The following is a 72,089-nucleotide window of genomic DNA, read 5'->3' on the forward strand; positions in this document are numbered from 1 at the left end:
AAGACGCTTACTCCTTGGAAGGAAAGTTGTGACCAACCTACTTTGTCACAACAAAGTAAGTTGTGACATTACTTTGTCAACAAAGGCCCGTCTAGTCAAGGCTATGGTTTTTTTAATGGTCATGTATGTATGTGAGAGTTGGACTATAAAGAAGGCTGAGTGCCGAAGAATTGATGCTTTTGAACTGTGGTGTTGGAGAAGACTCTTGAGAGTCCCTTGGACTGCAAGGAGATCCAACCAGTCCATCCTAGGAGAGATCAGTCCTTGGTGTTCATTGGAAGGACTGATATTGAAACTGAAACTCCAATACTTTGGTCACCTGATCTGAAGAGCTGACTCTTTGGAAAAGACCCTGCTGCTGGGAAAGATTGGGGGCGGGAGGAGAAGAGGACAACGGAGGATGAGATGGCTGGATGGCATTGCCGACTTGGTGGACATGATTTTGGGTGGACTCCAGGAGTTGGTGATGGACAGAAAAGCTTGGTGTGTGGTGGTTCATGGGGTCACAAAGAGTTGGACATGACTGAGTGACTGAACTGAACTGAACTGAACTGAAAAAAACAAAAGTCCTATATATAGAAAACTATAAAACACTGGTGAAAATCAAAGAGGACACAAATAGATGGAGAAATGTACCATGTTCATGGATTGGAAGAATCAGTATAGTGAAAATGAGTATACTACCCAAAGCAATCTATAGATTCAATGCAATCCCTATCAAGCTACCAACCAGGCTCTACTACAAAGCCACAGTCATCAAGACAGTATGGTACTGGCACAAAGACAGAAATATAGATTAATTGAACAAAATAGAAACCCCAGAGATAAATCCAAGCACCTATGGACACTTTATCTACGACAAAGGAGGCAAGAATATACAATGGAGAAGAGACAATCTCTTTAACAAGTGGTGCTGGGAAAACTGGTCAACCACTTGTAAAAGAATGAAACTAGAAGACTTTCTAACACCATACACAAAAATAAACTCAAAATGGATTAATGATCTGAACATAAGACCAGAAACTATAAAACTCCTAGAGAAAAACATAGGCAAAACACTCTCTGACATAAATCACAGCAGGATCCTCTATGACCCACCTCCCAGAATATTGGAAATAAAAGCAAAAATAAACAAATGGGACCTAATTAAACTTAAAAGCTTTTGCACAACAAAAAAGCTATAAGCAAGGTGAAAAGACAGCCTTCAGAATGGGAAAAAATAATAGCAAATGAAGCAGCTGACAAAGAATTAGTCTCAAAAATATACAAGCAACTCCTGCAGCTCAATTCCAGAAAAATAAACGACCCAATCAAAAACTGGGCCAAAGAACTAAACAAACATTTCTCCAAGGAAGACATACAGCTGGCTAACAAACATATGAAAAGATGCTCAACATCACTCATTATCAGAGAAATGCAAATCAAAACCACAATGAGGTACCATTTCAAGCCAGTCAGAATGGCTGCTATCCAAAAGTCTACAAGCAATAAATCCTGGAGAGGGTGTGGAGAAACGGGAACCCTCTTACACTGTTGGTGGGAATGCCAACTAGTACAGCCACTATGGAGAAGAGTGTGGAGACTCCTTAAAAAACTGGAAATAGAACTGCCATATGATCTAGCAATCCCACTACTGGGCATACACACTGAGGAAACCAGAATTGAAAGAGACACACGTACCCTCAATGTTCATTGCAGCACTGTTTATAATAGCCAGGACATGGAAGCAACCTAGAGGTCCATCAGCAGACGAATGGATAAGAAAGCCATGATATATATACACAATGTAATATTACTCAGCCATTAAAAAGAATACATTTGAATCAGTTCTAATGAAGTGGATGAAACTGGAGTGAAATAAGCCAGAGAGAAAAACACCAATACAGTATACTAATGCATATATATGGAATTTAGAAAGATGGTAATGATAACCCTGTATGCGAGACAGCAAAAGAGACACAGATGTATAGAACAGTCTTTTGGACTCTGTGGGAGAGGGCGAGTGTGGGATGATTTTGGAGAATGGCATTGAAACATGTATATTATCATATGTGAAACCAATTGCCAGTCCAGGTTCGATGCATGAGACAGGGTGCTCGGGGCTGGTGCACTGGGATGACCCAAAGGGATGGGATGGGGTGGGAGGTGGGAGGGGATTCAGGATGGGGAACACATGTACACCCATGGCAGATTCATGTCAATGTATGGCAAAACCACTACAATATTGTAAAGTAATTACCCTTCAATTAAAATAAATAAATTTATATTTTAAAAAAGTAAAGCAAAAAATAACACAACATTTCAAAGCAATTATATTCCAATTTAAAAAATGAAAAAAAGATATAAGGGAAAAGACTTCTTAGTTGGTTACTTTGAAAGTAAACACCTGAGATTCACATACACAGTAAAAGTAGACTTTTTCATGATTTTACCCTATTTTCTCTAATCTTATATCTCTTTCACAAGCTTCATGCTATCTGTTTGCTGACAAGTTTCACAGTTCAAGGTAAATTTATTTTAACCTGCTTTTATTTGCACTGATAGTTGCAATTTAACCTGGGATTCATACCTTCTATTTTACAACATGGAGAATTGGACCTAAAATATTGAGTTCACTGCATATACGACCCAGTATAAACACCCCAAATTGTGACTGCCAGCCACTTAGGCATTTAGTTTATGCTAGAATTTCTCAATAGCAGAAAAAGTGGACATTTTGGACCACATTGTTCTTTCGTGTGTGGAGGGAGCACTTTCTTGTGCACAATAGGATGTTGGCAACATCTCTGGCCTCTACTCATGAGACAGTAGCAATTCCCCCTGCCCCACTCCACTTGAGGCAACCAAAAATGTCTTCAGATATTTCCAAGTGTCCCTTGCAAGGTCTGGTGGAAGGCAAACTCACCCCAGGGTTAAGAACCATTGGTTTCTACAATTTGATGACTCTACCAATAACATGTAACTTAGTTTAACAAATACAGAGTCTTGGAAGGGAGACAAAGTTGGTCCAATTTGATACAGACATCTTAACCTTAGCAAGAAAGGACTGTGTAGCAGCATACGTTGTCAGAGTTCTAGACAGATAATTCATTCAGAAAACTAAGACCATGGCATTCGGTCCCATCACTTCATGGCAAATAGATGGGGAAACAGTGGAAACAGTGGCTAAGTTTATTTTTATGGGCTCCAAAATCACTGCAGATGGTGATTGCAGCCATGAAATTAAAAGACGCTTACTCCTTGGAAGGAAGGTTATGACCAACCTAGACAGCATATTCAAAAGCAGAGACATTACTTTGTCAACAAAGGTCCATCTAGTCAAGGCTATGGTTTTTCCAGTGGTCATGTATGGATGTGAGAGTTGGACTGTAAAGAAGGCTGAGCGCCTAAGGATTGACGCTTTTGTACTGTGGTGTTGGAGAAGACTCTTGAGAGTCCCTTGGACTGCAAGGAGATCCACCCAGTCCATCCTAAAGGAGATCAGTCCTTGGTGTTCATTGGAAGGACTGATATTGAAACTGGAACTCCCGTACTTTGGCCACCTGATGCAAAGAGCTGACTCATTGGAAAAGACCCTGATTCTCGGAAAGATTGAGGGCAGGAGGAGACGGGGACGATAGAGGATGAGATGGCTGTATAGCATCACCGACTCGATGGACATGGGCTTGGGTGGACTCCAGGAGTTGGTGATGGACAGGGAGGCCTGGTGTGCTGTGGTTCATGGGGTCACAAAGAGTCAGACATCACTGTGAGACTGAACTGAACTGAACTGAAACAGATAATGTTTTTTTTTAAAGGTGTCATTGACCAAGAGAGAAGTCACAGGACTCCCTAATGCACAGTGTTTCATTCCTTTATTGTAGGATTAATATGACAGTGAATGAAATATGTTTTTACCTTAGTGAAGATGGTGTTGCAACAACTAGATGCTACACAGAGAAAAAATGGATTTGCAGGAAAAAAAAGTGCACTAAATCAGTTTCCGACAGTGGACTTAATATCAAGGAGTAAAATGGTTTTAATATTTATCAACTTTTCCCCTTTCCTTTTGTTGAAATTTCAGCATTTCACTGCTTTAATATTACAGCCTGATGACACAGCTGGAATGATTTTGAAAGCAATTTTCTTATTAGTTTTATACTTTTTAAATTGTCTGGATCTTGGCTCATCTATATCAATTTGAGAAGAATCATGAAATTTAACAGAATCTCTCGGTTAATTTTTGGAGTGTTGTATTTATATATTATTTTCTTACTCATTTACAATGTATCTCTTGTATTGATTTTTGTCTTGTATAACTTACAATTTTTCTTAACAGTTACTGCATAGTATTTATTATATGTGTCTCTATTGTATGTATCTATTGCTTTTGCAATTATATACTTTTATTATCTTATAAAATAGTTGTTTTTATTATCAAGATAATTCTTTTAGGTATTCTTGTTCTGTTCAACATGCTTTCTGACAATTCATAATTTTCTACTAATTTGTGGATTCATTTAAATACTGGAAAACATAGCATCTAGTAGTAACAGTTTTATTTTTCCTATATTGTAAAAATTAGTTATTTCTTGTATAATTAAAATGGGTGGAATTTCCAGGACAATATTGATGGTAAAAATTGTTCCACACTTTAAAGGAAATGCTTCTGATATGTTAACATTAGTCGTGTTGTACCTAGTTTTTTATATCCTTCTCTTAAAAGTTAGGTTGATTCTTTTCTATTTTTGTTAAGAGATTTTTTTTTCTGTAGGAAGAGACTTCATTTTCTTGTATGCTTTTGTTTGCTGTATCTGTTTCGATGTTGTCATGGTTTCTATTTCTTAATCTTTTAATGTAATGAATGACATTTTAAATTTTCTAATGTTAAAAGACTTCTTTGTGTTCCTAGATAAAATTCAGTTTGGTCATGACATGATATCCTATTTATTTTAGATATATTCATTTTTATATTTATTTTTTAACATTCTTGAGTGTGATTACCCTAAAATTTTCCTTAGGAAGGCAGGGATTATAGTTTGAATAATTCAGTGATGACATGGTTGAAAAATGTGCTGCTTTACAATTATGCTATAAAAATGTGAATGATAAATTTCATATGTCTTGAAAATTCATTCCTGCTCACATTTTCTGCATATTTTTTTTAAAGATAGCTACCAGAAGCCAGCACAGGATTTCCCACCCATGACAAGGTCATGCGGGAGAACCCTGATGGGCAAGGCCAGTCAGGGCTAGAGGAACCCACCCCCCACCCAAACCCCACTGGATCTGCCTGAGCCTCTACCCCAAAACCAGAATCTGTCTGTTTTACTGTTTTATGACTTTCACCAACTCCTCTGACATTAACGAGGGGATATCCCCGACCACCTTTCTCTGAAGGAAATCAACTTAAAGTTCTAGTTAATAAGCCTCCTGGGCATAATAGGAGTATTTAAATCCAAACCCCTCAGAGGGCTCTCTTACTCGCTTGACAGGTTTACCCGGACTCCTACAGCTACGCATAGGATTGTTTACAGTCTCCCAACCACGAGAGGCACGGGAAGCTTAAGATATTCAAATAGTATAGAGCCTCTCTCAGAGTTAAAAATTGTTAGAATAGAACTAGTAGAAGATTTCATTGTTGAGCCAATGCTTGCTGCCAAGTTTCCACATCCCTTGTATTGTATCCTTGGAAGTGTATTAATTAATACAGTTGGTATATAGAAAAAATAAGCAGTGGCCTTGGTGTTAACAACTTTAGACACTTAAGGTAATAAATTCTTTCCTTTGTTGTAAGCCCACTGCATCTTTGCCCTATAGGAATGCAACTTTATCTAACACCTTTGCAGGATGGCACCAAACTTTAAAATAATTACTCTTAGAGAAAATAAGTCTTATGGTTGACAAACCTTTATCAGAGTCATAAAATGTTAACAGACCTTCTGGCCAGAAGATGATGTAAATCACCTAAACCATTTGTATATGAAAAGTTTGCAGAAAAGAAAACCTGGTCTTGATAAAGATCAAAGACTGCTGACTTTGCATGATTTCACACCCCCTATTATCCTCTATGCACAACTTAAGGTATATAAGCTCCCTTTGAAAATAAAGCTACGGGCCTTGCTCAAAGCTTGGTCTCCCGTGTCGTTCTTTCTTGCTTCCTTTTCTCTCCTTTTCTTCTCTGTTCTTCCTTCGGGGTGACTGACTTGGAGCGTGGGGGCTCTCTGAGACCACTTACTTGCCTGGGCATCTAAGACCCACTCGAGAAGGTGCCTAAGGTGGGGCACCTTCCGCTATTCGAGAGGGCACCTGTGGCCTCCGTGGTCAGAGCAAACTTGATGTCACAGGTTTTATTGGCTTTCCGCGTAAACCAGATAGTTCACCTCTGTCTTTTCCCTTTTATTTATCTTTTAATTGCCAACGCCGTCCTCCTGAGGGAATCCCTGGATCCAACGGGGGCTGGACCCCGGTAGATATGCACTTGTGATCTTCAATGAAGAGCAGTAGCAGCCTTTGAGGGAGCTGCTAGAAAACAGTATTCATGGACATCATGACATAATGATGTCACCAAAGTTGAATGCTGGTACTAGAGAGCTGCAGCCTCTAGAAGATTTATATTGTTTCAATGAAAAAAAAAAAAAACTCATTTTCTCCTGATAGAGAAATAAAATTAGAAAAGACAGTTTTGACAATAACAAATCTGATATTATCCCTGGCTCTCAACAGGAAAGGGGCTTCCCAGGTGGCTCAGTGGAAAAAGAATCCACCTGCCAATCCAAGAGTTGCAAGAGACATGGGTTTGGGCTGGGAAGATCCTCTGGAGAAGTAAATGGCAACCCACTCCCATATTCATGACTGGAGAATTCCATGGACAGAGGAACTTGGTGTGCTCCAGTCCACAGGGTTGCAAAGAGTTGGACACAACTGAGCCACTGAGCACACATGCCCTGAACAAGAAGAAATAACATCTGAACACCATAAACAATCTGAATGCACCCTCACTGGATAAGCCAATGTATAACAAATTCCCTTTTGCCACTATTCAGAAGATTTTTTGCTAAATAATAATGCTCTTCATGAGCTTATGAGTTCTGTGATGCACTTTAAGCAAAGTGTTGTTTGAAGAAAGACCCTATCATATATGTTTGCCCTAGATCTCAGACCCAGGTGGAAGCCTTTATAAGATGAAATATCCAGTAATCAATGATTACACAGGGTCTTTGCAGTTGGGGGTAACTTAATTTATGTAATATCTATGAATTTTAATATGAAAAACTACACAATCTATCCCATGGGATAGAATTATTTTTGTAAACTACCAAAAAGTGAAAGCGAGTCCTTTAGTTGTGTCTGACTCTTTGTGACCCCATGGACTATAGCCTACCAGGCTCCTCGGTCCATGGGATTTTCAAGGCAAGAATACTGGAGTGGGTTGCCATTTCCTTCTCCAGGGGATCTTTCCGACCCAGGGATCGAACCCAGGTATCCCACATTGTAGGCAGACGCTTTACCGTCTGAGTTATGTATATTGTGTGTAGACTCAAGAAATTTCCTCTTCCTGTATCTTATGAGTACCCTCGCCTAGAAAATCCCATGGGCGGAGGAGCCTGGTAGGCGGCAGTCAATGGGTTCGCTAAGAGTCGGGCACGACTGAGCGACTTCACTTTCACTTTTCACTTTCATGCATTGGAGAAGGAAATGGCAAACCAATCCAGTGTTCTTGCCTGGAGAATCCCAGGGATGGGAGAGCCTGGTGGGCTGCCATCTATGGGGCTGCAGAGTCGGACACGACTGAAGCAACTTAACAGCAGCAGCAGCATATCTTATGAGGTTCAACTATCAGCCTAAAATGTTGTGTTGACATTCTAATGCTCAGGACCTCAGACTGTGACCTTATTTGGAAATTAGGGCTGGGCTGAATGTAATAGTGAAGACATCATTACTTTAGGCCTCAAGCTCTTTAGCACCAGTGGTGTCATAAGAAGAGGAAATTTGGAGTCAGACAAAACTCTTAACAAAGTGAAGACAACATGAAGACAAAGGGAAAAGACAGCTCTGGGACTGAAGTGATATACCTATAAGTCAAAGAGCGCTAGGCATGGCCAGCCATTTCCAGAAACAGGAAGAGGCAAGAAAGGACTGTCTCCTAGAGCAGTCTGAGAAAGCATGACCCAGAGGACATATTGATGTTGGGCCTTCCAGGCTCTAGTACTGAGACAATCAGTTCCTGGTGTTTTAAATCATGCAGTGCATGGCACTTTGTTATGGCAGCAGTAGCATTAACACATTGTATTTCTGAAGTGTAAAAACCCCTGCATCCTTGTTTTTAAAATAAAAGACTGCCTCAAGAATCCATGATTAATTCATTTTTTGTCAGTTGTTTCATGAGGGCTGTCTTTCCACCTTGCTTATATTTTTCTTTGTTGTGCCAAAGCTTTTAAGTTTAATTAGGTCCCATTTGTTTATTTTTTGTTTTTATTTCCATTACTCTGGGAGGTGGGTCATAGAGGATCTTGCTGTGATTTATGTTGAAGAATGTTCTATCCATGTTTTCCTCTAAGAGTTTTATAGTTTTTTGTCTTACATTTAGGTCTTTCATCCATTTTGGTTTTATTTCTGTGTGTGGTGTTAGGAAGTGTTCTAGTTTCACTCTTTTACATGGAGTTGACCAGTTTTCCCAGCACCCCTTGTTGAAGAGAGAAATGTGAAGATGTAGAAACAAAGACTAGCTATTGGGCTGGGGAACTGGTAACAATTTAGATTATAATTCAACCACAGAGCAGAATCACTGAACTCCTATTTCTCTGAAATACATGAAGGCATGACACACGCTGCCAAGTTATTTTCACAAGGCAGACCAGCTCCAAATGAAAACTGCTGATCATGAGAACATAGACTCTAGACTGGTTGAACCCGGAAAATTAATGATGCTTGAAACATCACCTTGATGCCAACCAATCCAAAAATGTCCATGAGTTGGTGACACATTGCTCCTTGAACACTATAAAACTCCTCACTATCCCACTCCCAGGTGGGTCACACAGTCTTGAGTGCATTAGCCCTCTGTGGTCCCCTTTGCCTGGCAGCACAATAAAAGTTACTATTTTCTACTTCAGGCAAAACCTGTCTCTATGTTTCTATTCGGCAACAGAGAACACAGGCAGGGGTTTGGCAGCATTATCAATATCAGCTTCTTTTCATTTCTATGTTTCATCTTTTTCAGATACAAGCATAACCTAGAATGTCCACTGCTTCTTTCAGGAAATGTATTTTAAGGAAAATACATTCTCTCAGCATTTAAATGCAGTCAAATCTAATTTTGTCTATCACTCGACAAAAGTGAATAAAAGCAGCCCTCACCACGTCACTCCTATCTTTATTGCTGTATCCAGTGACCTTGCTTCAGTAAATAACTCCCATGTCCTCTTGAGCACCATTTCCTTTTCTTCCTTACTAAAGAATAGTAGATTTACAAAATTAACTTCGAATGTACAATATAGCAGTTCAAAATTTTTATACTGTATATATATAATTATAGATGGGAAGATCAAATATGTGTTTGCCAGGAAGGAGTAGGGGGAGCAGAGGGAAAGAAATAGGCGAGGAAGAGTGAGAACCAAAACCTCCAGTTACAAGATAAATGAGTTATAAGTATCAAACGTGCAGTGCAGGGAATATAGTCAATAACTGGGTAATATATTTGCAAGCTGACGTGTCGTAACTGGACTTATCATGGTGATTAGTTTGAAATCCATTGTCTTGCAATTAAAGTACTATTCATGAAATAGCTCATTGTCTTTTTAAACATTCATACAAAGCCCAATCTTCTGTGTGTGTTTGTGGCAAGTGGCCTTCTGACTAAAAATGTGTGGTTCACTGTGTGAATCTTTCACTATCCAAATTAGTTTAGCTTGACATTTTCAGTTACTCAGGAAGTTCCGGCCACAAACGGTTGACTGTAGTCTTAGTTCTCTAATAAACGCTGGAGGTAAAATGCCTGATATAAATATGGTAGAGAAAGATGTTTTCCAACTGTGCGGATTGCAAACGAGGTAAGAATTTGGGCTGTAAGGAATGAGGGTGAGGATTGAGGTGATAAAATAATGCTACTGATAAGACTCTAGTGTCTACACAGGGAAAGTGGTTCACAGTTACAGAGTTTTCAAGGATGAGAGACCTTGAAAGAGTGCTATAATTTATAAATTGTAAATGTGTTTATAATTTGTTTAAGAATAAGCAGATATGGAAATTCTTGTTCTCACAGGTAATGAAAGGAAACTATTAAGAGAAAGAGGTAAGAGAATGGAAACAGGTAAAATTTATGACTGACAATGGAATGATTAATTTCACTGGGAAAAATACATACTGTAAAGTGTTAGATGCAGCATATTATTATTGTGAAATAAAGTATAAAACTTATCATGGAAGCTCACAGGAGAGAAAACATTAAAAGGCAAGTAAAAGATATTTACTAATTTAAAAAAGTGAACAATTCCAGATAAAAATTTAGGAGAACATTCAAATAAAATATCTTACATTAGATGCCATATAGAAAGAAAAATGTGTGTGTGTGTGTGTATATATATATATATATATATATATATATATATATGTATATACATATACACACATATGTATGAGATTGAAATTAATAATCATGTATTAAGATTTTGTTTGATGACTTACTAAGTGAAAAAAGTGACCTTTACCTGTTGGAAAAAATTGGGGTGTCATAACTTAGGATGGAAAATTTTCCTTATCCTTGATAAAAGTAGCAATCAATTTAGATAGAAGGCAATTCAGAAGAGTAAAAAGATGATTTCTAATTCTTGTTAAATGACTTCATTTATTTCTTCATTCCTTTGGTATTTTGAGTATCTTTATAATAGCTGCTTAAAATATTTGCTAGATAATTCCAACATCTGTGTCACATCAGCACAGCTTCTGTTGATTGTCTTTCCCCATGCAAGTCCAAATTCTCATGGCTATTCGTATGCTGAATAGTTTTGGATGTCTTCTGGACATTTTTAATAAATATTTTGTTAGGAGATTCTTGTTTAAATATCTGGCGCAAATCGAAATTTTTGGTTTGAGCAGACAATCACTTTGGCTAGGTTCAGGCCTTCTGTGGACTCTGGTTCCAGTTCAGTTTTCAGAGCCCTTGTAGTGTTATTTGGATATTTGTTGCAAGTGAATCAACCAACGGCCAATCTGGAATGTGGGCAATGTTCTGCTATGAAGAGTTTAGGTCTCAGTGTCTTTGGTACGTTAGAGCCACGTGTAGGCATGCACAGCTCATGTGTCTGAGGACAGGGGAAATACAGGAATTTGCTACCCTCTAATCACATGGTGGTGGTTTTTTCTGGTGACCAGACACTCCCTTGAAACTATACAGAACCTTCACAATGAGTGATCACTAGCATAACAAAGTTACTTCTATGACTCAAGAAATGGACAAAATTATAATGATTTTTGAAGCTCCTTGCCAGGAATCAGAGGTAAAGATCAAATATATCTATTACAACACAGTTTTCAGTCACCAGGTGGTGCTAGTGGTAAAGAATCCCCCTGCCAATGCAGGAGATGCAAGAGATGCAGGTTCGATCCCTGGGTGGGGAAGATCCCCTGAGGTAGGCAATGGCACCCTGCCCCAGTATTCTTGCCTGAAAAATTCCATGGGTAGAGGAGCCTGGTAGGCTATAGCCCACGGCACTGCAGAGGGTCACATATGGTTAAGCACAGAAAACAAAAGCAAAAAGTTAAGCACAGTTTGAAAAGTATCAGAACTTAGATATGGCAGAAGTATTAGAATTATCACACTGGAAACTTTTTAAAAACTCTGACTGACATGCTAATGACTCCAATGCAAAATATAGACACCATGAAGAATAAATAGGTAGTGTAAGGAGAACATAGAAATTATAAGAAAGGAAAAAAAGAAATGTCAGAGAATCAAAACACTTACCAAAATAGAGTGTCTGATGATCTCATTAATACATGGCTGAGGAGAGAATCTCTGAGTTTAGGACATAGCAACAGAAACATCCAAAACTGAAAAGTTAAAACAAAACAACTGAAAAAAAAAAGAAAAGAAAACCCAAAACAATATCCAAGAACTGTGGGATAACTACTAAAAGTGTAACATGTAATGGGCACACCAAAAGGAGAAGAAAGAAGTAGAAGCAATATTTTAAGGAACGGTGACTGAGAATTTACCCCAAATTAATATCAGACACTAAAGCACAGATCTAGGAAGCTTGGAGAAAACCAAGCAGCATAAAACTGCGCGCACACACAACATCAAATACATCTGGGTATATCATAGTCAAATTGCAGAAAGCCAAACAAAAATTGAGAAAAAATTTGGAAAGAAGCAAGAAGAAAAAAAATTACCTTGCCACCTTTTGTTTCCAAAGAAGCCAGGTAAACAAGCAGAGTGGAGTGAAATGTTCAAATTGTTGAGACAAAAAGAAATTATCAACGTAGAATTATATATTCTCTGAAATCCCATTCACAGTGAAGGGGAAATAAAGATTTTTTCCTGGAAAAAAACCTTCAGGGAATTTGTAGCCAGGAGACCTTCCTTGTAAGAATGTTAAAATAAGGAAAGAATAGAAAGAGGGAAGGAAAGTAATATAGGTCAAAAACTAGGACCTACTTTGAGGAATAAATGAGAAAATTTTAAATGTATCTTTCCTATTCTTAGTTGATCACACTGGTAACAGCTTGTTCAAAATAATGACTGTATTAATTTCTTGTAGTTTATGCATAAGTGGAATGAATGACAGTAACAATGTAAGGGACAAGAGTATAATTAGGATTATTTTGTTGTTATAAGATATTGCACTATTCTTTTGAGGTTTACAGTATTAATTGAAAGCATATTTGAGCTAGTTGTAATTTTGTATTACAAGCTTCAGGGCAATCACTAAAAATATTTTTTTAAAAAGAAAGAAGTGCAATGGATACAAGATAGGAGAGAAAATGCAATAATCTAAGCTACCCAACTAAAACTACATAAGGCTGAAAAAATAGAAGACAAAATGGAAACAAAGAACAATAGCAACAAATAGAAAACATTAACATACATGGCAGATATTAATTCATCTGTTTAAATAATCATCTTCATGTCAATGGTTTAAATATACCAGCTAAAAGAAATTGACAGAGTGAAACAAAAACAAGATCCAATTTTGTATTTTCTATAAAAAATCCACTTTAAAGATGAAGATACATGTAGTCAAAAAAAGAAAAAGGAAACGAATGGAGAAAGATATTCCTTGTGAACACTAATCAAAAGAAAGCTGGAGTAGCTACACTATATTAATTTCATGCAGAGCAACTTCTAAACAAGCAAACTTACCGGGGAAAAAGAAGAACATTACATAGTCATAAAACAATTACTTCTCCAAGAAGACATACCAATTCTTTTGTATGTGAACCTAACAACAGTGTCAAGATGTAAGGTAGAACCTGATAGAACTGCTAGGAGGGACAGGTGAATTCACTATTATGGCTGAAGACTTCTGTAACCCTCTGTCAGAAATGGGCAGAGCCATCTGGCAGAAAATCACAACACAGTTGTACTAACAGCACCGTCAATCAACTGTACACAAAATAATTGACATTTATAAGCTACTTTATTTAATGACAGCAGAATATACATTTGTCTCGAGGTTATGTTAAATATTTGCCATGTTAGACCACATTCTGAAAAATTATAGCTTAAAAAATTAAAAGAATAGAAATCATATAATGTATGCACTCAGGCCATAGTGGAATTAAACTAGAATCAGATGGCTACATAGAAATATAACTAGAAAATTCTAAATACAGGAGATTTAACAACACATTTCTAAACAATACATGAGTCAAAGAGGACATTTCAAGAAAAATTTAAAAATATTTTAACTAAATGAAAATATAACTTCAGAATTTGTGACATAGAGTAAAATAAGTGTTTAGTGGAAAGTTTACTACATTGAATGCACATATTCAAAAAGAATAAATACCTAAAAACAAATATCTAAGCTTTAACCATAGTAAACTAGAAAAAGAAAGGAAAATGCAAAGTGAAAAGAAATGAAATTAAACAGCAGAAATCAATAGAGATGATCAATGGAATCGAAAGCTGGCTCTTTGAAAAAGATCAATAAAATCGATAAGCCTTTACAAAACAGAGCTGGTTCTTCAGAAGATATAAATAAATTTGATAAACCTCAAGTGAACTGAGGAAAACAGAGAGAAGATACAAATCAATAATATTAGAAATTTTAAAAGGGAAAATACTACAGAATCCTTGGATATCAAAAAGATAGTGAAAGAAAATTCTGAAAATTCTTAATTCTACAAAGTCATTGTACAGTCTTGTTTCACTTGGATCTTAACAGTCTGTGGGATTGCAGAATTGTCAGGACTGAGCGACTAACACACACAATACTACAGAGTCTTTGGACGTCAAAAAGATGGTGAAAGAAAACTATGAAAAATATTAATCCAACAGACTCATTGTACAGTCTTTCTTCACTTCGATATTAACGTCTATACATTTTACAAGCACACATACTGAAGAAGGCTAATGTTTCTAATTACTATAAAATGTATTGAGCTACATATGGTTCATTATTTTAAAGCAAGTTAGCTGGAGTTCCTTTTGTTCAACATCTGGAAGAAAACTATTGTTTTTATTCTAGATCAGCACTTTTGAATCAACTTTCTACAGTGGTGGAAATATTCCACATCAGTGCAACCACAATTGTAGCCACTAGCCACATGGAGCTGTGAGCACTTGAAATGTGGCTAGATTTAAAATTTTTATTTAATTATGATTGATTTAAATTTTAATACTCAAATGTGATTAATGACCATCCTATTGCACAGCAGTTCTAAAGGCTTCCCTTGTGGCTCAGCTGGTAAAGAATCCGCCTGCAATGCAGGAGACCTGGATTCAATCCCTGGGTTGGGAAGAGCCCTGGAGAAGGGAAAGCCAGCCCACTACAGTATTCTGGCCTAGAGAACTGCAGGGACTATATAGTCCAGGGGGACACGAAGAGTCAAACACGATAGAGTGACTTTCACATCACTTCATTTCTAAAGGTGTGGTTTGGATTTAGACCTTAAAGCACTTAGAGAAGAATTTTTTCACCACTGTTTTTTACCACCAATGTCAGGAGTGGAGTAGCAAAAATCAACGCATATTTGAACACAAATTCTTGTTTATGTTTTGTGAAAAAGTGTACAGTTATAGATGGTAGACAATGAACAGATATTTATTTGTTGTGTTTACACAAATGAGTCGGAGAAGGCAATGGCACCCCACTCCATACTCTTGCCTGGAAAATCCCATGGATGCAGGAGCCTGGTAGGCTGCAGTCCATGGGGTCGCTAAGAGTCGGACACGACTGAGCGACTTCACTTTCACTTTTCACTTTCATGCATTGGAAAAGGAAATGGCAACCCACCCCAGTGTTCTTGCCTGGAGAATCCCAGGGACGGGGGAGCCTGGTGGGCTGCCGTCTATGGGGTCGCATGGAGTCGGACACGACTGAAGCGACTTAGCAGCAGCAGCAGCAGTAGCAGTAGAAGTACACAAATGAGTACCTGAACAAGGTATTACTCAAGGATTGATTTCACAAGATCTGATGCTTGTGGTCATGCAGAAGATATTATGTTGGAAAAGCCGTAAACATGCAGTGCAAGATCAAAGCCTCGACAACAATTCTAATTGCGGAAGAACTACGGTAGAAGCGTAATTCATGGTTACAAAGATGGGCTTTGAGAATGAACAAGACAGTGTGAGTATCGGTTGGCCACTGGTAGCTGTGTGATACTGCCAAGTTACATAGACTCTGTGAGATTCATTCATTTTACTACTAAAGTAAAATGAATAATAATAATAGTTTAATAACTTTTAGGATACAATGACTTGGACAATATATATGCTATATATGTTAAATTTCATATAATTAACTGCTTGTTGTGTGTCTTAAGCATAGAATATACAGATTCAAGAGATGTAAATATTTAAAAAAGAGCATCTTTGGTATGCAGGAAAAATTACTTTGCTAGTAAACAAGTAAATAGATCTCCACTATCTCCCAAGGCATAAGAATGGAAATATGTTAACTACTGATTTACAAGTGCCTATGAATATAAGTTTATACCACTGGGAGGCAGTATAACATTAGATTAAACAGGACTTTAGCACAGAAACAGTTTTCTTGCCTGGAGAATCCCATGGTGGGCTACAGTCCACGGGGTGGCAAAGAGTTGGACGTGACTGAGCGACTTTACTTTCACTTTCTTTCACTTTTTAGGACAGAAACAAATTTGTGTACCAATCTCAGCTATTTTACTCAGTGATTCTGTGAATTCAACCAGATAGGTAATTTGTTTGTTTTTTTTTTTCTTTCCAGATATGGTAACCTTGTTAAAGCTCAACACTCAGAAAACTAAGATCATGGCATGCGGTCCCATCACTTCATGCCAAATAGACAGGGAAACAGTGGCTGACTTCATTTTGGAGGGCTCCAAAATCACTGCAGATGGTGATTGCAGCCATGAAATTAAAAGACACTTACTCCTTGGAAGGAAAGTTATGACCAACCTAGACAGCATATTCAAAAGCAGAGACATTACTTTGTCAACAAAGGCCCGTCTAGTCAAGGCTATGATTTTTCCAGTAGTCAGGTATGGATGTGAGAGTTGGACTATAAAGAAAGCTGAGTGCAGAAGAATTGATGCTTTTGAACTGTGGTGTTGGAGAAGACTCTTGATAATCCCTTGGACTGCAAGGAGATCCACCCAGTCCATCCTAAAGGAGATCAGTTCTGGGTGTTCATTGGAAGGACTGATGCTGAAGCTGAAACTCCAATATTTTGGCCACCTGATGCAAAGAGCTGACTCATTTGAAAAGACTGTGATGCTGGGAAAGATTGAAGGCAGGAGGAGAAGGGGATGACAGAGGATGAGATGGTTGGATGGCATCACCGACTCAATGGATATGGGTTTGGGTGGACTCCAGGAGTTGGTGATGGACAGGGAGGCCTGGCATGCTGCAATTCATGGGGTCTCAAAGAGTTGGACACGACTGAGCACCTGAACTGAACTGAACCTTTTTAAGTCAAATATAAAGTGGAAATAATGATGTCTGTCTTGACTGCATCACAGTAGAGCTTGTGGTAAGGCATCTTCAATTTTATTAATAACATATTATACATACATATTCATCCTGCCCATCGTTTTGTATGATGTACTCTGCATGTAAGTTAAATAAGCTGGTGTCAACATACAGCCTTGACATATTCCTTTTCCAGTTTTGAACCAGTCCATTATTCCATGTCCAGTTCTAACTGTTGCTTTTTGACCAGTTTCTCAGGAGGCAGGTAAGGTGGTCTGGTACTTCCATCTCTTTAAGAATTTTCCACAGTTTGTTGTGATTCACACAGTCAAAGGCTTTAGCATAGTCAATGAAGCAGAAGTAGACGTTTTCCTGGAACTCCCTTGCTTTCTCCACGATGTAACAGATACTGGAAATTTGATGTCTTCCTCTGCCTCTTCAAAACCTAGTTTGAACATCTGGCAGTTTTCCGTTCATGTTCTGCTGAAGCTTAGCTTGAAAAATTTTGAGCATTACCTGGCTAGCATGTGAAATGAGCTCTATTGTACAGTAGTTTGAACATTCTAAAAGAAGGGCACTGCCCTTCTTTGGGAGTGGAATGAAAACTGACCTTTTCCAGTCCTGTCTGTGGCCACTGCTGAGTTTTCTGCTGACATAGTGAGTGAAGCAGTTTAAGAGCATCATCTTTTAGGATTTGAAAGAACTCAACTGGACTTCCGTCACCTTCACTACCTTTGTTTCGGGCTTCCTAAGGCCCACTTCACTTCACACTCAAGAATGCCTGGCTTTAGGTGACTGACCACATCGTTGTGGTTATCCAGGTCATTAAGACTTTTTTGTACAGTTCTTCTGTGTATTCTTGCCACCTCTTCTTAATCTCTTCTGTTTCTGTTAGGTCCTTGCTATTTCTGTCCTTTACCATGCCCATTCTTGCATACAATGTTCCCTTGATAGCTCCAATCTTCTTGAAGAGATCTTTAGTCTTTCCCATTCTACTGCTTTCCTCTATTTCAGTATAAGTATGCATTTTATTAATATAGAAACCTTTTTAATAATATTTCAAAATATTTTATATATCAAGAAATTTTGGACCAAGCAAATCTCCTTCAAAGAATTTATCATAAGGAAATAAATGGATTCCTATATGATACTTATTTCAAAAATATTTAAAAGAGTAAAATAATTATAAACAACTTTAATGTCTATATATAAGAGCTAGGTTAAATTATGGTACATTTATACTATACACTTAGCAAAGGAAACAGCAACCCAGTCCAGTATTCTTACCTGAAAAATCCCATGGACAGAGGAGCCTGGGGGGTTATTAAACAATACTACAGAAAACAATACAGACATTAAAAACAATAATGTAGTGCTACAAATATTGCTATAAAGATCTACAATGTTATTTTTTTTTAATTTTATATTGCAGTATAGCCAACTGACCATGTTTTGATAGTTTCAGATGCACAGCAAAGGGACTCAGCCATACACATACATGTATCCATTTCCTTCCAAACTCCCCTCCCTTCCAGGCTACCATATAACATTGAGCAACGTTTACTGTAGTATACAGCAGGTCCTTGTCAGTTATCCATTTTAAAAATAGCAGTGTGTACATATCTATCCCAAACTCCCTAACTATCCTTCCCCACATCCTTCCCCATGGCAACCATATATTTATTCTCTAGGTCTGTGGGTCTGTTTTGTAAATAAGTACATTCATATCATTTCTATTTAGATTCTGTATATAAGGGATGCCAAACAGTATTTCTCCTTCTCTGTCTGACTTACTTCACTCAGTATCACAATCTCTAGGTCCATCCATTTTGCTGCAAATGGTGTCTTGTTCTTCTTAACAGTAAGTAATATCCCACTGTGTATATGTACTGCATCCTCCTTATCCATTCCTCTGTCAATGTACACTTATGTTGCTTCCTTATCTTGGCTATTGTTAACAGTGCTGCAGTGAACATTGGGATGCATGCATCTTTTAAGACCATGTGTTTCTCAGGATACATGCCCAGGACTGGAATTGCAGAATCATATGGTAGTTCTGTTTTTTGTTTTTTAAGGCCTCTCCATACTGTTCTCCATAGTGGCTATACCAATTTACATTTTCACCGACAGTGTAGGTGGATTCCCTTCTCTCCAAACACTCTCTAGCATTTATTGTTTGGAGTTTTTGATGATAGCTATTTTCACTGGTATGAGGTGATATCTCATTGTAGTTTGTTTTACATTTCTCTAGTAATTAGAGATGTTGAACATCTTTTCATGTGTCTCTTGGCTATCTGTGTGTCTTCTTTGGAGAAATATCTATTTAGGCCTTCTGCTGATTTTTCTATTAGGTTATTTTGATGATATTAAGCTGTTTGCAATTTTTGGAGACTTAATTCCTTGTCATTCATATCACTGGGAATATTTTCTCCCAATCTGTGAGTTCTCCTAGTCTTTCTAAATTTTGTCTATGGTTTTCTTTGCTGTCCAAAAGCTTTGGAGTTTAATGAGGTATTATTTGTTTATTTTGGTTTTAGCTTCCATTAATCTGCAAGATGGTTTGAAAGAGATATTGCTGCAATTTATGTCAGAGAATGCTCAGCCTATGTTTTCCTGTAGGAGTTTTATTGCTTCCCATTTCACAATTAGGTCTTTAACCCATTTTGAGGTTATTTTTGTGTATGGTGTTAGAGCATAATCTACTTTTTATGTAGATTTTTAAAAAAAAACATGTTTTTTTAACATGTTGCTGCCCAATGTTTTCAACAATTGAAGATACTGTCTTTCCACCACTGTGTAGGCTTGCCTCTTTTGTCATAGATTAACTGACCATAGGTGAGTGGGTTTATTTATGGGCTTTCTATCCTCTTCCATTAATTTGTAGGTCTATTTTCGTGCCAGTATCACACTGTTTTGAAGACTATAGCTTTGCCCTATTGTCTGTAGTTAAGGAGACTGATTCTTCCAGCTCTGTTTTTCTTTCTCAAGATTGGCTATTCAGGGTCTTTTGTGTTTCCAAGCAAATTGTAAAACCTTTTGTTCTAATTCTGTGAAGAATGCCCTTGGCAATTTCATAATAATTACATGAAATCTGTCGTTTGTTTAGGGTAGTATTGTCATTTTCACAATATTGATTCTTCCAATTTAAGGACATGTTATATCTCTTCATCTCTTTGTGTCATCTTTGATTACTTTCATTAGTATCTATTAGTTTTCTGAGGACAGGCCTTTTGCCTCTTAGGTAGATTTATTCCTAGGTATTTTATTCTTTTTGCTGCAATGGTAAATGGAATTATTTCTTGGATTTTTCTTTCATAATCTTATGTTGTTAGTGTAAATGAATGCAAGAGATGTCTGTGTATTAATTATATATCCTGAAACATTACTAAATTCATTGATTACCACTAGTGGTTTTCTGGTGGCATCTTTAGGATTTTCTATGTATACAATCATGTCATCTGCAAACACTGACTGCTGTCTTTCTCGTCCAGTTTGGATACCTTGTCTTGTTCCTGATCTTACAGGAAAGGCTTTCAGTTTTTCACTATTGAGAATGACGTTTGCTGTGGGTTTGTTGTATATGACCTTTATTATATTGAGGTAGGTTTCCTCTGCCCATCTTCTGGAGCGTTTCTTTAATCATAAATGGGTATAAAATTTTGTCAAAAGCTTTCCTGCATCTTTGGAGATGATCATAAGGTTTTTATCCTTCAATTTGTTAATATGATGTATCACATTAATTGATTTGCATATATTGAAGAATCCTTGCCTCCCTGAGCTAAATCCTACTTGATCATGGTGTATGACCCTTTTAGTGCATTGCTGGATTCAGTTTGCTAGTATTTCATGGAGGATTTTAGCATCTATGTTCATCAGTGTTATTGGCCTATAATTTTCTTTTTTGAAATACCTTTGTCTGGTTTTGGCATCACGATGATGGTGGTTTCTTACAATGAGCTTGATGGTGTTCCTCCCTCTGCAATTTTCTGGAAGAGTTTGAGAAGGATGGATGTTAGCTCTTTGCTACATTACTATTATCTGAAGTCTATAGTCTAGGGTTCACTCTTTGTGTTGTGTATGCTACAGATCTTGAAAAATGCATAATGACTTGAATCCATCATTGCAATACCATATAGCATAGTTTCAGTGCCTTAATAGTCCCCTGGGCTCCACCTTTTCATTCCTTTCAACCTCTCCACCTTGGCCCTTCAGACAGATCTCTTCACTGTCTCCATAGTTTTGCCTTTTCCTGAATTTGGAAAGATTACTTGTTGAAATTTACAGTATGTAGCCTTTTCAGATTGACTTCTATCACCTAGTAGCCTGCATTAAAGGTTCTTTCATGTTTTTCCTGAATTAAGTGCTTCTTTGTTAAGTCCCAGGATATTATGCCATTGTTTGGAGAGTCTAAAGTGTGTTTAGTCATTTATATATCGACAGGCATCTTGGCTGTTTCCAAGTTTTGGCGATCATGAATACAACTGCTAGAAACATACCTGTGCATATTTTGCAAAAACATTCGTTTTCAAATTATTTGTGTAATTTTTGGATCATATGATGAGCATATGATCAAAAAGTGAGATTTTTGGATATGATGAGTATAACAATGTCTTAAGAAACTGCCAAACTGTCTTCTAAAGAGTCATCTGCTTTTTATTATCAACACTTGGTGAAACTTCTAAATCATTTCAAGGACTAAAGTAATTCACTAGAAAAAAAAATTGTTCAAAGGCCACTTTCTGCAGTTACTGTCTTGTTTTAAGAATATGTTTGTAAAGTCTAATCCAACTGAACCAACCTCACTGTGGACAGATTCTTAGCTTTGATATCTGATCACCCCAAAAAAGGGTGATGAAAACAGGTGATGACATATTGAAGATCATTTAAAAATTAAAAAGAAATATCCATGGTTCACACATTCAAAATGGAGCCAGGTAGCCATCCATGGATGTGGTGTCAGACATATTCTTAAATCTCTGAGAACTTGAACTTTAGGGACTATATCAAACTCAAGAATACCACCAGCATTTTTTTTTTTTTTTTTTTTTGGACATGCCCTGTAGCATGCAGATGGAATGTGTGCCCCATGAAGTAGAAGCTTGGAATCTTAACCACTGGACCACCAGGAAGATCCCAACGGTTCTCAGAACAATGTCTGCAGCTGCAAGCCAGCTGCAAACATAATTTCAAAGTACCCTCTTCCCCTACATGCAACTATGTAACCATTTTGACCTCCAATCAATTCTTACTTAAAGAAGCACCTTTATTTCTTGCCAACTCCAATCCTAATTCTTGACAATTTATGTAGCATTGTAGTTTGGGTTTTTATACATTTCCCCTATTTTGTAATCCAGGGGTAGTTTCAATGATTTTGATCTGTGGCTCCTGAGAGATAACACTCCTAACAAACCACAAATCAAGGCCTTCTGAATATGGATGTGTGTCCTCAACCAGAGTTTTTGTCCTGGTCACCTCAGGACAGAAAAACCAAGAAGTCTTGGTTACCTCAGATTGAACCTCAAAGAGACAAAGCCTGTCTGCATCTCTGCTAGGCCAAGGTGATTTCCAGGCTGTGACACCTTCTGCAGACTTTTTTTTGCTCTGCCAGGAAGGCACCCAGAGTGGCAGACAGCCTGAGCAGAGGTTCATTCTCTTAGATCCACCAGTAGTCCACCAGCCCCCATCAGACATTTGGCAGTTTGAAGAGGAGCCCAAGACCAGCAACCTTCAGGCATCCTGTTTCCTCCTGTTCTGACTTCCTCTTCTGGCTTGAAGCCCTGAGAAACAAATCACAGGAAGCAGAGCTGGATTGAAACAAAGCCAGTAAAAAAAAAAAAAAAAAAAATCAATAAATAAAACAAAGCCAGTATGTGACATCCAGACTGAGGGATACCTAGTGTAATCTGGTCTACCGTCAGACTTATTTTCTGGTCCCTGTATCTGGTGCCTCCCCCATGTCTGGGCAGAAGACTGAGGCCTGGAAGTGAGAGACTACCCAGGAGAGGCCGTGGATGGTGAGGGGTGTGTGTGAGGATCCAGGAAACCGGAGGGCGTGGCAGTAGCAGCAGTGTTTGCAGTCCTGAGACCAGCCAACCCCTTTGGCAAGCGGCAGCCCACAGTGAAGAGGATCTGCCACCAGGAGCGCCAAGGAGAGGATGAAGAAACTGCCTTCCCTGCTTTCACTCGGCCATGACTGAACCCATGTACAACTCCCTGTGTTCTTGTCTTTTGAAGTAGAATGCCAGCTCAAGAGTCAGTCATCAGGAAATATGAAGATGCAGAAACAAATACTAGGTGTTGGGCTGGGGAATCGGTAGCAGTTTAGATTATAATTCTGCCATATGGCTGAATCACTGAACTCCAAGTTCCCTGAAAGATATAGACAAAGGCATGACACACATTCCTAAGGTGTTTTTACAGAAGTGGATCCTCTCCAGATGAAAACTGCTGACCATCACAACATTGATCCTAGACTGGTTGAGACCAGAAGACTGAAGATGCTTGAAACTTCATCTGGATGCCAACCAATCTGAGAATTGTCCTTGCTCTGCTCCTTGAACATTATAAAACTCCTCATGACCACATAGTCTTGAGGGCATTAGCCTGCTCTGGTCCCCTTTGCCTGGAAAAGAAATTAACGGCTATTCTTTTGTACTTCACCCAAAACGGTCTCCATGTTTCTCCTTGGCATCCGTGAACAGAGGCCAAGTTTTGGCAACATGACCTCTCCAGGGCTTTGTTTTCAATGTGAGTATCTGATCTAGTAACTAGTATCTGAACTAGTTACCTAGTAACTAACTAGGTATGTAACATAGTTGCTGCAATAAATAACCTCCTAAATTTCATTGATAGCACAGTATATATTTACTTATCTCTTATGCAGGAATGAGTACCTGGCCTGGACAGGTAATTTGGGAAAATATAACCTGATTTCTCCCCAGATAGCTGTGCCCCTAAGCTGCCCTCTGCATGGGAGTTTGCAGAATGTTAGCAGATGACTGGGAGATTCCTTGGGACAGGTCCTGTGGTCTGGGGATTAAGGGCTTTGAAAAGCTGGGAGAGGGTGGCCAGTGTTCCTAGTGAGCTGGTTAAGGATATTGCCCCCCTTTTTTTCTCAATATAGCCTGCCCCCCAGGAATGGCATCTTAATTGGAAACTAGAGATCCCTCTGGAACTGGCCTGAATCCCCCTCTTTTCCAGGAACACAAATGTCCAATGTTTTTGGGGAGATTTCTCTTTAAGCTTGGTTTGAATGTCCTCAAGGTCTCTCTGGCAAAATAAATGTGTTTTAAAAGAAGTTCCCCTCTTGGTGTCATACAGGTTAAGTGAGCGTGGTTAAGTGTTATGTGTTGTGAGTGTGGTTAAGTGTTATGTGTTGTGAGAGTGGTTCTGTTAAACTGGCCTGAGGTGATCTTCTAGAGGAGCTTCTCTGGTCCCTTTAATTTGGAATGAAGAATCTTCATTCTGTTGGGGATCTTCCATCTGTTGGGGATTTAGTTCTATAAAGGGCTTAAAGATATTGTTATACATATATATGCCTCGAGGTAGAACCAGAATCCTTCCCCAAGCCTGCTCTTTTGTTTCTTGGCTGTTCCTCCTCCCTTGTCTTGTGTCCCTTTCCTTCCCTGATTAGCACCTGTTCTAATCTGCTGTTTAGAACTCAAGGGAAAATTTGAGAAAGTAACACTGATATATATAAACTACCACGTGTAAAACAGATAGCTAGTGGGAATCTGCTATATAAAACAGGGAGACTAGCCTCTTGCTCTGTAATGACCTAGAGGGGTGTAATGTGGGGAGGAGAGGTGGGAAGCTCAAGAGGGAGTGGATATGTATATATATATATATATATATATATAGTTATGTCTGATTCCCATTCTTGTATGGCAGTAACAAACACAACATGGTAAAACAAGTATCCTCCAATTAAAAATAAATAATAAAAAGAAATACCATAGGAAAATGTAAAAAACTATTAAAAAAAAAAAAGAACACAAGGAAGATCTTAGGGCTGGAGTCTCTAACCTACAAACAAGAAATGGGGGGCAGAAAGACTTCCCTACCCAGGAGCCCCACAGGGTCCTGCTCGGTTTCATTCCTGGGTTGTTTTTTTTTTTTTTTTTTTGGGGGGGGGGGGTCACTTTCTCCACATCAGGGGTCATACTTCTCTGCTTCTGTGCAATCTTTGCACTCCAGAGATTGTGAGTTTTTACCTTTGGATGTTGGGTATTTTTGCCTTTCTCTAAATATTCTTGAATTTGTTCCAAGTGAAGTTAAATTATTTGAAAGCAGTTCTATCCTTTTGGGTCTTCCTTTTAAGATTTGGGTAAAGGAAAAATCCACAGTTCTTCCTCATTGGCTTTTCTTTCCTGTGAATCTCCATTATTATGCACACAGACCTCTTCACTTCTGACACTTCTGGACACCAAGTGCACAAGACTTTCCTACTAAACAAACGACTGTCTGTGACACTAGCCTGGCGTTCCACAATTTAGCTCACTTCTAACACTATCAACCTGGAGATAGCATCAGATCCCACAGGTTAAGAGCTCAGCCCCACAAGATTGCCCCCCCACCCCTACCTCAAGATGCCAATGCAGGGAGGAGCCAAGATGGCGGAGGAGTAGGACGGGGAGAACACTTTCTCCCCCACAAATTCATCAAAAGAGCATTTAAACGTCGAGTAAATTCCACAAAACAACTTCTGAATGCCGGCAGAGGACATCAGGCACCCAGAAAAGCAACCCAACTCTTCGAAAGGAGGTAGGAAAAAATATTAAAAACAAAAAAAAAGAGACAAAAGAGGGAGGGACGGAGTTCCGTCCCGGGAAGGGAATCTTAAAAAGAGAAACGTTTCCAAACATCAGGAAACCTTCTCACTGCCGAATCTGTGCCGAGATTTGGAAGCACAGAGGGCAACATAACAGGGAGAAAAAATAAATAAACAATTTAAAACTCGCAGATTGCGAGCCCTACGGTAACTCCCCCAGCAGAGAAGCAGCGCAGACGCCTGCATCCGCCATTAGCAAACCGGGGCTGGGCAGGGAGGCGCGGCGTGGGCTGCATCGCTGAGAGTAAGAATCTGGCCTGAATACCCTGAGCGCTATCTGAGCGAAATAATTTGGGCTAGCAAACCAGACTGTGGGATACCTACCACGCGAAAAGCCAGCCCTAACCTAAGACCGCCAGGCCCGCGCACGGAACAAAGGACTGAACAGAGATAGCCAGCTGCAGACCTTCCCCCTCCGGTGACAGGCAGCCAGAGCCGGAAGGGGGCAATCGCAGCCCCAGAGAGACATTATCTATAAAACTGTAAGCAGGCTTCTTTGCTAACTAAAACTTCTTGGGGGTCTGGACGGTCAACATCTGCCTGAGAAGGTGCGCCGGTTTTACATCCCGATAACCGAGTGGCGGGGAGGCGATAAGTCGCAGCATTGGCGCTCGTCTGGGAAGAGCAAATTGGCGCTCGGACCTGGGAAGAGCACAAAACGCAGGCCCAACTGAGTCTGCGCCTCTGAGGACTACCCGAGTGCCTGAACCTGAGCGGCTTGGACCTGGGAGGTGCATGCAGCCCAGGGCCAGCCTCGGATTGTTCCCGGCGGAACAACCTAGAGTCTGAGCAGTGTGGACAGGGAGGCTACACGCGCCGTGAGCGGGGGCAGACCCAGGGTGGCTGAGGCACTGCGAGCCCACGCCAGTGTTATTTGTTTGCAGCATCCCTCCCTCCCTCCCCACAGCGCGACTGAACAAGTAAGCCTAAAAAAAAAAAAAAAAAGTGTCCTCCACCGTGCCCTTTGAGTCAGGGCGGAAACCAGATACTGAAGAGACTAGCAAACAGAAGAAGATATAACAGAGGGAAACGCCTTGGAAGCTACAGGCAATAGATCAAAACCCTGTGATTACTACGGACTACATAGGAAGGGGCCTATAGATCTTGAGAAATATAAATCTGACCAAGGAACTAGCCAAAAATGAACTGAACCCACAACACCCACAAAAAAAAAAAAAAAAAGTCCTAGATATATTTTTATTATTTTTACGATCATTCTTTCTTTTTTTTTTAATTAAAAAAAAAAAAAAATTTTAAGTCCTCTATTGTTCCTTTAATTTTCACCTTTATATCCTATTACTTTGCAAAAAAAAAAAAAAAAGACCCTATTTTTTTCTTCTTCAGCAAACTTCATATATATGTATTTTATAATTTTTTGACCTTGTTTTTTTTTTGTTTGTTTTTGTTTTTTTCTTCTTTTCTTTAACATTATATTTTTGAAATTCTAAACTCTACTCTAGATTTTTAATTTTCGCTTTTTGGTATATGTTATCAATTTTGTACCTATAGTTTTTTTTTTTTATATAATTTCTGTGACTTTTTTTTTTTTTTTTTCTTCTTCTCTGTTTCTTTCTCTTCTTCTTTTATATAACATTGTATATCTGAAATTCCAAACTTTACTCTAGATTTTTAATTTATGCTTTTTGGTATTTGATATCGATTTTGTACCTGTATTTTCTTTATAATTTTTGTGACATTGTTCGTATTTGTTTGTTTTCTCTCTTTATTTTTCTTCTTCTTTTTTTTTTTTTTTTTTTTTTTTAACATTGTATTTTTGAAATTCCAAACTCTACTCTAGATTTTTAATTTTTGCTTTCTGGTATTAGTTATCAATTTTGTACTTGTACTTTCTTTATAATTTTCACGACCTTGTTGGTTTTTGTTTGTTCGTTTTTTCTCTCTTTCTTTTCCTTCTTCTTTTCTTTAACATCGTATTTTTGAAATTCCAAACTCTACTCTAGATTTTTAATTTTCGCTTTCTGGTATTAGTTATCAATTTTGTACCTGTACTTTCTCTATAATTTTCGCGACCTTGTTTGTTTTTGTTTGTTCGTTCTTTCTCTCTTTCTTTTCCTTCTTCTTTTCTTTAACATCGTATTTTTGAAATTCCAAACTCTACTCTAGATTTTTAATTTTTGCTTTTATGTATTTGTTACCAATTTTGTACCTATAAGGACCCAATCTTCAGGACCCATTTTTCACTAGGGAGTGAGATTACTGGCTTGACTGCTCTCTCTCCCTTTGGACCCTCCTTTTTCTCCACCAGGTCGCCTGTGTCTCCTCCCTAACCCCTCTCTACTCTACCCAACTCTGTGAATTTCTGTGTGTTCCAGACGGTGGAGAACACTTAGGGAACTGATTACTGGCTGGATCTGTCTCCCTCCTTTTCATTCCCCCCCTTTTATCCTTCTGGCCACCTCTGTTACCTTCCTCCTTCTTCTCTTCTCTGTATAACCCCGTGAACATCTCTGAGTGGTCGAGTTGTGGAGTGCACATAAGGAAGTGACTACTGGCTAGCCCACTCTCTCCACTACTGATTCACCTCATCTCATTTGGGTCACCTCTAACTCCCTCCTCCCTCTTCTCTTCTCCATGTAACCCTGTGAACCTCTCTGAGTGACCCGCACTGTAGAGAAACTTATCATCTTTAATGTAGATGTTTTATCAATGGTGCTGTATAGAAGGAGAAGTTTTGAAACTACTGTAAAAATAAGACCGATAATCAGAAGCAGGAGACTTAAGTCTAAACCCTGACTCCAGGGAACTCCTGACTCCAAGGCACATTCATTGACAGGAGCTCATCAAATGCCCCCATACAGACACTGAAACCAAGCACCACACAAGGGCCAATAAGTTCCAGGGCAAGACATACCAAGCAATTTCTCCAGCAACAAAGGAACACAGCCCCGAGCTTCAATACAGGCTGCCCAAAGTCACCCCAAAACTATAGACATCTCATAACTCATTACTGGACATTTCATTGCACTCCAGAGAGAAGAAATACAGCTCCACCCACCAGAACACCGACACAAGCTTCCCTAAGCAGGAAACCTTGACAAGCCACCTGTACAAACCCACACACAGTGAGGAAACGCCACAATAAAGAGAACTCCACAAACTGCCAGAATACAGAAAGGACACCCCAAACTCAGCAATTTAAACAAGATGAAGAGACAGAGGAATACTCAGCAGATAAAGGAACAGGATAAATGCCCACCAAACCAAACAAAAGAGGAAGAGATAGGGAATCTACCTGATAAAGAATTCCGAATAATGATAGTGAAATTGATCCAAAATCTTGAAACTAAAATGGAATCACAGATAAATAGCCTGGAGACAAGGATTGAGAAGATGCAAGAAAGGTTTAACAAGGACCTAGAAGAAATAAAAAAGAGTCAATATATAATGAATAATGCAATAAGTGAAATTAAAAACACTCTGGAGGCAACAAATAGTAGAATAACAGAGGCAGAAGACAGGATTAGTGAATTAGAAGATAGAATGGTAGAAATAAATGAATCAGAGAGGATAAAAGAAAAACGAATTAAAAGAAATGAGGACAATCTCAGAGACCTCCAGGACAATATTAAACGCTACAACATTCGAATCATAGGGGTTCCAGAAGAAGAAGACAAAAAGAAAGACCATGAGAAAATACTTGAGGAGATAATAGTGGAAAACTTCCCTAAAATGGGGAAGGAAATAATCACCCAAGTCCAAGAAACCCAGAGAGTCCCAAACAGGATAAACCCAAGGAGAAACACCCCAAGACACATATTAATCAAATTAACAAAGATCAAACACAAAGAACAAATATTAAAAGCAGCAAGGGAAAAACAACAAATAACACACAAGGGAATTCCCATAAGGATAACAGCTGATCTTTCAATAGAAACTCTTCAAGCCAGGAGGGAATGGCAAGACATACTTAAAATGATGAAAGAAAATAACCTACAGCCCAGATTATTGTACCCAGCAAGGATCTCATTCAAGTATGAAGGAGAAATCAAAAGCTTTTCAGACAAGCAAAAGCTGAGAGAATTCTGCACCACCAAACCAGCTCTCCAACAAATACTAAAGGATATTCTCTAGACAAGAAACACAAAAACGGTGTATAAACTCGAACCCAAAACAATAAAGTAAATGGCAACGGGAACATACTTATCAGTAATTACCTTAAATGTAAATGGGTTGAATGCCCCAACCAAAAGACAAAGACTGGCTGAATGGATACAAAAACAAGACCCCTACATATGTTGTCTACAAGAGACCCACCTCAAAACAGGGGACACATACAGACTGAAAGTGAAGGGCTGGAAAAAGATTTTCCATGCAAATAGGGACCAAAAGAAAGCAGGAGTAGCAATACTCATATCAGATAAAATAGACTTTAAAACAAAGGCTGTGAAAAGAGACAAAGAAGGTCACTACATAATGATCAAAGGATCAATCCAAGAAGAAGATATAACAATTATAAATATATATGCACCCAACACGGGAGCACCACAGTACGTAAGACAAATGCTAACAAGTATGAAAGGAGAAATTAACAATAACACAATAATAGTGGGAGACTTTAATACCCCACTTACACCTATGGATAGATCAACTAAACAGAAAATTAACAAGGAAACACAAACTTTAAACGATACAATAGACCAGATAGACCTAATTGATATCTATAGGTCATTTCACCCCAAAACAATGAATTTCACCTTTTTCTCAAGCGCACATGGAACCTTCTCCAGGATAGATCACATCCTGGGCCATAAAGCTAGCCTTGGTAAATTCAAAAAAATAGAAATCATTCCAAGCATTTTTTCTGACCACAATGCAGTAAGATTAGATCTCAATTACAGGAGAAAAACTATTAAAAATTCCAACATATGGAGGCTGAACAACACGCTGCTGAATAACCAACAAATCACAGAAGAAATCAAAAAAGAAATCAAAATTTGCATAGAAACGAATGAAAATGAAAACACAACAACCCAAAACCTGTGGGACACGGTAAAAGCAGTCTTAAGGGGAAAGTTCATAGCAATACAGGCACACCTCAAGAAACAAGAAAAAAGTCAAATAAATAACCTAACTCTACACCTAAAGCAACTAGAAAAGGAAGAAATGAAGAACCCCAGGGTTAGTAGAAGGAAAGAAATCTTAAAAATTAGAGCAGAAATAAATGCAAAAGAAACAAAAGAGACCATAGCAAAAATCAACAAAACCAAAAGCTGGTTCTTTGAAAGGATAAATAAAATTGACAAACCATTAGCCAGACTCATCAAGAAACAAAGGGAGAAAAATCAAATCAATAAAATTAGAAACGAAAATGGAGAGATCACAACAGACAACACAGAAATACAAAGGATCATAAGAGACTACTATCAACAATTATATGCCAATAAAATGGACAACATGGAAGAAATGGACAAATTCTTAGAAAAGTACAACTTTCCAAAACTGGACCAGGAAGAAATAGAAAATCTTAACAGACCCATCACAAGCATGGAAATTGAAACTGTAATCAAAAATCTTCCAGCAAACAAAAGCCCCGGTCCAGACGGCTTCACAGCTGAATTCTACCAAAAATTTAGAGAAGAGCTAACACCTATCCTGCTCAAACTCTTCCAGAAAATTGCAGAGGAAGGTAAACTTCCAAACTCATTCTATGAGGCCACCATCACCCTAATACCAAAACCTGACAAAGATCCCACAAAAAAAGAAAACTACAGGCCAATATCACTGATGAACATAGATGCAAAAATCCTTAACAAAATTCTAGCAATCAGAATCCAACAACACATTAAAAAGATCATACACCATGATCAAGTGGGCTTTATCCCAGGGATGCAAGGATTCTTCAATATCCGCAAATCAATCAATGTAATACACCACATTAACAAATTGAAAAATAAAAACCATATGATTATCTCAATAGATGCAGAGAAAGCCTTTGACAAAATTCAACATCCATTTATGATAACAACTCTCCAGAAAGCAGGAATAGAAGGAACATACCTCAACATAATAAAAGCTATATATGACAAACCCACAGCAAACATGATCCTCAATGGTGAAAAAATTGAAAGCATTTCCTCTAAAGTCAGGAACAAGACAAGGGTGCCCACTTTCACCATTACTATTCAATATAGTTTTGGAAGTTTTGGCCACAGCAATCAGAGCAGAAAAAGAAATAAAAGGAATCCAAATTGGAAAAGAAGAAGTAAAACTCTCACTATTTGCAGATGACATGATCCTCTACATAGAAAACCCTAAAGAGTCCACCAGAAAATTACTAGAAATAATCAATGACTACAGTAAAGTTGCAGGATATAAAATCAACACACAGAAATCCCTTGCATTCCTATACACTAATAATGAGAAAACAGAAAGAGAAATTAAGGAAACAATTCCATTCACCATTGCAACGGAAAGAATAAAATACTTAGGAATATATCTACCTAAAGAAACTAAAGACCTATATATAGAAAACTATAAAACTCTGGTGAAAGAAATCAAAGAGGACACTAATAGATGGAGAAATATACCATGTTCATGGATTGGAAGAATCAATATAGTGAAAATGAGTATACTACCCAAAGCAATTTATAGATTCAACGCAATCCCTATCAAGCTACCAACGGTATTCTTCACAGAGCTAGAACAAATAATTTCACAATTTGTATGGAAATACAAAAAACCTCGAATAGCCAAAGCGATCTTGAGAAAGAAGAATGGAACTGGAGGAATCAACCTACCTGACTTCAGGCTCTACTACAAAGCCACAGTTATCAAGACAGTATGGTACTGGCACAAAGACAGAAATATTGATCAATGGAATAAAATAGAAAGCCCAGAGATAAATCCACGCACATATGGACACCTTATCTTCGACAAAGGAGGCAAGAATATACAATGGATTAAAGACAATCTCTTTAACAAGTGGTGCTGGGAAATCTGGTCAACCACTTGTAAAAGAATGAAATTGGACCACTTTCTAACACCATACACAAAAATAAACTCAAAATGGATTAAAGATCTAAACGTAAGACCAGAAACTATAAAACTCCTAGAGGAGAACATAGGCAAAACACTCTCCGACATACATCACAGCAGGATCCTCTATGACCCACCTCCCAGAATATTGGAAATAAAAGCAAAAATAAACAAATGGGACCTAATTAACCTTAAAAGCTTCTGCACATCAAAGGAAACTATTAGCAAGGTGAAAAGACAGCCTTCAGAATGGGAGAAAATAATAGCAAATGAAGCAACCGACAAACAACTAATCTCAAAAATATACAAGCAACTCCTACAGCTCAACTCCAGAAAAATAAACGACCCAATCAAAAAATGGGCCAAAGAACTAAATAGACATTTCTCCAAAAAAGACATACAGATGGCTAACAAACACATGAAAAGATGCTCAACATCACTCATTATCAGAGAAATGCAAATCAAAACCACTATGAGGTACCATTTCACACCAGTCAGAATGGCTGCGATCCAAAAGTCTACAAATAATAAATGCTGGAGAGGATGTGGAGAAAAGGGAACCCTCTTACACTGTTGGTGGGAATGCAAACTAGTACAGCCACTATGGAGAACAGTGTGGAGATTCCTTAAAAAACTGGAAATAGAACTGCCTTATGATCCAGCAACCCCACTGCTGGGCATACACACTGAGAAAACCAGAAGGGAAAGAGACACGTGTACCCCAATGTTCATCGCAGCACTGTTTATAATAGCCAAGACATGGAAGCAACCTAGATGTCCATCAGCAGATGAATGGATAAGAAAGCTGTGGTACATATACACAATGGAGTATTACTCAGCCATTAAAAAGAATACATTTGAATCAGTTCTAATGAGGTGGATGAAACTGGAGCCTATTATACAGAGTGAAGTAAGCCAGAAGGAAAAACATAAATACAGTATACTAATGCATATATATGGAATTTAGAAAGATGGTAACAATAACCCGGTGTACGAGACAGCAAAAGAGACACTGATGTATAGAACGGTCTTATGGATTCTGTGGGAGAGGGAGAGGGTGGGAAGATTTGGGAGAATGGCAATGAAACATGTAAAGTATCATGTGGGAAACGAGTTGCCAGTCCAGGTTCGATGCATGATGCTGGATGCTTGGGGCTGGAGCACTGGGACGGCCCAGAGGGATGGTATGGGGAGGGAGGAGGGAGGAGGGTTCGGGATGGGGAACACATGTATACCTGTGGTGGATTCATTTTGATATTTGGCAAAACTAATACAATTATGTAAAGTTTAAAAATAAAATAAAATTGGAGAAAAAAAAAAAAATAAAAAAAAAGATGCCAATGCAAGTGGCAGGACCCAGGTTACAACTCCTGTTCAATTTGCCTACAAATCAAAGAGATTATGAACCCTTCTCGATTTCGATTAATTTGCCAGAGTGGCTCATAGAGCCCAGGGGAACACTTGTGCTTACCAGTTTATAAATGGGTGTGATAAAGGACACAGACAAACCACTAGATGTAGAGATTATACAGGGTGAGATCTAGGAGGGTCTTGAAGGTAGGAGCCCACACAGTGCCAGTCCCTGCACACAAGAAAGACTTTTCTTTGCCAACACATTCATGGATATCTCTGCTGTGTATACTTCACATTCTTTCTTTCTGCTGTGTGCTGTGCTTAGTTGCTCAGTGTTGTCTGACTCTTTGAGACCCCATGGACTGTAGCCTGCCAGGCTTCTTTGTCCATGGGGATTCTCCAGGCAAGAATACTGGGGTCAGTTTCCATGCCCTCCTCCAGAGAATCTTCCCTATCCAGGGATTGAACCCAGGTCTCCTGCATTGCAGATGGATTCTTTACCAGCTGAGTTACCAGGAAAGCCCAAGAATACTGGAGTGGGTAGACTCTCCCTTCTCCAGGGATCTTCCCAACCTAGGAATCAAACTGGGGTCTCTTGCATTGCAGGCAGATTCTTTACCAGCTGAGCTACCAGGAAAGCCCCCATGTATACCTATCAGAGCTCAAAAATGTAGATTACCTTAATAGAGAAAAATTGTTTCTCATGGGGATAAAAAGAGGTAAAGGGTGGGAGGCTAGAACTTTCTTTCCCTTCCATCCAATTTGTTCTTCCTAAATAAATTCTAATATTACATCTTTTTTTGCCCCTCTGTCTCTCGGAAAACTGACTTTCCACCTTTGTTATGGTTGTGAATAAAACGCTTTTGATCCAGAGATGTGCATTAAAATACATTTGTACAGAGAGATGTGCTGGGAAATGAAGCTTTCTTTGAGAGGCCATCATTTGCCAATCTTCATCTGGCTGCTGTGAGACCACTGGAAAGCACAGCATTATCTGCACAAGGCTGGGACCGCTTCTTCACCACGGGGCCTCTTTGTCAGTCAGTCTCTGTTGTTTGTCATATCGCAGAAGTTTGTCCAGAAGATCTAGGGCCTCAGGGCTGATAAGGCTTCTGTTTTCACTATGGATAAAATGTTTCCAGCGTTTCCATGAATGTTGTCCAAAATATCGTTGAAGTGTAGATCTAGGTCTATGTGATACTTATTCCGATTCCCACGTAGCTCCTCTGTACCCAGAACTTTGGCGATGTGAACAAGCTGGTCATAGTCCTCCTGTCCATGAAAGAAGTGCATGCGTGCTAAGTCACTTCAGTCATGTCCGACTCTTTGCAGCCCCATGGACGGTAGTCCACCAGGCTCCTCTGTCCATGGGATTCTCCCAGGCAAAAATACTGGTGCGGGTTGCCATGCGCCCCTCCAGGGGACTTTCCTGACCCAGAGATCAAACCTGAGTCTCTTACATCTCTTACATTGGCAGGCAGGTTCTTTACCACTAGCGCCACCTGAAAGCAGGGTTCCTTTCGAAAGATCATGCTTGCTAACATACAGCCCAAACTCCACATATCCAAGCTGTACTCATACATCTGCTAGTCCACAAAGTGCTCTGGTCCCATGAAGTACCTGGAGGTCACTTGGACATTGTAGTCCTGGGCAGGATGATAAAGTTCCCCTCCAGACCCCAGTATATCAGTCACAGTTTTTCTTGTGGTGCTCTTTCATGACATCGTGAGGTTTCATATTCCTGTGCATATTCCCTTGATGTGGCAAGTAATTCAGAGCTTTAAGTAGTTATAAAATAAGGGTATTTTTTTATTAAGGACATGTAAAACCAGATATCAAAATCTGTCAGGATATGGGACAGATCTTAAAATCTGTATTATTGATATATTCAAATACCAGAGCTGGTCTTTCCAACACAGAATCCTTCATGGTGTTAACCAGCTAAATGATAGTTGTTCCACCAGGAGAGTCCTCCAGAATGGTCAACTTCTCGTTTTTTCATTTTTTTCTTCCCTGGCTTAAGGATTTTTAAAATCACTCTGTCACTGTCGGTGATGTTAACGGCCTCAAATACTTCACTATAATTTCCCCGACCCAAGTTTTCCAACCAGCTGGTTTTTGTTGATCAGCTGCTTGGTCGTGTCCGACTCTGTGACCCCCATGAACTGCAGCATGCCAGGTTTCCCTGCCCTTCACCATCTGCCAGAGTTTGCTAACACTCCTGTCCATCCAGTCAATGATGCCATCCAACCATCTCATCCTCTGCCACTCCCTTCTCCTCCTGCCTTCAGTCTTATCAGGGAGTGAGTCAGTTCTTTCCATCAGGTGGCCAAATTATTGGAGTTTCACCTTCAGCATCAGTCCTTCCTATAAACATTCAGGGTTGATTTCCTAAGTTTAGGATTGACTGGTTAGGTGTCCTTGCTGTCCAAGGGACCCAGCTGGTAATCATCTTGATTACCTCAGCGCAGTAAGTGCTCCTAAACTTCCTAGCCCCTGTAGGAAGGCTCTGTACGTCATAGCCCCTGTAGTCCCTGTTGCTCAAGGGAGGCTGGCCAGGCAGGCGGAGGCGGGGCCGGCGGGCGGAAGCCCAGGCAGCATCCTGCGGGCGGAAGCCAGGCCAAGGCGGCAGCGGGTTGGCAGAGGCCGAGGGGGTGGCCAAGCGGAAGAGGAGGTTGACGTCACTGCCGGAGAAGGAGGAGCGCAGCTGGCCCAGGGGCAGGCAGCCACACCAGGGTAGGTTTGCGAGGGGCAGGCGGGCGGCGGGCCTCCAGGGTCGCTGGCCTAGCTGCCCAGGCTTTGGAGCAGCCGGAAGCCAGGCGTGGCAGGCGGCCCTAGGGCTTCAGGCAGCCTCCCTGGCTTGGCTCTCAGCTGCGAGTCTACCCTGGGGTCATGGGCACCAGCAGAGGCAGCTGCCCCTGAAAGTCACGGGACACGATTTAATCCTTGTAGAAATGAAGTTGCTCAGTCCTGTCTGACTCTTTGCGACCCCAGAGACTGTAGCCTACGAGGCTCCTCCGTCCATGGGATTTTCCAGGCAAGAATACTGGAGTGGGTTGCCATTGGCAAATGCCTATGGCAAGTGCCAGTTTGTAGTTGACAGGGTTTTGTTTGTTTTTTTTTTTCCCCCCTCCATCCTCATATACACGTGATCGGTAAGCTGCTGGATATACAAAGGGAACACTGTACCTCCCTCGAGTTCTCTCCCTTTTGTCTCTCTCTCTTCTGATACTCTGTAGTCTTACCCCTGTGCTTCTCCTGTTCACCTCAGGGAATCTCTTGGCATTTTGTTGGTTTCCCTCTGCTTTGGAAAAGATCCTGATACTGGGAAGGATTGAGGGCAACAGGAGATGGGAAGGACACAGGGTGAAATGGTTGGATGGCATCACCAATTCAATGGACTTGAGTTTGAGCAAATTCCAGGAGATAGTGAAGGATAGGGAAGTCTGGTGCGCTGCTGTTATGGGGTTGCAAAAAGTCTGACGACTTAGCATCTGAACAACAAAAACCCACCCCTACAAAGTTGTCTATGGGCTATAAGCTGGGGCAAGTGTAAGGCTCACTGTCCTTCATTGAAAGGTGCGCAGTGATTGAAAAGGATTTTTTCTAACAGTTTTTTTTATTTTTAGTTTTTTCTTTTTAGTTGATTCAGACAGGAAAGTAAATCTGGTCCCTGTTACTCCATTGTGATAGGGAACAAAAGTCTGTGGGGTAGATCTTTCTAAGTTAAAAGCACTTTGCATTTTAAATTTAAGATCTTGTCAACATTAAATTTAAAGGTCTTGTCAATTTCACTTATCTTGTTGCTGCTTACTCATTGAATGAGAGTTTCCTGCTTTACTTCTCAGTTCCTGTTTTGGCAACCACGTGAAAAGCAGTGCCGAATACTCTTGCTTACTAGAAACATTACTCTGACAGAGACTTTGAAAATGTTCCTGAGTGACCCTACCTCCAGAGGAAGTATGGAAGAGGGGAGATCTGGTGAGTGAAAATTGATAAACTTGGACAAAACAAAATGAGAGTTGAGGGAGGAGGAACTCTTATACCACCAGCCACTGACAGGATAGAAATTGCACTTTAGGAATATCAGTACTTCACAGTTAACCTCCACAGAAGGAGATACGTTTTGAGAGTCTAGAGGTGGGTGAGACGACAGGTGTGTAATTGTCACATCAGGTGTTTTGTTACTGGCATGTTACTTAAATATTTCTGCACAGATTAGGTTACAGAATTTTAAGAGAAAAATGTTCTCTGGATTTATTTTATTAGTCCTCATATTTTTCCCATGTTGCAGGCAATTTTCACTCTGGCAAGTTACATTATGATATTAAATAACAGATGTTTATATTCCAGAGGTGATGGCAAACAGATACCAACAATTTTGTAATACATATACTAATAAAAGTTGCCCGTATCTACTGTGTAGCACAGGGTACTCTGCTCAATATTATGTAACGAACTAAATAGGAAAAGAATTTGAATAAAAATAGATTCATTTATATGTTAAAAAAATTAACCATGACACCTATTCTGTAGTCTGATTAAATGTAGTAGTGAGGTATTTAGAACCTGTTATTTGCTATTTGCTACAAAGACAGATTGTATTTAGACCCTGCTTTCAGGACTTCATCGTCTCAGGGACAGACAAATGAATTTACTATCATTTGATGTGATCTGTGCTACAATGCATTTAATGAAACCTAGGGAGTTGGTGATGGCTGCTGCTTCTGAAGTTTTTTTTGACTTGGGCCTTGAATGATGGTATCACATTTTCTGGAGGAATAGGAGTAAAAGTCACAATTTCTTTTTCTTTTTTTAACTTTAAGTAAATACAAAACTGTGTTTTCTTTCCATTGGGCACAAAAGTGCCCTGCAAAGTTTCCTTTTGGAATTAAGGGTAAATGTGATTCAGTAATATCATTAAGTGTTTCAGCTGAAATCTACTAAGGCTCCTATTTGTGTCCAAATAATTTTCTTTGTCTTTCCCTCTGTCTCTTTCCCTCTTTATGTCTCTTTCTCTCTCTCACGAGGTCTGGTATACTTCTGTATTTATATATAGTGTTATTTATATATATATATCAGTTCAGTTCAGTTGCTCAGTTGTGTCTGACTATTTGGGACCCCATGAACTGCAACTCGCCAGGCCTCCCTGTCCGTCACCAACTCCCAGACTTTACCCAAACTCATGTCCATTGAGTTGGTGATGCCACCCAGCCATCTCATCCTCTGTCATCCCCTTCTCCTCCTGCCCTCAATCTTTTCCACCATAGGGTCTTTTCAAATAAGTCATGTCAGCTCTTCTCATCAGGTGCCCAAAGTATTGGAGTTTCAGCTTCAGCATTAGTCCTTCCAATGAACACCCAGGACTGATCCCCTTTAGGACGGACTGGTTGGATCTCCTTGAAGTCCAAGGGATTCTCAAGAGTCTTCTCCAGCACCACAGTTCAAAAGCATCAATTCTTCTGTGCTTAGCATTCCTTATAGTCCAGCTCTTACATGGCTACTGGAAAAAGCATTAGCCATTTAAGATCCACTATGATCAAAGGACCAGAGTATGAAAATAGAGAGAGAGATAATAACAGAAGTATACTATATATATACACACACATATATATAGTATATATACTCATGTATATACTGTAATAGTTTATATACTGTAATATATACTATATTCTATAATGTATATAATAGTTTATGTATATTATACTTCTCTGTATATACCATATGCTATATATGGTATATATAGTATATAGATAGTATATATGTGTATGTATAAAACACATGTATGTATATATGCATACATATATGTACATACATACATCTAAGTATACTACGTATACTATATATACATGCTATATGTATATATACTATGTATACTATAACATACTATATAGTATACTATATATAGTATACATAGCATACTATGTGTATATACACACACATGTACATGTATGTATACATATATGTACATGCATATATGTACATGCATATATGTACAGGTATATATGTATAGTATATACATATATGTGTGTGCACACATGAATACGTATACATGTACATGTATACATGTGCATATACACGAACATGTGCATACATGTACACATATACATGCACATGTACACATATGCATACATACACACACGTACACCGATATACATATACATACACGTACATAATGTATACATATACATTCACATATATGCATATGTATATATGTATGCATATATGTACACACATACATATATGGTATATATACTATATACTCTGCTCATGTTGTTGCTGCTAAGACGCTTCAGTCATGTCCGACTCTGTGTGACCCCATAGATGGCAGCCCACCAGGCTCCTACGTCCCTGGGATTCTATAGATTATATATACTATGATTGTTTACATACTATAATATACTACAATTTTCGTTATCTGGTCCTTTGATCATAGAGGATCTTAAATGGCTAAGCTTTATATCATCCTTTTTAGAGTACATTACAAAGTAGTTTATATACTACCAGACATTGTCAGTAGTGGTATAAAAATATGAGTATCTTTTAAATATAACCATTTTAGTTCAACAGTTTTGATTTAATGAGAACATCAGAGTATTAATGTAACATAGTGATTGATTATTAAAAGTATTTGTTGAAATACAGTACCTCTCTGGTTAATGTTATTATCGATATCACCGCATTAAAAAAAATTGTAACCTCCTGTCACTTTCCCCTGATGTCAGCTGAGAATTAATTTCTTACTGTTCTCTAAAGAGACTTTTGTTTAATAAAGCCATGACTAATAATTCACAAAAAAAGGTAAACTGCAAAAACTAGGACTATTGGTGAAACTGTTTGGTGTCATTACAGGAGCTCCAAAGAGCTCCGGTATCACAGTTTTTTATCTTTGAGCCTAGAAAGAATTCACTGAGAGGCAAAGTGATGAATAAGTGAAAGTCGCTCAGTCGTGTCCGACTCTTTGCGACCCCGTGGACAGTAGCCTGCCAGGCTCCTCTGTCCATGGAATTCTCCAGATCAGAACACTGGAGTAGGTAGCCCATCTCGTCTCCAGAAGATCTTCCCAACCCAGGGACTGAACCCAGATCTTCCATATTGCAGGCAGATTCTTTACCATCTTAGTCACTAGGGAAGCCCTGGTGATAGATAAGAAGTGATTTATTAGAATGGAACAATTGTGAGGCTTTCGAGTGGGTGGGCAGTGTCCTCCTGCACTGCAGAACTTACTGGGCTACGGTCAAAGGAAAAGTAGGTGGTGGAGAAGACCTTCTTTCTCTTTCCTGAGTACATGTCATGCTTCCATCATCAGCTCCTCTCTGTTCTTCTGTGAGATAATTTCTAATACCATTTTTCAAACTAGAAATTTGAAGATTATTGTGTTCAGAGTGTAATATAAAAGCCATATGAATTTAAAGGGAGACAGTAAGAGGACACACCACAGGAGAGTGTAAGGGAAGAAGATATTTTCCTCCGCTCTTCTGGTTAAAGAATTAAATTGACATGAGACAGATATCAAATATCAAACAAAAGTTTGCAGACTAATGAAATATATGCACCTTAATGTTGAGAGTTACCTTTTATTCGATGAGAATTTTTAGGTCTTCAAGCCTGGAAGACAATGTCTCATGTAACCCCATAAAAATTGCTCTGAGGAGAGCGGGGAGGAGTCAGGTTATGTAGAAGTTTGGAACAAGGGGCAGGTAATCTGAACATCCAGATTATTGTGATTTAAAGAAAACCAGATATCCCAAGTTAAGGAATGTAGTGATTTCTTTGTACTAGAAGATGCAAGAGTCTGGGCTCACTGAAATCATTCCCTTGATATGCACCTCAGCTGTCTGGGGCTGGTCTCCTGCACTTGTCCTTAGTGCTTACGGCAGGGAGTGACTGCACTTAATGACTGCCAGGTAGGAACCATCATTCTCCTTCCTAAGCACACTCCAGGCTCAGAATTTCACATTTGGAGGGTCAAAACTGCTGATGGCTGTGACATCCTTGTTTATTGATATGGCAAGAAATTCCACATCTCAAGTTGAATCATATGTATACATGAGACAGACCCAGGAAAACTGAGTAACTCACCAAAATGGCCAATAGCTTCACCTTAAATAGCATCTTCAGCTAAAGACAAAAGATGTTGGGGGTAGTGATTTGGGACTTCAGAGAGAAGGAAATGGAAATGGAAAAGCAAAAATTTGGTGAATAAATGTTTGCAGGGCTGTGCAAGGACAAAGATCTTTAGGGCCACGATGGATTCTGATCTCTAGGCCCTGTCCAGTCTCCCCCACCCCACTCAGGCCCATATTCTTTGCAGATATTTCTGGTGATAGCTCTCTTCTAAACAGCCCCTCTATCTAAATTTATTAAGACAGATAGGGCGAAGATCAAACATTTTTTCTGGATTTTGGGGGCCTTACTGATTTCCAGGTTGAAATAATCTACATACTGAAGAGACATTTTTGGGGTGGCGAATTTTATTTCCATACAAAAAAACAGAACAGAAGTAAGTAAGCAAGAAAGAGAAATGAAACATGAAACAAGGGAGAGTGTTAGGAGAAAGATATAGAGAAATAAGAAGAAAAAAGGAGGACTTTTAGAATACTGTACTTAGTCACTCAAGTCATGTCTGCCTCTTTTCAACCCCATGGACTGTAGCCTCCCAGGCTCCTTTGTCCATGGGGATTCTCCAGGCAAGAATACCATGACCTCCTCCAGGGGATCTTCCCAGCCCAGGGATCAAAACCAGGTCTCCTACATTGCAGGCAAATTATTTACAGCTGAGCTACCAGGGAAGCCACTTTAGGAGTATTCAGTTCAGTTCAGTCGCTCAGTTGTGTCCGACTCTTTGCAACCCCATGAATCGCAGCACGCCAGGCCTCCCTGTCCATCACCAACTCCAAGGCTTCTCCCAGACTCACGTCCATCGAGTCAGTGATGCCATTCAGCCATCTCATCCTCTGTCATCCCCTTCTTCTCTTGCCCCAATGCCTCCCAGAATCAGAGTCTTTTCCAATGAGTCAACTCTTCGCATGAGGTGGCCAAGTCCTGGAGTTTCAGCTTCAGCATCATTCCTTCCAAAGAAACCCCAGGGCTGATCTCCTTCAGAATGGACTGGTTGGATCTCCTTGCAGTCCAAGGGACTCTCAAGAGTCTTCTCCAACACCACAGTTAAAAGCATCAATTCTTCGGTGCTCAGCCTTCTTCACAGTCCAACTCTCACATCCATACATGACCACAAGAAAAACCATAGACTTGACTAGACGAACCTTTGTTGGCAAAGTAATGTCTCTGCTTTTTAATATGCTATCTAGGTTGGTCATAACTTTCCTTCCAAGGAGTAAGCGTCTTTTAATTTCATGGCTGCAGTCACCATCTGCAGTGATTTTGGAGCCCAGAAAAATAAAGTCTGACACTGTTTCCACTGTTTCCCCATCTAGTTCCCATGAAGTGATGGGACTGGATGCCATGATCTTCGTTTTCTGAATGTTGAGCTTTAAGCCAACTTTTTCACTCTCCACTTTTAATTTCCTCAAGTAGCTTTTTAGTTCCTCTTCACTTTCTGCCATAAGGGTGGTGTCATCTTCATATCTGAGGTTATTGATATTTCTTCCGGCAATCTTGATTCCAGCTTTTGTTTCTTCCAGCCCAGCATTTCTCATGATGTACTCTGCATATAAGTTAAATAAGCAGGGTGACAAGGGGCAAATAGGAGATTCGTTGGATAGAGTTAAGTGGAGATTCACATCTTACTCTTCTAACAATGAGAAAAATTGTGGAAGTGTAAACTTAAAAAAGTATTCACAACCTAAAAGTTGAGAGTATTACCGAGCCCAAGTTCACTCTGCTCATCCCTGACAATAGGCTAATAAATCAGAGAGACAAGGTGTTGAGGCAAGGAATATGACTTTATTCAAAGAGCTGGCTGACCATGAAGTTGGCTGACTAACATCTTGAAATAACCATCATGTTGGGGTCTGGATGCCAGGTTATTTTATGGATCAGAGGTGGGGGGAGATGAGGAATCAAAGTAAAAAAAAAATAATTGATTTTTGTCGGTATCTCTTAGAATAGCAGGCCTCACGCAGAGGGATGTGTTAGTTTCACTTCTTTACGTCAATCTTGGGTGGTGTGACATGAAATATTTGCTCTGATATCAATAAACAAAGATGAAACAGCTCTTTGCAGTTCTGGCCGCCAAATATGAATTTCTCAGTCAGGCTGGTAATCAACAGAGGAGGGGTGCAATTTCCCACACAAAGAACAAGAATGTCATAGTCCTTCACAGATGAGAGACATCAGGCTCTCTCCCTGTGAGCCAAACAAAGGCACCCCAGCCCAAGAGGCAGGCAGAAGTGGGGCAGGCAGGGCTCCCTGAGGCAGGCCAGTGTGTATGCCTGTAATAACAAAAGCAGTGAAATGAGAGTTAAAGTCGAAGAAACAGATCCTGTATGGAGTCAAAATTAACCTTTCCTGGTTACAAGAGTTATGTTTTATTCAGTGGGAACTTTTAGAACTTAAGCCAGGGAGAGAGCATCTCAAATAACCCTGAGAGAACTGCTCCAAGGAGGCAAGAGAGGAGCCAGGTGGTATAGAAAGGTTGCAACAAACAGCATGTAGCCTTTGAGTATCAAAAGATGTTTTTGTAAATTAAAGAAAACCAGATATCCCAGGTTAAGGAATTTAGCACTTTTCTATGTATGCTGCTGCTGCTAAGTCGTTTCAGTCGTGTCCGACTCTGTGCGACCCCATAGACGGCATCCCACCAGGCTCCCCCGTCCCTGGGATTCTCCAGGCAAGAACACTGGAGTGTGTGGGGTTCAAGCCCCGGTGGATCCAGGAAATTCGAAGCGGGGACAGCGTCGGCGAGATCAGGAAACAACTGCTTAATTAAATGTTAATTAAGGATATAAGAGTAGTAGAATAAGAATAGCTCAGTGAGGAAATTCAGTGGAGAAAAGAGGCTGAAATAAGGATAGCTCAGTGAGGAAATTCAGTGGAGAAAAGAGGCTGAATAATTCAGCCAGAAGGTGAGAGAAAGAACGACATGGGGAGACCAGTTTCGGTGAACAAGGCCCACACTTTATTTTCCAAAGTAGTTTTTATACCTTAAGTTATGCATAGAGAATAATGGGGGAAGGGATAGAGTCATGCAGTAAGCCAGGCTTTCTTCCTGCAAACTTATCATATGCAAAAGTTTAGGTGATTTGCATCATCTTCTGTCCCGGAGGCCTGTTAACATTTTAAGACTCTTCGGAAAAGTTATTTTTCTCTAAAGGTGATTATTCTAAAGTCAGGAGCCAGCCTCCAAAAAGCATTGGATACAGTTGCATTCCTATAGGGCAAAGGTGAGGTGGGCTCAGTCAAGAAAAGAATTAACTCAAGGGTCCAAGGTTACAAACACTGAGGCTACTACTTACATTTCTATACACCCATTATATCAATCAATACACTGCCAAGGACACAGTAGATAAGGGATATGGAGACTTAGCAGCAAACATTGGCCCAACAAGTGAAAAACCCTTCACCAATACAATTTCTAATCAATCATTTAACTACTCAAAGGAATCTCTGTTTAGACAGTTTAGAACATCTCTTGCCTCTCACAGTTGGGAGGCTCTGAACAATCACATGTGGCAGGAAAAACCTATTCAGGCAGGCTAGAGGATTTCCAAAGGAGTTTGTAGGTTGAAACACTGCCACACCCAGGAATTATTAACTGGAGCTGTAAGCTAACTCTTTTTTCAGAGAGAGGTAGTGGGGGACAGCCCCCCGTAAAGTCAGAGGTATAGGTGAAAGCACGAAGCAGAAAGTAGGCACTCTGGTTTTGGGGGTAGATGCTCGAGAATTTCCAGGGAGATTCCTGAGGCTTGATCCCGCCTTTGCGTATGCCAAGCCTCCTTCCTCATGACCTTTGCCACGGGCGGAACTCGCTCCCAGCAGGTGTGGGTTGCCATTTCCTTCTCCAGTGCATGAAAGTGAAAGTGAAGTCACGCAGTCGTGTCCAATGCAAAAGTCTGGTCTCACTGAAATCATTTCTTTGATATGCACCTCAACTATCTGGGGCCAGTATCCTGTGTTTTCATATCCTGAGTTCCTTCAGGGCTCAGCATAGAGAGTGGCTGCAGTCTGAGGGCTACTAGAAGGAGGGATTTCTCCTCTTCCTAAGTTCCTTCAAGGCTCACCAGCTCACCATTCTATGATGACTGCGATTGCTGATTACTGTGGCATCCTTTGCTTACTGTTATGGCTGGAAATCTTCCATTTCTCAGAAGTCATAACATACGGAATTTCAAGACAATTTTGCTTTAATGCAGAACCGGAAAGAATGAAGATGGAAAGTTTCATATGGAGCCAAAATCCAAATGCCATTGTATAGCATTTAAAGAAGTCATTCCTATATTTTTTCTCCCTGCCTAGCATTTAAACTGAGGGTCCTGAACATCCTAGGTGATAGAGGTGCAATGAGTGAAATGTGGCAGTTAAAAAAGTTAGCAGGAACTTCTTAAAAGTATAATTAACATTCAGTAAAATTCACCTTTTGGTGTACATTTCTATGAGTTTTGACAAATACATATAATCATGTGGCCACCGCACAATAAGAGTACCCCCCACACCCCCTAACACACACACACATGCTCTCTGTATATATTTCTTTCCTCTCTCCTCATCATTTGGCAACCAATGATTTGTTTTCTATTTTGATACTCTTGCATTATAAGAATGCCTACAGAGTCAGGCTTTTCTCACCAGCATAATGCATTTGAAATTCATTTATATTGTACTGTATATCAATAGTGTAGACTTAATAAAGAGAGACATTATTCACAAGGACTTTCACAATAGGAAACACTCAGTGAAAAAGATTCTCATTTTTAAGTAAGGCAAGGAGGGGAACAGAACACTGTTTGGAAGGGAGAGCGAGGTGGAAGAGCAGGTGGCATTTCCAAAGTCACACTTCTCACTTGTGTTCTAGGGACATGAGGTAGTGATCACACATGAGTTGGGAAGCATCTCACTGCTTTCTTTAGTGCCCTTTTACATTTTCAGGCAATCCAGAGTTTTCGGAGTCTTTGGGGAAGAGAAAGTCTCAGTAAAATTTACTGAGTCAAAGCAAAATAGTAAATGAGCGATTGTCTAGTCAAGGCTATGGTTTTTCCTGTGGTCATGTATGGATGTGAGAGTTGGACTGTGAAGAAGGCTGAGCGCTGAAGAATTGATGCTTTTGAACTGTGGTATTGGAGAAGACTCTTTAGAGTCCCTTGGACTGCAAGGAGATCCAACCAGTCCATTCTGAAGGAGATCAGCCCTGGGGTTTCTTTGGAAGGAATGATGCTAAAGCTGAAACTCCAGTAGTTTGGCCACCTCATGCGAAGAGTTGACTCCTTGGAAAAGACTGTGATGCTGGGAGGGATTGGGGGCAGGAGCAGAAGGGGACAACAGAGGATGAGATGGCTGGATGCAATCACTGACTCGATGGATGTGAGTCTGAGTGAACTCCAGGAGTTGGTGATGGACAGGGAGGCCTGGGGTGCTGCAAATCATGGGGTCTCAAAGAGTTGGACACAACTGAGCGACTGATCTGATCTGATCTGAACTGAAGCATGGAGTCAAGCTTTTCTTTTTTCTTAGTACAAAGTGGTCTTTATTTACCTTTTTCCCAGCTGAAGGATATTGAATTGTTGCCAGTTTTTGGTGACAATAAATAAAGTTATTATAAATGTTCAAGTATAGGTTTTTGTGTAAATGGAAATTTCCATTCCTCTTGCATAGATACCTAGGGATGGCATTGCTAGGGCATGTGGTGAGGTTATGTTTGCCACACCTCACTGCCAACCTGTTTTCCAAAGTGGCTGTACTGTTGCATTTTCAACAGTTTATGAGAATTCCATTTGTATCATTTCTTCACCATCATTTAGTTTTGTTATTGTATTTGCCACTCTGATACACATCTTGTGGCAGCTCACTGGATTTCATGTTTCCCTAGTGACTGGTTGGAGCTTTCCAGGTGGCTCAGTGATATAAAGAATCCCCCTGCCAAGCAGGAGACATAGGTTTGATCCCTGGGTTAGGAAGATGCCCTGGAGAAGGAAATGGCAAACCATTCCAGAATTCTTGCTTGGGAAATCCCGTGGACATAGGAGCCAAATCCTACAGACAGGGGAGCCTGGCAGGCTACAGTCCATGAGGTTGCAAAACAGTCAGACAAGGTTTAGAAACTAAACACAACAATGACTGGCTATGTTGGTTTCTTGATTCATGGGAGCCAGCAGGAGTGATAGGAGCTGCCTATGGCCACACAAGTCCACAGTCCCTAGGGTGAAAGGTGGCCTGGGTTACCAGGACCCTGCCAGGAGCCTAATCTCGCAGTAGTCACTTGGCTCACTGGAGCTGGCAGACACTGGGGAGAGGGGACCTTGGTTAGTGAGTCTACATGGTGTCACCCAGGGCTGAAGGAGTCAGACTGATGTGATGCTAGAGCAGGTAGACCTGGAATCTGTAGTGAAGTCAAGCACCGTTTTACTTTCTTTTTCCCACAGGGAGAGGGTCTCTCTCTGTGCTGGACTGCAGAGTCCTGAGGGAAGGGTTTGGGGGGCCTGGTCCCCAGGAGTTCACCAGGAGTCAACTGTTACAGGAGCCCCACCTGGAGCTGCTGGAATTGGCAGGTGCAGCGGGGAGACAGGAGCTTGGCTCCTAGGAGCCCACAGGAAACCCAGGGTGGAAGCTGTCTGAGACTGCATTATGTGCCAGAATTGCTGGAGTGCAAGGAGCTGGGATGAGACAGAGAGTGGGTGTGCTTGGAATCCTTGTCTCTTGGGAAGGTCTTTTCATGTGCAGATAATTTTCAAATTACTATTTCTAGTGGGAGGTGAGTGGATACCATGTCTAGAAACACTTTCACTTCTTCCTAATCTCTATATGTCTTTTATTTACTTTTCTTGCCTATTGGCACTGATAGAACCTCTAGGGAAATGTTAAATTGGATTGGTGAGAACAGGCATCCTTGCCTTGTTCCTGACCTTTAGAGGAAGGCATTCACTTTTTCACCATTAAGTATCATGTTAGCTGTACTATTTCTATGAAAAGTGAAAGTTCAGTTTGTAATTTGCTGGGCTTTGTTATTTGGGATGACTCACGTTTCTCCACATTTTATGTCTATGCATGCATGCATGCATGCTAAGTTGCTTCAGTCACGTTCGACTCTGGGTGACCTTATGGACAGCAGCCCACCAGACTCCTCTGTGCACGGGATTCTCTAGGCAAGAATACTAGAGTGGGTTGCCATTTCCTTCTCCTTTTATGTCTATATCGATGGTCATATCCTTTCTCTTCTCTTGTTCTGTTAATGTGATGAATTACATTGATTAGTTTTCTAATGCTCCTCTTAGAACTTCTAACCAAATTTGTTATTTGTGGAGGTAAATCTGGATTGTGTGCATGTTTCATTTTCATTCTGATTTCTAGTCTGTCTGTCTCTTACTCTCTTATTAGCTCTTCTTACAATAACTGGAAGGCTCTCCAGGTGAAAAATGCTGTTTCTCTTATCTCTGGGTCGCTTTTGGGCCATGGCCATCTCTCCTGGACATGGACCTTTTGTGAGAGATTTTGGCAATAGGGGAGGTGAGGTACAGTGGATTTTACATGTTGATTCTGTGATAAATTTAAGTTTTTCTTTTAATGCTTCCTTGAAATTGAGATTATGACATTTCTATTTACAGATACAGATCTCCGAAAGATACGCCTAGCAATTATATCTCCTGTTACACCTACCAAGCTTTGCTGCTGCATCCTGATTATTTTTATACTTGTAGCTCTAAATGTGGTGACATTTTCCACTCTTCTGGCAGGTGAGTTACCTGTTCTCCAAACCTTACCATGTTCTTTGCACATTCACATTGTCAATAAATATTTATTGAGCTCCATTATGTGCCAGGGTGTGTGATATATTTGAGGTATATCAGTGAAGAAAACATAAAAAATTCCCAGGGAACTCCTATTCTATTAATAGCAGGAAGATGCAGATATTCTAATATAAGGTAACAGATTGACATGAATATAAGTGTCCAGCATAAGCCTCCTTGACAAGATGACTTTTCAGCAAACTTGAAGGAGATGAAGGAGCCATGTGGCTACGTGCAGAAAGCATTCCAGATGATGAAACAAGTAGAATGAAAGGAAAAATCTCCTGGTAGGTTTGGGGAACAGCATGGAGGCTTCTATAGCTGAAGCAAGGCGGGAATGAGGAAGAGTAATGGGCTGGGGGTCAGGGAGGTCACAGCCTAATGAGGCAGGTAAAGACTTGAGCTTTTAATCTGAGTGCAGTAGGGGGTATCAAGAAAAGGGAAATTGTAGGAGAGGAATGCCATGATCTAAATTTCATTAGAATAAAATCATTTTGACTGTTGGAAGAAAAGTTAGACTTTGGGAACACCTACTAGAGTAACCTTACAGAAATCCACACCAGAGGGGACTATGGCTTGGCCCTGGTGATAACAGTGGAGGTGGGACCTGGTGGCACAATCTATCTCGAAAGTTGAACCAACAGTATTTCCTATAAGATTGGATAAGGGAGGAAAAAGTGAGGTTATGAAGGAAAAACACTTATTCTTCCCATAGCCTATACTCTGATATCTTGCTGGTTTCAGAGCATCTAACAAGGGCCCAAATATTTTTATACATATTTAACAGAAATACATATAAAGGAGCATTTCCAGAGACACTGGAAATACTACATCATATTTTGGTACTAAAATCAATAGTTGAACTATGCCATGTTTTGTCTACTAGAAGGTTTTATACCCGTAAGAGATGTAGCATAGTAAAATCTAGGAAAGGTAAGGAGTTTGCCCTTCTTTTGTCAAGAGTAAGAAGGACTGATATTAAGGAAGATGTGGGGAAAAGGAAATCTGTATGATGCTAAGAAAGCGTACTACAGGAATTAAATGCTACAGATACTGATTTCCTTAAAACCACTACTCTCCATGGACCCCTGAGAAGTGAGATGCACAGATTCTCTGCTTGAAGATCAGTGGACTGATGGCTTTTGTGCCTGAGATAAGACTGTTAGTGATGACTGGGAGGCAACAATCAAATATACAATATGTACTTTAAGACTGACCTCAAGGAAAAAGTCACCATATAAAAAATATATATTCATATGTTAGTTTTCACAGAACATTCTTTCCAAGGCAAATTCTCAATCTAATAAAATCATTTAGGAAAAAACAACTACCACAAGCTTTTGTGCCTGAGATAAGTCTGTTAGTGATGACTCTGGGGGGCAAAAATCAAATGTAAAATATGTACTTCAAGACTGACCTCAGGGGAAAAAGTCACCATAAAAGAAAAAAATATATATATATATATATATTCATATGTTAGTTTTCACAGAACATTCTTTCAAAGGCAAATTCTCAATCTAATGAGATCATTTATTAGATTACTACACTAAGCTAGTGGTTCCTACACTCAGCAAGTGACCACAGATCTCAATATTGCATTTTCCAAGAAACCAAAAAAAGAAAAAAGATCTCAGAAAAGTCTGCTCTTTTGGCAAGCAGCAAAGTACAATCACTTTTCCACACACTAAGTAGCAGTCGGTGTTTTATAAATGGTGAAAGCTGGTAGCATTTCATGAGGCATTAGAAATATTAGTTGGAAGTTCATTCAGTTCAGTTCAGTTCAGTCACTCAGTCGTGTTCGACTCTTTGTGAGCCCATGAATCGCAGCACGCCAGGCCTCCCTGTCCATCACCAACTCCTGGAGTTCACTCAGACTCACGTCCATCGAGTCAGTGATTCCATCCAGCCATCTCATCCTCTGTCGTCCCCTTCTCCTCCTGCCCCCAGTCCCTCCCAGCATCACAGTCTTTTCCCATGAGTCAACTCTTCGCATGAGGTGGCCAAACTACTGGAGTTTCAGCTTCAGCATCATTCCTTCCAAAGAACACCCAGGACTGATCTCCTTTAGGATGGACTGGTTGGATCTCCTTGCAGTCCAAGGGACTCTCAAGAGTCTTCTCCAAACCACAGTTCAAAAGCATCAATTCTTTGGCTCTCAGCTTTCTTCACAGTCCAACTCTCACATCCATACATGACCACTGGAAAAACCATAGCCTTGACTAGATGGACCTTTGTTGGCAAAGTAATATTCATTACAGCTCAGCAATTCTGCATATAACCCAGAGTTGGGTGGCCTCCATAAAGAGTGTTTAGTACATAGACAAGCATCTGAGAATATGACTCTGGAAGCAAAATAATATGAAATTGTGTAATGTATGGTGCCAAAATACATATAAAGTAAAACTGTGCATTCTGATACACAAACACATTGGGCATGGAAGACATTTCTAACAATCTGTCTGCCTATGGAAAGTAGGTCCTGTTCAGATTTTAAGAAAAACAAAATGCTGTTTGCACAGCCATAAAAGTACAAGAGTCTAGTTTATATTTGGCCATGTTTTTCTTCAAACTCCTCATTTTGGATTTTAGTTTTGTTGTACCTACATATATGAATACATGTGTGTATATGTGTACAAACATACATATGTTATATTAAAAAAAAAAAAGACCAACCTCAAAATGATAAGTGGAGTAATAGGTAAAAGGGATGAGAAATTTGTTTGTTATGCTTCACTGCATCTGTCCAACTTTTAGTGAGAACCAGAGAGCTGGTTCCACAAATCTATATGTAATGAATGGTACCAACGTACATATAAAGAAAAACTATTCTTTGGGAAAAACAAAGGAGTTTAGACTTGGAAGACATTTCTAAGAATCTGTCTACCTATAGACAGTAGCCCCTGTTCAGATTTTGAGAAAAAAAAAAATGCTATTTGCCAAGGTCATAAAAGCACAAGAGTCTAGTTGTTCTTTGGCATGCTTTTCTTCAAACCCCTCATTTTGGAATTTAGTTATACTGTACTGCGGGGAGCCGGTGAGGCATTCCACTCGTGACAAAGGTCATGAGGAAGGAGGCTCGGCATACGCAAAGGCGGGATCGAGCCTCAGGAGTCCCCCCGGATATTCTCGAGCATTTTCCCCCAAAAAACCAGAGTCTGCCTACTTTATTGCTTTGTGCTCTCACCTCTGACTTTACTGGGGGCTGTCCCCTACCACCATCTCTCTCTCTGTGTGTCAAAGAGTTAACTTACAGCTCCAATTAATAAAGTTCCTGGGCAATTAGGAGTGTTTAAATCCAAACCCCTCTGATGGCTCTCTAACTCGCCTGACAAGTTTACCCGGACTCCTGCAGCTATGCATACGATTGTTTACAGTCTCCCAGGAGAGGCATGGGAAGCTTAAGATATTCAAATAGCTTAGAGCCTCTCAGAGAGTTAAAAACTGTCAGAATAAACTAGTAAAGGATTTCATTGATGAGTCAATGCTTGTTGCCAAGTTTTCACATCCCCTGAATTGTATCCTTGAATATGTATCAATTAATAGTGGGTATGTAGAAAAAATAAGTAGTGGCCTTGGTGTTAGTAACTTTAGACCCTTAAGGTAATAAATTCTTTCTTTGTTGTAAACCCATTACACATCCGCCCTATAGGAATGCAACCTTATCTTTGGAAGATGGTGCCAAACCTTGAAATAATTACTCTTAGAGAAAGTAAGTCTTTGTTGATAAGTCCTTGTCAAGAGTCATAAAATGTTAGTAGGCCTTCTGGCCAGAAGATGATGTAAATCACCTAAACCATTTGTATACGATACATTTGCAGGAAAGAAACCTTGGTTTTTGATAAGAACCAAAGACTGCTGACTTTGCATCCCCTATTATCCTCTATGTGTAACTTAGGGTATAAAGCCCCTGTTAAAAATAAAGCTACGGGCCTTGCTCACCAACGCTTGGTCTCCCCATGTCATTCTTTCTTTTAACTTCCAGCTGAGTCTCCATCTGGAGCGCGGAACCCACCACGCTGACTAATCATGCCTGGGCTTCTAAGACCCACTCGAGAAGGTGTCTAGGGTGAGGCACCTTCCGCTATTCGAGAGGGCGCCTGCGGCCTACGTCAGTGGTGCAAACTTCTTGTCTTGAAGTTTTATTGGTCTCCCGCGTAAACCAAGCTACTCAGCTTCTTTTCTCCACTGAATTTTCCTACTGAGCTATCCTCATTCTATTGTTCTCTATATCTCTAATTAGCATATAAATAGTCGCCTAGGCCGTCTCTCCTTCGAATACCCTGGATCAGCTGGGGCAGGTCCCCAGCACTGTACCTACATATACATGTACACCCGTGTATCTATGTATATATACATATGTAAAAAAAGACTGACCTCAGGGTGGTAAGTGTAAAAATAGATAAAATGGATGGGAAAATTTATTTGTTATGCTTCACTGTGTCTGTCCAACTTTTAGTGAGAAGCAGAGAGACAGACTTACAAGTTCTGTACGTCACCTGCCCAAAAGGATGGATTGGATTTGGGAATAAGTGTTTTTATTTTTCTGAAGAGTCAGAGAATTGGACATTGAGTCAGATATCCTGTACTTCACTGGAAGCTGTTCTTGCTCAGTTTGAAACTGAGGAGGAGCTGGTAAGGAATATTTTTGGATCATGTTCTTTGTTAAATACTTAGCCCCTGAGAAGGATATAGGCCACACAGGGTGACAGCTGAAAGAAGAGGAAGGCTCCCATTCCATGCAGACTTGGGGGCTTAGAGTGCATATTAGTGCCTGATATTTCTTGGGTATGTTCTCTGCCTGGAACTCTGTGAGACGATTTGGACACATTCTGTCATGTAATCCTCATAGTTAATCTTCAAATTAGATATATTGTTCCCATTGTAAAAAAGAAGTATGGTAATCATGTAATTTATCATCCAAGTTGGGACATTTTGGGGAGTGAAAGGGACAATATTATGTTGGAACCACAGGCATAACCTGGGACTTTCCCAGTCAAATTGAGATGTGTGATCACTTTAATGTAATTTAGGATCAGAGACATTTGAGTGACTTAAGCTGAGAACTGGGGGCTAGTCTTCTCCCTTCAATGTCTAAGCTTCTCAATCTTACCAGGCTGTCATCCAAAGAGAGAAGGCTGGGGGGAAGAGGTCTCAAGAGTAAAATGAAGGAGACATATGTTTTTGCTTTTGGTGTTTTATAATAGAACTTTCTCAAAAGATACAAAGGCCCTTCTGACCATTGGATTGGCCTTAGCAGAGAATCATCACATCATGCTTGGAAGTGGACAGACAACTCTAAATATAATGCCTCGTAAGTTTTTAGACTGCCTTCTATTCTGTGTGGTTATGGGTGTGATTTGTATTTATGGGGAGGTAAATTTAATATCATGGAAAGTTTGCTGCACTATGAGGTATAAAATAGAAATCCTTTGTATGCTCTTCTGTTTATTATCTGTGCCTTTGGGAAAACTTTATGTATCATGTTTTTAATTGAAATCTTTAGCATGATGATGACATTGGACATAGTTCTTCCACTTTCACCCACTGACTTAAACTGTGCTGAAAACCGTATTTAGAATGTAGAGAGAGCAGCTGAGGTACTCTGGGATCCTCCTGTCTTGGAAAGCCACCGAAGAGTTGGTACCCACAGACCCTCAGTCCACTCTGCCCGCTGCCCTGTCCATTCCTGAAAGGAAGGTCATCAAAGAACCAATACGAATCCCTCCTGTGATAATTTATCCCTGGAAGGAACTTAGTAACACATCTTGGGTTGTGAACACTTCAGTGGGAATGTGTTAAATGTAACCATTACTTTGGAGCATATAGAATATAAGGGGCAATCACTTCCCTCAATCAAAGCTAAGCCCATTTAAGAACTTACTAGTAAGCACATATGTTTATTTTCACACATGTATGAAACAGGTCAGGAGAACACTGAAAATCATGTTCCCTGAAAGCTAATTAAAATAATCAGTAAACGATCAAAAATAAGAATAGAAAAGAGTTTTATTTGAGCCAAGTTGAGGACTAGCCCAGAAGCCCACTTCCCAGATTTACTCTGAGAAACTGCTTCAGAGAAACAGGGTTTCTGGCTCTGTTTTATATCTGGTCAGAAAAGAGAACATTAAGCAAGTCAGAGTTACATTCCTTCAAGGTTTTGCTTAAAAAAAAAAAAAAAAAAGAATAGACCAGCAAGTACATGGTGGGTCAATACGGCATTGGCACCTGGGAAGGGAGTCTTATCATCGAAGCAGGACCAGCGTTGGTGTCTCAAGAAGAGGGACATTTAAACTTTATTTTTACTTTGGACATTCTTTACTTCTGGTCAGTGTGCCCTTTTGTGTAATAATTAAAGTAGATGTACAGCGGATGTTTATTATGGCACAGACAGACTATTTTATAGCATAAAATTCAAGTTAAGTCATGTATAAGCCAGAATGACTTACCGATATTTCAGTATGTGACAGTTTCTTTTATCACCACCCATGGCAGCAGTTCACTTGGCTACAACAGCGAGCCCTAGTTAAATACCTAGTCAACAACATAACTGAATTTGGGATGGATGATAATAATCTTCCAATTTTCCAGCAGCGACTTTCAGAATATAAAAGGAACTGAATACAGAAATGGTGTATATTTACTCAGAAGCCTTATGAACATCAGATTCTCATTTTTCTCTTGTCCACATTAAAAATACCTGGAGTGGGGGTGCTAAAGATTGTAGAGGAGAAATAACTGTAGATGTCCAGCCTATGTTTTTTTAACATTTTCATGTTTGGTTTTAGGTTCATCATCACAGGAGATGGGGAACGTGGCTACCTGAATGACCTTGGAATTAGCAGTGCCAGAAGCTATACAGATAGAAAATGGATTTGCAGCAAACAAATAACGTCTCCATGTCCTTAAATTCTTCAAGGCATTTTTAGGGAGCTGGCTCAGAAGTTATTGGGAAGATCCCCTGGAGAAGGAAATGGCAACCCACTCCAATATTCTTGCCTGGAGAATCCCATGGAGGAAGGAGCCTGGTAGGCTACAGTCCATGGGGTCACAGAGTCAGACTCGACTGAGCTACTTCACTTTCACTTTCACTTTCATCCCTAAGAGATGCATTAAAAACTGTTTGTATATAAACATTTATAATAAAATTTTATTATTTTTATTATAAATATTTATGTATATATTATAAACAGTTGCTCTATTGCTTGCTCTGCCAGAAATATCAGCAATATATATTTATAGTGTTTGTTAACCACACAGAAGCAAGCTATACTTGAATGAGATGTGGATTTGGAAGAGTGAGATTCTAAGTTAAGTAGGTGTTAAATAATATGTGTTGATATTTATGTTTTGAACCCATAAATATGAAAGAATTCCCTTTTTTCCATACAAACAGCACTTTATTAGCACATGTGAGACTATAAAAATGACTATGATAGCTGAAACTATGCACAATTATTTTAATAACAAATGAGAAATGTTACCATTGGTTAACACATTCAAAATTCGCTTACTGTCAGTTCCAAATGTACATGGTCACTTTTTTTGGACTTCCCTGGTGGCACAGTGGATAAAAATCTGCCTGCCAATGCAGTGGACACGGGCTCCAACTCTGGTCCAGAAAGATTCTATGCACCACAGAGCAGCTAGGCTCTTGTGTCACAGCTACTGAGCCTGCTCTCCAGAGCCCGTGAGCCACAACTATGAGCCCGAGTGCAGCAGCTACTGAAGCCTCACGCCTAGAGCCTGTGCTCCACTGCAGGAGACGGCACCACAGTGAGAAAGCCACACACTGCAGTGATGGCCCAGTGCCGCCAAAAACTAATAATTAATTAATTAAATTAAGAAAACAAATCTATAGAGAAGTTTTTAACACTACTAAGACTAGGGAATTCCCTGGTGGCCCAGTGGCTGAGACTCTGCTGCCAGTGCAAGGGGACTGCTGGATCCCTGGTCAGGGAACTAGAACTTGCATCCCGCAAGCGAGAGGTCCCACTTGCGGCAACTAAAGATTCCACATGCTGTACAACAAAGTGAATCCGATGTACCTCATGTGGAATCTTTAGTTGTGGCATGTGGGATTTTGCTCCAATAATAATAATAAATTATCCATTTACTTCAATAAGTAGGAAACGAAAGAAATCATATAATTGGGGGAAAAAAAAAAACAACTAGGTTTTACATACGAAAATGAATATCAAAGATCCCACATGCTGCAACTAAGATCTGGGGCAGCCAAAAAATTTAAAAGATTACTAAGACTAATATTACTTTAAACTCTGTATTTTAAGGCATTAGAAATACTGTAAAGGTGCCTTTTACACTTTAATTCTCAGTGTTTCTGTTTTAAATTACAGTGTGCTAAGTAAACATACCTATAAACAAATTCCAATCTGTTTTTTACACTTTATTGGATTTTTAAAATCCTGCTTTCACCCCATTTAAATCACAAATAGTGAATTACCTCCACTCATTACCCAAGTGATACCCAGTCTCACAAATGTTTATGTATGATTGAGTTTTAGAAGCAGAATGTACATAATACACTAACATAGCTTTAGACAAACATTTCCATAAGAAAAATGCATTGGTTAGCTCAAGGTTTGAGAAAAGTTAAGTTCAGGTGGAGCCAGGTGTTGTCATGGCAACACAGAATTTTAAGGAAACCTCCTTTTAAATTTATATAGAGAAGGGGAAGAAATCTAACACTTGTTTGTTTTCTCCTGCCGCTTAAGAGAGAGTTAAAAAATGTCTGACACTTGCAGCCTATTTCCTCTGTTTGGAGACCCCTGGCCTTCCTGCCTGCTACCCTCTCATTGTGACCTTTATAAATTACTTCAAAGCAGAGGTACTTCACATGAAAAATAAATCGATCACCAGTTTCACTGGCTAGTTTAAAGATTCAAATGAGGTAACAGCTGAAAGTTTCTTGTTACTCTATTTGACTCTTTAAATATTTAATACATAGTTTTCTTTCATCATTGCTCTATGGAAATGAAAGTAAAAATAGCTCCAATAGCATTTTGTGTTATTTTTTTGTGATGGGTGTTAGATTAGCATTTAATTTGTATATGTGTGTGTGTGTGTTGTATGTTCAATTGTTCAAGTACCATTTTTTTAAAAAGACTACTTTTTCTCTGTTGTATTTGTTTTTTTTTTTAATTTTATTTTTATTTATTTTATTTTATTTTTTAACCTTACAATATTGTATTGGTTTTGCCATATATCAACATGAAGGAGGAGGGTTCAGGATGGGGAACACGTGTATACCTGGGCGGATTCATGTTGATATCCGTTGTATTTGTTATAGCCATGCGTCTGGGAAACAAACTTACTCAGAAGGACAATGCAGATAGTGGAGTGCAGTTTATTACACCTGCAGGCCCAAGGCAGAGTCTCCTCTTAGCCAAGGACCCCGATCAGTTTTTGTGAAAACCTTACATACCCTAAGTGTACGTGCTCAAACCCACCTCCCCAGATTCCTTGAAACTAGTCAGGACAAGATAAAAGAGAGATAAGATCAAAGTTAACCCATGATTCATGTGTCATAAGCCTAGATAGTTAAACAGTGAACATTTATCAATAGGCCTGTGGTCGTATCCCGATAAGCATAATAGGATTTATGACTTTGTTCTGTTACAGAGATAATTAGCATAGTCTTTTAGATGATGGAGAGTCTAGGTACAAGTCCTGAGGCTCCTTCATCCGGGGTCTGGTTTTCCATCGGTATATCGTTTCCATAGATACTGGGCATATAGCTCAAAGTCCACAGTCCAGCCCAAGATGGAGTCCTGCTTTCAAGATGGAGCCTGTTCTGTTTCCTCCTTCATATTGCCTTTGCTCTTTGGTCCAAGTTCAGTCGACTGCATTTATGAGGGTCTATTTCTGGTCTCTCTATTCTGTCCCATTGATCTGTTTGTCTTATTTCAGCACACTAACTTGCTTACTGTAGCTAGATAGTAAGGCTTGACATTGAATAGGGTCCATTCCCCAATTTTCTTCTTCAGTATTGGGTTGGCTATTCTGGGTATTATGACTCTTCATATAAACTTTGGAATTATTTTGCCAAAATCTATAAAATGACTTGCTGCATTTTTATTGTGAGTATATTGAACCTATAGATGATGTTGTAAAGAACTGACATCTTGAAAATATTCTGTTTTCCTATCTACAGACATGGTGTATCAGCTGATTTAAATTCTTTGATTTTGTTTACCTGAGTTCTGTACTTTTCTTCATATGGAACTTGTACACATTTTGTTGGATTTGTACCTAAGCATTTCATTTTTTTAGAGTACTGGTATAAATAAATGATATTTTGTTCCTAATTCCACATTTTGCTTGCCAATGTTGGTGTCATAGAAGTCAGTTGACTGGGATATTCTCTTTACATTCTTGGACAGAAAGCTACTCAGTCTCAAATGCAACTCAAAGTCATGACTCTCTACTCGCATGTGCTCGCATGGTTTTTCTTTCTGGTATTACTACCCTCATAGTAGCATAAACTATTGTTGACTGAAAATATGCACAACCTATAAGTTGGGAATTATGTTTTCTTCAACAGACTTACCGAGGACTATAGCCCATGATTATCGTCCACTTAGATAGCTAAGGGGACTGTTCCCAAGGGGTAAGTTGTAAGGCAGGAGCTAGAATATATAGGAGCTTCTGCTGAGAAAACACCCATGTAATTGAACATCATCAATATTCCATTGTATGCATGCACAGTGTTTTAAACTTTTGTTCATTAAAACCTTTGTCTTTGTTCTTAGTGGCCCCAGAAGTTTGAAGGATACTAGGTCCAATCAGAATTATCATATGCTGGGCCTCCTTAGTTCTCTGAGACAGGCAAATTGGAAACCAGATTCTTGGGTAACAGACTAAAAAGTTGTGGTGCAAGTTGTGTGGTCCAACTTCTTCTAATGAGAAGCTGGAAGTGGACATTATTATCTCTTCTTTCTGCTCTGAGATGAAGGAAGGAGTGATATAAAGTGCTTTCAGAGTGCTCATTTAAAACCACCCCTTTGCCATATGAGCCAGTGATCCCACACCTGGGCATATGTTCAAAGAAAGCAGTAATTTGAAAAGATACATGCATCCCAATGTTCATAGCAGCGCTATTTACAATACTCAAAATATGGAAGCAATCTAAATGTCCAGCAACAGACAAATGGATTAAGAAGATGTGGTACGTACTTAACAATGGAATATTACTCAGCTATAAAAAGGAATGAAATAATGCCCTTTGCAGCAACATGGGTGTGTCATGGGAGTGTGTAATTTCCTTGGTTCTGTCTCATCACAACAAAAATTTGAAGTGACGGATGTTAAAGCCCTTGGACAGACCGTGTCACAGCTCTTGGACAGATCAATGTTATAGATCTCAGAGGAATCAGTGTTACAGCTCCATGTTACAGCTCAGTTTTATTAGAAAATAAAAGAAAAATACATCCTCGAGGTGTGAGTGCATGCCAACCCAAAAGACACAAAGAGAAGAGAGCAAGGGACACCATGCCCTTTAGCTCCTCTTTTTTATATGTTTTTCCTACCCCCTGTCCACCCTGGGTCTGCCCTATGTAAATTGGGCTAGCCAGGAGTGCTGTTTTTTCTACCTGATGTCCTCACTCCGGTCTTCGGACCTTCCTTTGTTCTATTTTTGCGGGTTTTTCCCTTTCTTGTCTTTTAGCCACCTCCATTCTGGACTCCCTTTTCCTATTCTAACTACCTAACAGATGGACTTAGAGATTGTCATACTAAGTGAAGTAAGTCAGACAGAGAGAAACAAATATATGATATCACTTATATGTGGAATCTAAAAAAAAATTAAAAATGAATTTATTTATTATACAAAAGAGAAATAGATCCATAGACACAGAAAACAAACATATGGTTACCAAAAGGGAGATTAAGGGAGGGATAAATTAAGAGATTGGGATTAATATATGCATATTGTTCAATATAAAATAATCATCAAGGACCTACTGTATAGCACAGGAAACTGTACTTAATATTTTGTGATAACATATGACAGAAAAGAATCTAATATATATATATGCATATGTATACTAGATATATATATATATATATAACTGAATCACTATACTGTACACACACAGCGTTGTAAATCAACTATATCTTAATTAAAAAAAAAACACAACACTGTAAATCAACTATACCTCAATTAAAAAAAAAAAAAAGGCCCCTTATTCTTTGTAGTCCTCAGGAAAAGAGGTATGCCTAGCCCCTTAGGTAGCACCTGGAAAAACTGAGATACTAGATATGGAGTCCAAACTTTTTGCTCCTCAGGGAGAATCTTGGAGCAGGACTTACTCTCCTGATTTTATGTTGAGGTGAAGGGGATGGGGAGTGTGGTGGAAAAGTGTTGTCAGCTTTTCCTACTAGTTTTGATGTGGTTAGTTTCACAATTACTCTGCCTCTTGAACAGTTTCTGGATTTCTCACAGAAGAATTCATCCATGTGTGACTGTTGAACTTGTGTATTTTAGTAGGAAAAACAGTCCAGAACCTATTTTGCCATCAAGTTGGTCACAGTGTCTTTTAATACTAAGCATGCATCTTTGTAATAGTCAAACCTATGAAGAACCAGAAGTCATAAGATGGGTGTAAACAAACATTGTATCAGATCAGATCAGATCAGATCTGTCACTCAGTCGTGTCCGACTCTTTGCGACCCCATGATTCGCAGCACGCCAGGCCTCCCTGTCCATCACCAACTCCCAGAGTTCACTCAGACTCATGCCCATCGAGTCATTGATGCCATCCAGCCATCTCATCCTCTGTCGTCCCCTTCTCCTCCTGCCCCCAGTCCCTCCCAGCATCAGAGTCTTTTCCAATGAGTCAGCTCTTCGCATGAGGTGGCCAAAGTACTGGAGTTTCGGCTTTAGCATCATTCCTTCCAAAGAAATCCCAGGGCTGATCTCCTTCAGAATGGACTGGTTGGACCTCCTTGCAGTCCAAGGGATTCTCAAGAGTCTTCTCCAATACCACAGTTCAAAAGCATCAATTCTTCGGCGCTCAGCCTTCTTCACAGTCCAACTCTCACATCCATACATGACCACAGGAAAAACCATAGCCTTGACTAGACAAGCCTTTGTTGGCAAAGTAATGTCTCTGCTTTTGAATATGCTATCTAGGTTGGTCATAACTTTCCTTCCAAGGAGTAAGCGTCTTTTAATTTCATGGCTGCAGTTACCATCTGCAGTGATTTTGGAGCCCAGAAAAATAGTCTGACAAACATTGTAACAGCCATACAAAGGCTTACAACTCAGCAATCAAAAGGAATGGGCAGTTGATACATGGAACAATTTGATTGAAGCAATGAAAAAAGAAAAGCTAGTCACACAATTTTACACATTGTTTGATTCCATTTTTTATAACATTATTGCAATGACAAATTTATAGAGATAAAGAACAACAGCTAAGGACGATGATAAGAGAGGAAAGAGGAGTGTGGCGATGAAAGAGCTACAGGCTGTATCTATGTGGTGATGGAATCATTCTGTATCTCCACCATGTCAGTGTCCACATCTTAGCTGTGATTTCACACTTTAGTTTTTAAGATGCTACCATGGGGTCCACTAGGTAAAAGGGACCTAATATTTTCTGTAATATTTCTTACAACTGAGTGTGAGTCTGTAATGATCTGAAAAGTTTTTTTGAAGCTTAATTTAAAAAAATGTAGGTATAATAAAAAACAATTGAGGTTCAACCGCTCACTGCTCCAAAAATCAATACTCGAGGGAAGCAAATACTGGTAGAAAGGAAATTTGCTTTTAATCAGAATGCTGTAAATCTGGAGAGACGGTAGACTCAGTGTCCCTGAGAACCACCTCCAAGATTCTGCTCAGCTCTGAAATATTTTAAAGGGAAAAGGGAAGTAATGTCAGTTAATCCTTGAAATAAGGGGTCAGAGTCATCACTATCCTCCAGTGTGTGGGCTTGTTGGCTTCTTGGCTGCTTGTGACCTTTCTTTCTAAGATATCTTGTTTACACTCTTCATGAGATTACAGAAACTAGGGAAAGAGGTAAGATCATCTGTTAATTGGAAGCTAATGGTTTGAAGACAGAGATAAAACAAGGGGGCCTTAGGCATGCAAGGTGCTCTTTGCAGAAAACAGATCTCAGCAGTGAGAAATGGAGTATTTCCTGCCATGCCAGTAAACAAGGATCTCACAGGCCTCAGTAGTTGCCGCCCTCTGATGTTAGCCTGTGAGAGCTAGGGAAACACAGGAAGGAGAAGAATACCTGCTATCTATCAACCATCAGACCACAGCCACTACCCTATGGTGAGCCCTGAGGGAAACTTTAGATGTGAAAACACAGAATATTGGCCCCAGATAGGTGAGGTGGATAGGAAAGGAATGATTTCAGTGAACCCAACTCTTGCATCTTCCAGTATGTAGAAAAGTGCTAAATCCCTTAACATCGGATATCTGGCTTTCTTTAATGAACAATAAAATCTTTTGATTTCAGACTTCCTGCCCTTTGTTGCAAACCTTCTGTATAACCTGGTTCTTCCCTTTCACCTCCTCAGAGCAGTTCTCTCAAGGCTACTTGAGAAGTTGCCTCCCAGGCCTAAAGTCCTAAAAATTCCCATCAAATAAAACACAACTCTCAACTTTTAGGTTGTGAATATATTTTAAAGTCGACAGCAGGGGGCTCTTTTCCTTGTCATTAGAAAAACTGTATTGTAAATGACTTTTAATCAGATACCCCCATGCTCTACTCATCTCTGACCCTTGAGCACACCTTACAAATATTTTAATCATACAGCAACTTGGCTAACTTGCTAGTTCTTTTCATAGATTAAAGAAGTAGGAATTGAGAATAAGTAATTAACAGATGATCAGATCTCATCCCTAGCTTTTTCTTCAGCGATCTTGATGGGGACAGAGTAAATAGCTAATCCCACTAGGGGATTATAAATTAAAAAAAAAAAAAAAGTATGAGAGACCCCTGTAAGTTAAAGCTAATGGTGTGAAGGATCCTGTAAGTTAAGGATCACTTAAGAAAATAGATTTGCTCAACCAGAAAACCAGCAGGTTTGCTTAGCACCAAAACCATGAAGTATGCCCCGAAACAATAAAAGAATGGTGGCACAAAACCCACATCCTGCCCAGTGAACTCCTTAAGTTAATGACTCCTAGAATATGCTTTCTACACACATTAAAAAAAAACAAAACAATAATTTATGTAAAGGTGACATTTCAAAGCAAAGATCCTTATTGTATTGAGGCCTGAAATAGTTCCTTAGTGCCATGACAATCCTGGTTTGATCATTTAGGGACAAGAAAACTCCCCAGACCAACCTGAAGGAGATGCTGATAATGGAAGCATGATGTCTACTCAGAAATGAGGAAGAAAGTGATTTTGCCCCTCCCCACTTTCCCTTTGATTATAAAACGGTAGCTGATTTAGTTCTTGTTGCAGAATCCTCTCACCCACCTGTTTCTAAGCCTCACAAATGTCCTGTTCTAAGAAATCACCTCTTATCTATCGCTTTGCCTCTCGCTGAATTTTTTCTGTGCCTAAACATAAATGAACAGAGTTCTTCAGAGCACCCCGCCCTCCCAAAATGCCACCCAAGAGTTTCAGTCTCCCAGATAAGCCATGTGAACAAGATAGAGGAAGGAGTCTAGAGGAAGACTGCCAGGAGGCCACAAGCCTGCATGCAGTGGGGGGTGGCGGTTCCCCTGTCTCAACAAGAAACTGAGATCACTTCCTCCCTTTTCTTTACAACTTTCAGGGCCAAGAAGAATCTTCGGAGGTGGTTCTGGGGGGACATTGAGTCTACCATCTTCTCGGGTTGCCGGCTTTCTGATTAAAGACAGCTTGTCTTTCCACAAATGTTCATAAGTTTGACTTGGTAAGCCATGAGCAGCTGGGCCCAATTCAATTGGTAACTTGTAGAGAGCTCTTTCCTGCGAAGAACTCTTTCCTGCCAAAAGCTGCTTACAATAAAAGCTAGATTAGATGAAGGAAAAAACCAATTCATCCCTTCCATGCACATGGAGTTAGAATCCACTACATCATTTGCACAGTCAAGTGCAAAATAAAAAGGGTGGAGTGCTTTGTTTAAATTTGTTAATAATTTTAAGATATCAATGGTAGGGCATTTAGTCAAGTATGAAGCCCCTTTTCAGAATGGAAAAGTGTGCTCCCAGATGGTCTGCATGTCCACATAGCTGATGGTGCACACAGAATCATTTTTAGTTACCATTCACCACTGACTGTGCACACTTTATATTCTTGCTTCTTGAAGAGGGTACTTTCCTCTGCTGAGCTACCTAACAGGAGTTGCTTTGATTATTGGGTTTCACTCGTTTCTCTCAGATATTTTTCACGATGCACAAGGACAAAATATACTTTTCTCCTACCATTGAAGAAACAGTCGCATTCAGAATATTTAAACTCAGTCACTGGCCAATTAGAAGAGTCAATGGTCAGTGTTCTACACTTGGGGGTTACAGCTTTATCTTGAAGAAGGAATTCATCGGGCCTGGACTCCATCTTAGGCCTGTTCATGTTGATCATGCTCGGCCACCTCTCCAACAGACTCTGAACTCTGTGTTTAGTGTCTATGAAAATGACAACAGAAGGATAAGATCCCCTCCAGACAGGGGAACCTTGAAGATCATATCTAGGTTATTCATCACCTAAGAGAAAATATACACTAATCACCCCTTCCTCCAGACAGGCCATAAATGTTTCTGTATCTATAGGAGTGTAACCTCGGGTTTATTGATTATTGGCTAATTGTTTGACTGTTTGAGCACATGAGCACATAGCACGTGAATGATGGGATTATTGGGATTGTATTATCCTTGGTTTATGTAAGTCTCAAGGAATTTGGAGTGGTGGGTTCAGACACGCACACTTGGGGTATAAAAGATTTTCACAAATGCTGGTCAGGGTCCTTGGCTAAGATGAGACTCTGCCTTGGGCTCGCTGGTGTAGTAAACTGCACTCCACTATCTGCATTGTCCTTCTGAGTGAGTTTGTTTCCTGGAATGCATGGCTACAACATTTGGTGCATTGGCCAGGAAACTCCTCACATTGAGGAGACAGGTCTCATTTGAGGCCACCCCAAGGCTTTGTGGCTTGAATCTCCTGGAGGGGTGAAGGTACCTCGCCCCTCTGAAAGAATTTAGCCTTTCAATGCCTGGTTTCTTCGCTTTGGCAGGTAGTGAACAGCAGCAAGGGAACTGAGCACTCAGGTGAGGAGGAACCCACCTGGCAGGGTGGAAGAGGGGGCCTGATCACTCCCCTGGGAGGGACTAGAAGGGGCACGGACCCATAGGGGCCTGGAATAGGCAAGCAGCAGCGATTGCTTGGTACACAGGTCGACAAGCGTGCTAGGGTTTAGGAAGGAAATTTGTAAGGTCATTTAGGAGGTATGTCCACACCGTCTCAGGGAAAATTATTACCAGCGATCGCCAGGGGATTTTTAGGATAGGAAACTGGTCCTTGTATGCTCGTATTCTGCACTCCCCCAGAAGGTGTCCTGTCTGCTGTGAAATTCTTGACCCCCTCGGAATTGTTAGGCTAAAAGAAAGGGGATACGTAAATGAATATGAATTGGCTTTTCCAGAGATGGCTGGGACGTGGGATATTTAACCCATCTGTGTTTTCATCTGCGCCTGATCAAGCCCATCAAGGCAGAACGGACTTTAAGGGAGAAACAGTCTTGGACCACGTGGTGTTCTGGTTTGGCTGTGCTGACCGGCAGGTGAAGGCACGCCGATCCCCCTTCTCCTTCTGGGATCTGGCAGGTAAGGCTTTTCTCACCCCAATTGGGAAGGAGGCAGAATGGCAATTTAAGTGTCATTGAGTGGAAATATCAGAAGTACATAGGGTACTGAGAACTTCGTAGACAGAACGAAAAGGAAAAGTAGAAGAAGGTCTGAGAAGGTAAGCGAGATGGGAGGAAGTGAATCTAAGACAACTGTATTGGAGCACATGATTAAAAAATTTAAGAATGGATTAGGAGGAGACTATGTGGTGAAGATGAAGCCTAACCGCCTCCATATACTCTGTAAGGTAGAATGGCCCTCTATGGGAGTAGGATGGCCATCAGAGGGCACCATGGACTTAAAAATAGTGAAAGCAGTCTATACAGTAGTCACAGGAGAGCCAGAACACCTGGATCAATATCCATATTGATCTCATGGCTAGGGTTAGCCCAAGACCCGCCTACTTGGACAAGGTTCTGTATCCAGAAAGGAAAGGGATAAATAATAATGGCACAAAAATTAACTGATGATAAAAAAGGAAATTCTACAGGATTTGGACGGGACGACGTGACCCCCGCTCCATACTGGATAATGACATGTCTGCTTCCCAGTGCTCCACCAGGACCGGAGGCCGCCTTAATGCCCAATCCAGGGCCAGGTGAAGTCCTGCAGCAGCCGCTGCTCCTCCACCAGCTCTCCCCTAGGTTGTACAGCCGCCACCTCGGAAGGCTCCAATCCCAGTGACAGAAGCCTCTGGCCAGCACTTCCAGGATCCGACTCCAGCCAAACCGCCCAAGCTATACCCGCCTCTCCCGGTGAGTACTGACAAGAAGGGGAGGGAGACGTTGGAATTAAGCAGAGACTGCGCTCTGGCAGAGAGCTGGAGGGAACGAAAGAGAACAGACAAGAGATTTACAATGCTAGCTGCTGCTCTGGGAAAGCTTATCTCGGGCCCTTCAGAAAACCTCATCTGCCCCAGGGACAGGACAGTCCTTCAACCATTCCCAAAGGAGGCTCCGGGCCCCGTTACAGCCAAACCAGTGTGCCTGGTACCAAGTTTTTGGCCACTGGAAGAATGAATGCACTAAGACAAGGAAGGAAGAGGAAGCTCCTGCAGTTGTGGAGCTTGTTGGCTTGGAAATTAAATAGGGCTTCCAGGGCTCAGAGATATCAGATCTCCGAGAGCCCATGATAACCTTAAAAGTGGGGGACCAAAACATTGACTTCATGGTGGATACAGGAGCAGAACTGTCAGTAGTAACAAAATCTGTGGCACCACTGTCCAAAAAGACTACCACTGTAGCTAGGGTATCAGGAGAAGAGATGATTAAATCATTTTGCCAGCCCAGAAAATGTCAGATGGGGTGGTGGGGGCGGGGCACCAAATGATTCATGAATTCTTCTACATTCCTGAGTGCCCAGTACCCCTGTTGGGAAGACACTTGCTCTCCAAACTGGGAGCACAAGTAACTTTCTCCCCTGAAGAGAGGCCCACCTTCTGGATGGATACTATGACTTATTTGCTCTCTCTCATTACCACCCCAAGATGAGTGGAGGTTGCATAAGCCTCCAAAGGAAGAATCAGGTGGGCCGGAAGAGCATAAGAGAGAGCTAACTCAATTATTCCCTGAGGTCTAGGCAGAAGACAAACCCCCTTCCCCACAGGCTGGCTAAACATATAGCCCCAGTGATAATAGAACTCAAACCAGGCACCATCCAGGTTAGAAAGTGCCAGTACTCGCTACTGATAGAGGCCTGGGCTGGCATACTGCCCCACATCAATAGATTGAAATAAGTGGGCATTCTAGTAGAGTGCCAGTGGGCTTGGAATACACTGATCCTGCCAGTCAAAAAGGAAGGAGGACAGGCCTATAGGCCTGAACATGATCTCAGGCTAGTCAACCAGGCTACTGTGACTTTACACTCCACTGTTCCAAACCCCTATACCTTACTTAGCCTCCTCCCACTGAGGACTAAAGTTTACACTCATCTAGATCTCAAGGATGCCTTCTTCTGTGTACACCTCGCCCCAGCGTCACAGCCCATCTTTGCCTTTGAATGGGAAGATCCAGTTGGGGGCACCAAACAACAGCTCATCTAGACTCCCTCACAAGGATTTAAGAACTCCCCAGCCATATTTGGGGAAGCCTTGGCTTCTGACCTGAACTCATTCCATCTGGAAGAGTATGGATGTTGGCTCCTACAATATGGAGATGACCTGCTGCTGGCTGCCAAGACCAAGGAAAAATGCTGGAAAGAGACAAAAACACTGCTCCAGCTGCTGATGGAAGCAGATTACCAGGTGTCAAAGAAGAAGGCACAGATCTTCAAGGAGGAGGTAAGGTATCTGGGGTTTGTTTTAAAGAAGGACACAAGGTTCCAGACCCTAGTTGGGTCCTATATACTGATGGCACTAGCCTGATAAAATGGCTGTCAGGTTAGCCAAAGTGGAAGGGGCCATCAAGACTGAAAAGGCATGGTGAGAATTGCCAAGTGGCAAATTATTGGTACCAGAGGAGCTGGCACACAATCTACTAAGCCAAACACACCAAGCAACCTACCTAGGCCATGCTGCCTGCTCACAGGTTAATGCTGCCTCTCAGGTATTCAGACAAAACCTCCAGGTATTTAGCTGAAAGGCATGCTGCCCTTTGAACACCTGGGAGTGGACTTCACTGAAATGAAACCTCACCAACACTACCATTACCTGCTGGTCATGGTATGTACATTCTCGGGATGGGTAGAAGCTTTTCCTACCTGGACTGAAAGAACATCAGAAGTAGCCCGCTGCCTGCTTAGGGTAATAGTTCCCAGATTTGGACTTCCTACCACGTTGGTTCAGACAATGACCCAGCTTTTGTAGCTGATTTAGTACAATACCAGGGTCCAGCCCCGGTAGGATCCAGGGATTCCCTCAGGAGGACAGCGTCGGCGATTAAAAGGATAGATAAGAGATAATGAAAGAATTTTGCAGTTAAGAAAATAGAGGAGAGAAAAGAGGCTGATATTCCTTGTTTTACGCAGAAAGCCAATAAAGCCCCAGCACGAGACTTGCTCTGTTCACGTAGGCCGCAGGCGCGCTCTCGAATCATGGAAGGTGCCCCACCTTAGGCACCTTCTTAAGTGGATCTTAGAAGCCCAGGCAGGAAAGTGAAAGCAGAGGGCCCCTGAGCTCCAAGGGATCAGCCTGAAAAGGAAAAGGAAAGAGAAAGAACAACATGGGGAGACCAAGCCTGATGAGCAAGGCCCACACTTTATTTTTCAAAGTAGTTTTTATACCTTAAGTTGTGCATAGAGGTTAATGGGGGAAGGGGTAGAGTCATGCAAGGTCAGCAGTCCTTGATCCTTATCAAAGCCAGGCTTTCTTTCTGCAAACTTATCATATGCACGTTTTAGGTGATTTACATCATCTTCTGACCAGGAGGCCTGTTAACATTTTATGACCCTTTCTTTAGAAAACTTATTTTTCTCTAAAGGTGATTATTCTAACGTCAGGCGCCACCCTCTGAAAACATTAGATAAAGTTGCATTCCTATAGGGCAAAAGTTTGGTGGGCTATAACAAGAAAAGAATTAACTCAAGGGTCCAAGGTTACAAACATTAAAGCTACTACTTACATTTCTATACACCAACTATATTAATCAATACACTCCCAGGGACACAGTAGGTAAGGGATATGGAAACTTGGCAGCAAGCATTAGCTCAAAAAAGAAATCATCTACTAGTTCTATTTTAACAATTTTAACTCTCTGAGAAGCTCTGCATTGTTAGAATATCTTATGCTTCCCGTGCCTCTCATGGTTGGGAGGCTATGAATCTGAACAAACCTGTCAGGCAAGCTAGAAAGTCATCAGAGGGGTTTGAATTGAAACACTCCTATTATACCCTTTTCATACTGTTCATGGGGTTCTCAAGGCAAGAATACTGAAGTGGTTTGCCATTCCCTTTTCCAGTGGACCACATTCTGTCAGATCTCTCCACCATGACCCACCCATCTTGGGTTGCCCCAAGGGCATGGCTTAGTTTCATTGAGTTAGACAAGGCTGTGGTCCTAGTGTTATTAGATTGACTAGTTTTCTGTGAGTATGGTTTCAGTGTGTTTGCCCTCTGATGCCCTCTTGCAACGCTTACCGTCTTACTTGGGTTTCTCTTACCTTGGGCGTG

The 72,089-nt window shown here is 40.2% G+C and overlaps 1 protein-coding gene and 1 pseudogene across 6 annotated transcripts; one reads left to right on the forward strand and one right to left on the reverse strand.

Annotated features, from left to right (window-relative positions):
- Window positions 1-5,400: 5,400 nt before the first annotated feature.
- LOC139183043 (casein kinase II subunit alpha' pseudogene) lies at window positions 5,401-36,396 on the reverse strand (annotated as a pseudogene).
- LOC109559684 (C-type lectin domain family 2 member H-like) lies at window positions 9,596-60,506 on the forward strand. Of its 6 annotated transcripts, none has more exons than XR_011566754.1 (8): window positions 9,596-10,031; window positions 10,244-10,273; window positions 16,395-23,845; window positions 38,126-38,258; window positions 49,994-50,122; window positions 54,633-54,808; window positions 55,381-55,487; window positions 56,962-60,506. XR_011566754.1 is itself a non-coding variant. In XM_019961588.2 (7 exons), exons 3-7 carry the CDS (start codon window positions 38,207-38,209, stop codon window positions 57,080-57,082), a joined length of 585 nt encoding a protein of 194 aa, XP_019817147.1. In that variant the 5' UTR covers window positions 9,873-10,031; window positions 16,395-23,845; window positions 38,126-38,206; the 3' UTR covers window positions 57,083-60,506. The 6 variants fall into 6 exon arrangements, 4 of the variants coding, with proteins under 4 accessions (XP_019817147.1, XP_019817149.1, XP_019817148.1 ...); XR_011566753.1 differs by lacking the exon at window positions 10,244-10,273 and having other exon boundaries at window positions 9,799-10,031; window positions 16,395-17,159; window positions 22,162-23,845; XM_019961588.2 differs by lacking the exon at window positions 10,244-10,273 and having other exon boundaries at window positions 9,873-10,031.
- The last annotated feature ends 11,583 nt before the right edge of the window (window positions 60,507-72,089 follow it).

The sequence above is a fragment of the Bos indicus genome, chromosome 5 (assembly GCF_029378745.1).
Source record: "Bos indicus isolate NIAB-ARS_2022 breed Sahiwal x Tharparkar chromosome 5, NIAB-ARS_B.indTharparkar_mat_pri_1.0, whole genome shotgun sequence".
Classification (NCBI taxonomy): Eukaryota; Metazoa; Chordata; class Mammalia; order Artiodactyla; family Bovidae; genus Bos; species Bos indicus.

Coding starts and splice junctions, on each gene's coding strand:
- LOC109559684 (XM_019961588.2), top strand. CDS start 38,207: ATGTTCCTGAGTGACCCTACCTCCAGAGGAAGTATGGAAGAGGGGAGA. Junction 38,259..49,993: donor TATGGAAGAGGGGAGATCTG/GTGAGTGAAAAT, acceptor TTCTATTTACAG/ATACAGATCTCCGAAAGATA. Junction 54,809..55,380: donor TTGAAACTGAGGAGGAGCTG/GTAAGGAATATT, acceptor GTTTTATAATAG/AACTTTCTCAAAAGATACAA.